Raw genomic sequence first — 67,331 nt, forward strand, 5'->3', positions numbered from 1 at the left:
CTGCGTGGTACCCCAAGACACACAGGTGTGAAATTGCTCTCACTTTTGTGACTTTTTGGACTGTCAAATTGTTGCCACTTCCACTCACGAAACTGCCGCCCCAAGAGGCTCTGCCTGTCTCTGCCAGTCACTCTCACACGGTACGTTCAGCAACAGCATGCAAAACACAATTGCCACATTAGAACCCGATTCTGTGAATCAAATGCAACTGCTTAGCGCAGCACAACACCATTTGGCCATGGCTAATCGTCAGTCATCTTGGCATTGTTGATTTTGAGTAGCGACCGCGCTGTAATTCCGCTTCCAAGGATACCCTACATGTACCCGCACAGCCTAAAGCATCACAGCTCCACACTGTGACGCTGCACATAAAGTAGCAAAAGTCAAAAGCAAAAATAACTCAATGCCAGTCTTCCCAGTTCAAATAAATTTAACGTCTATAGCTACCAATGGCGGTGAGGTACAAGCAACAAAGTAACAAAGGTGTAACGGTCCGATAACAGGCCTTAACACGTCATATATAGAAGATCAGAATTGGGTGAAAAATATCAGGTTTTTAAGATTTAAAAATATATATATTTAAGGCTACAAAAAAAATAATAAAATAAAAATGTACAAGGATATAATCAAAGGAAACAAAAAAATTGTTTTGCACTACGCAACATTTTTAGAAGGACTATTGATGCCATGCTAGCAGACTGCAAAAATTTGCAACTCATTCAGTGGTGGAACAAATGCGAACAGGGCTCGGGTGCGATGAGCATAAACGGGACCCCGCGAGTGCAACGTCCAACGGGGGTGTGTATGCTGTTGGACAATTATTTGTGGGCTCCTCCATGCTTTCGCGTGCCCCTTAGGACAATCGTCCGATGTGTGTGTGTGTGTTAAGTGGAAAATTTGTTGCAGGCCCCTCCAGACAACCGGTTACAGCTCCGAGCATCATCATACCTTTCTGTTTGACCCTCCCCTTGCCCAACCATGCCTACTTTACGCTTGCTTGGAAACCGAGCCCCTTAGAGGGCCGGGCCCGGGTGTGGTCGCAAGCCCTAGAACCCCCCTAAGTTCCGCCCCTGAGCTCATTCTGGTTGGGAGTGGGTGTGGTTAAACTTGTGTTTGAAGATTTTTTTAGTGGGCGGGGCAAAAATTAATTAGGATCTACTTTCATTTATAAGTCTTTCTGTCACTTTTGAATGATTTTTTTTTTTAAATAAAAAATATGGTGCACGATTTTAAACTCACTTTATAAAGATGTCCCGATCGATCCCGATCATTTTCAAAGTATCGGAATCGGCAAAAAAATATCGGACGTGCCTTTTTTTAATATATATATATTTTTTAATTAAATGGTTTTCTAATTGTATTTAATGTTACAGACAAAATGTCTTACACTCATCCAGAGTCTTTAGTTTTGGCTTAAAGTAGGGCTACCAAATTTGTCGCGTTAACGGCGGTAATTAATTTTTAAAAAATTAATCACGTTAAAATATTTAACGCAATTGACGCATGTGCTGCACGACCCACTCACACATTGTTGCTTTCAATCTAAAATGGCGCCGTTTTACCTATATATAGAGCTAAAAGGCAGCGCAAAATGAGTAGAGTGAATTTTGACAGTCTTTGGAGCCTTTTCTAAAATGGCTAAAGCCTTACAATCCCTTTCTCAACAATTAGAAATATCGTGGGAAGCAATGTGGGGAAGAAAGGTAGTAGTTGATCTTTTTCTTAACACCCTATGTTATTTACCAACACAGAGAAGATATATCAATTGGTGCCACTACGCACAGTCATGGTTGCACTTCCCATCATGCATTTGGGCAGGACAGTTAAATGGCTACAGTATCATTTACTGAAAGCTCAACAAATACACTTGATGGCAATATTTAGTCACAATATACAAAGTCACATTTATCCTTTAAGAATTACAAGTCTTTCTATCCGTGGATCCCTCTCACAGAAAGAATGTTAATAATGTAAATGCCATCTTGAGGATTTATTGTCATAATAAACAAATACAGTACTTATGTACTGTATGTTGAATGTATATATTCGTCTGAGTTTTTTTCATTTTTTTCTTAATGCATTGCCAAAATGTATATGATCGGGAAAAATTATCGGGAATGATTGGAATTGAATCGGGAGCAAAAAAAAAAAAAGTAATCGGATCGGGAAATATCGGGATCGGCAGATACTCAAACTAAAACTATCGGGATCGGATCGGGAGCAAAAAAACATGATCGGAACAACCCTATCACTTGATTTTATAGCACCTTTAATTGCGACTGAATACCCGTTCAGGTTTCAGTGTTTGGCTTAACTATGTTGGAAATTTTCATCAAAATCTTTTGCATACTAAAATACAAATGGAAAACCTTACCTTTTGGTGGCTCCATCTTTAAACTCATTGTTTCGGTGTGTCTGTAAAACAAAGCCATATGATAGTACATTAAAAAAGAGCTTTTAATAATTTCATTTACAAAATGCTTGCTGTGAAAACTGAAAATATGTAATATTATCCCAAATACTAGCAACAAGCCACACCAAATTTGTAAATGTGGACATTTCATCATAACAAGAGGTTCTAAAATCGTGTCAAGGTCCAAAAAAGGGTGTAAGGCCTCAGAGGTTATGCCATCTTTGTGGCATGCAGCAAACTTTGCTATCAGCTTGTCAGACTGGGAATGTCTAGACTTGACTGGACACTGTAAACGTGGAATGCGAAACCCCTGCTGACCGGGACCACCAAGATCCCTTGGAGTCAAGTAGCTGCTCCCGGAACATGAACCAAACATAGGCTGGCGGCTGAATGTCTTCATTATAAAGTTATGCCAGTGCACATTTATGTCACAATTTTATATTCATTTCTTTTTGGCCATGCCCAGTAGTTGCGGCAGGAGAATAGAATTATTTTATTAAAAGTCAAATAAATTAGGCCAAACCCTGAAACTAGAAATGACATGGGAAATTCAAAAATCCCCAATATCGTACCATCTGTAGTTAAGTTTTTATGAGCAAAAGAAAATCTGTCAAAAGCAACACGAAATGTGTTCATACCTGTGAAGGTATTAGAATTAAGCCTGTCGCAATATGCAATAATTCCATTTATTCATCCATCCATCCATTATCTTCCGCTTAGAATCGCACAGTACGGTAAATGAAAATGAAGGCGGTAAATTTTATTTATCGCCTCGCCTGCACGAGCGTGCGCGCGTGCGGCAGACGTGCTGTTAACAGTTCGGCTTTCTTGTTACCAACTACGCAAAATGCATTTTCGTTCTTGGTCCGGCAAAAAATAGCGCCGGAGCCAATCCGTTCCCATTATATCCTATTGTTTAACGTATACCGGCCGCGTCAGTGCTCCGGATTGACTGCGGACCATCTACGACATGCTGGAGCCTGCTGGATGGTTTGGGCTATTTTTTATTTTTGCCGGATCCATATCCGTCAAAATGGGTGGAGCCGGGCCTGGAGTCAACAGCCCAGTTGCTTATTCACGGTTTAACCAGCGAACACGGACGAAGAACGCTCCATCATGGAGGTGGAAAGTGACAAATTGATTTATGATGCAGCAGATCGTCATTATAAAGACAACATTAAAAAGGAAGCTGTATGGTGTCCTATTATATGTGTTTTTCTGGCCATGATATCAAACACACGACGTGCTGACAACTTTGTGTTTTTAATCAACACACGGCGCTAACAACACTTCCTCAACCTGTGGCTCTCGGCAGGCTGTGCCGCGTCACAACAAAACAACATCACCGTTGCGTGCGCTTCAGGGTGCCTCGGAAAACATCCAATCAGAATATTACAAATGGAACGCCATAGCAGCTATTTGGGGAAAAGTTTTCATTTGCCTAAATGCTAACCGTATTTTTCGGACTACAAGTCGCACCTGAGTATAAGTCGCACTAGCCATAAAATGCCCAACGAAGAGAAAAAAACTATATACAAGTCGCATCGGAGTATAAGTCGCATTTTTGGGGGAAATTTACTAGATAAAATCCAACACATAGAACAGACATGTCATCTTGAAAGGCAATTTAATATAAAAATACAATAGAGAACAACATGCTGAATAAGTGTGCAGTGCATGAACAACAAAATGCGAATATACTGTCCTCACCAGGATGTTACGGCTCGGTCCTGGCTGTTCAGCGGGCTAAACTCCCAAATGACGATGCTGGACGTCCGTATAATTTGCTGAATCAATTTTGTCCTCGATACCAAACAGGTTCGCATCGACGTAAATAAATGATAATTAGGTGCTTTTACAGTAATGACATGACACAAACGGTTAGCATGCGTTCGCTAGCATTAGCGCATCGTTCAAACAACCACACAACTGTCTCAAAGTGTCCGATCGCGGGTGGAAAACACACAACAACAACAGAAAAGATGATGCACACAGGCGTTGCCTCTGTAGAGATATTTTACAAGCATAAACAATGAACGTAGGTTTGCAGCTGTGTTTCTCTCTTGCTAACTCGCCCACTCAGTCAGAGCTACAGTGGGGAGAACAAGTATTTGATACACTGCCGATTTTGCTGGTTTTCCCACTTGCAAAGCATGTAGAGGTCTGTAATTTGTATCATAAGTTCTCTTCAACTGTGAGGGACGGAATCTAATACAAAAAAACAGAAAATCACGGTGTATGATTTTTAAATAATAAATTTGCATTTAATTGCATAAATCGAACTTAATATTTGGTACAGAAACCTTTTTTTGCTATTACAGATACAAAACGTTTCCTGTAGTCCTTGACAATGTTTGCACACACTGCAGCAGGGATTTTGGCCTACTCCTCCATGCAGATCTTCTCCAGAGCCTTCAGGTTTCGGGGCTGCTGCCGGGCAACACGGACTTTCAGCTCCCTCCATAGATTTCCTATCGGGTTCAGATCTGGTGACTGGCTAGGCCACTCCAGGACCTTAAGATGCTTCTTACAGAGCCACTCTTTAGTTGCCTTGGCTGTGTGCTTTGGGTCATTGTCATGCTGGAAGACCCAGCCACGACCCATCTTCAGGGCTCTCACTGAAGGAATGAGGTTGTCAGCCAAGATCTGGCGATACATAGCCCCATCCATCCTCCCCTCAATACGGTGCAGTCGTCCTGTACCCTTGGCAGAGATGCAGCCCCAAAAAACGATGTTTCCTCGTCCATGTTTCACGGTTGGGATGGTGTTCTTGGGGTTGTACTCATCCTTCTTTTTCCTCCAAACACGACGAGCCGAGTTTAGACCAAAAAGTTCAATTTTGGTCTCATCCAACCACATGACCTTCTCCCATTGCTCCTCTGGATTATCCAGATGGTCAGTGGCAAACTTCAGACGTGTCTGGACATGCACTGATTTCAGCAGCGGGACCTTGCGTGCGCTATAGGATTTTAATCCATGACGGCGTAATGTGTTTCCAATGGTTTTCTTCGAAACTGTGGTTCTAGCTCTCTTCAGGTCATTGACCAGGTCCTGCTGTGTAGTTCTGCGCTGATCCCTCACCTTCCTCATGATCAGTGATGCCCCACGAGGTGAGATCTTGCATGGAGCCCCAGAACGAGGCAGATTGACCGTCAACTTGAACTTCTTCCATTTTCTAATAATCGCTCCAACAGTTGGTACCTTCTCACCAAGCTGCTTGCCTATTTTCCTGTAGCCCATCCCAGCCTTGTGCAGGTCTATTATTTTATCCCTGATGTCCTTACACAGCTCTTTGATCTTGGCCATTGTGGAGAGGTTGGAGTTTGTTTGAGTGTGTGAACAGATGTCTTTTATACAGGTAACAAGTTCAAACAGGTGCAGTTACTTCCGGTAATGAGTGGAGAACAGGAGGGGTTCTTAAAAAAGAACTAAGAGCCGAAATATTTACTAGTTGGTAATGTATCAAATACTTATTTCATGCAGTTAAATACAAATTTATTATTTAAAAATTATACAATGTGATTTTCTGGATTTTTGTATTACATTCCGTCCCTCACAGTTGAAGAGAATTTATGATACAAATTACAGACCTCTACATGGCTTGCAAGTGGTAAAACCAGCAAAATCGGCAGTGTATCAAATACTTGTTCTCCCCACTGTACGTAGCTGTCGGTCTTCTTCTGGCGTGTGAGCGCTCTTTTTCACGTAAACAAGTGCAAGTGCGCCCCCACGCTGGCGTGAAAGCGCCACAAACTAAAAGCATGCATTTCAATATAAAAAGTCAATAATACAATTGAACACACATTGCCAAAGGCAGAACGCGAACATGGCCATATCTTATTAAGTTATTCAGATAACTATAGCATAAAGAACATGCTAACAAGTTTACCAAACCTTCAGTGTCACTCCAAAACACCAAAATAACATGTGAAATGATATCATAAAAGGGTGTAATAATTTCACACATAAGTCGCTCCTGAGTATAAGTCACACCCACAGCCAAACTATGAAAAAAAACTGCAACTTATAGTCCGAAAAATACGGTAAGTCATTAAGTGATTTTTTTTTTTTTTTTTTTCTTGAAAATTTCTTCTGTGTTTCTGTGCGGTATTAATGTTGTTGTCTTTTACTTAAGAGGCACGGTCTATTGTTTTTAGTTGTGATTTCTTTCTATTTTTGAATTTAAGAGTAAACATTTATTGCGTTTAAATGGGTGTACTTGATCTATTAATATACACTGTATTCTCTTTGTGTTATTGTAAATTGGTGTAAAAAAATGGGGGGGGGCGCAATAATATCGCATATTGCAATAATTTATGAGATAAATTATCGCACACTAAAATTTGAAGAAGAAGAATTGAAGAAGATATTTAGATAAACTCATTCACTGCCATGACGATGATAGGCATCCAGTCATATGACTCTTTTCATCATTCTGTTGAGAATTTTATTTTTTCTTGTACCGTCAATAGTAGCCAATGAGTTTAGGTGATTTTTTTTTTTCAAGATACAGGAAGAGTTCGGTTGCCTTGATTCTTTTTACGAATTTGACACTTATTTGGCGTCTGTACCAATGTTGTGCTCACCAAATCTTGCTGTAAAAGACCACTTTTATTTTGTTAGTTGTATTGTCTGTTCTCCGTACTTGTGTGACAAAATCAAAACTACTGTAATCGAATTAAAAATTGCATGTAAAATTAAATGAATGTTGTAATTTCCACTCCACTTTTTTTCATACTCGCGTCAAATGCCAGTAATAGATGCGCTTCATCTTTGACTTACTTGAGGAATTGTTTAACTAACCAAAGCCCAAAGTGTTCTTTTTCCCCGCTTTATCTTTTATAAGAGTGTAATTAGCTCTATGTCATTATTATTGCCGTTGGCATTTTTCATTTTAATTTCGGGGACCATAACCGGGAGTGGTTGATGAAAAATGTATACTGTCGTGAATTAATTTTTGTACAATCTTACTTAATCATCTTTAAGCTTATTTGGGTCTGCTAAATTAAGTCTAGTGATGATTTCATAAAGGGTGCCTTAAATGGATGTCTACAATCCAGCAGAAAATTGAAACGAAGGGTTCAAAAAGTCACACAAGAAGATGATCATCTTCTAATCAGTCACTTGTTAATCGGAGGCATTAACAAGACACCGTGTCTTCATCTCATTTACCAGGTATTTAATGCTCTATGCGGTTTTCATATTTAAATTTATGCACTTTCCTAAGACTTCATTGATGTACCATTCCTTTTTTTTTTTTTTTTTTTTTTTAAATGTCAATCTATTCTTTGAAAGTATTCTGTACTTTCTGTTCTTCATTATAATATTCACTCGTCTTTTTTTGTCCAAGTATAATTGACTCAGAATAAGAATTTTAACATCACTTATAGGGGGGCAAGTAACAGTTATTTTCATAATCGAGTAATTGGACGATCAATTAAATGATTAATCGATTAAACGGATGAATCACTTTTTTCCAGTTACCTTCACAATTTACCTTAAGGTTGTTTGAGGTATGTTGTAAGTAACAATGAATATGAAATGGTTGACTGTTTCCTTCAAAAATAATATTTTATTATAGTTTCCTGACTCAGCTGTAGTCTACAACTGTATCGATTATCAAATTCGTTGGCAATAGGGCTGCAACTAACGATTACCGTAATTTTCGTACTATAAAGCGCACCTGACTTTAAGCCGCCATCCACCAAATTTGGCACAAAAACAGCATTTATTCATAGATAAGCTGCACTGGACTATAAACTGCAGCTGTCCTCACTGTATTATAGGATATTTACACCAAGGAACCACCATGAAGCTTTGACTCAATTCCTGCAAAGCTTCATTGCTTCAAGAAGCTTCATTTGGCCATCACTGTTCCCTTGGGGGAGACAGTCAACCTCCGCTGTCAACACTGTTCTTGTCCAACATGCCTTCTAGCATGCATTGCAACACTACATATGTAAATAACAATCAAAATTCATGTTCTGTGCTAATTATTTCTTCAGTTACTGTTCTATTTGTTTCATTAATTGCTAATCATGGTATTTGGTAACACTTGATTTGACAGTGGCGCCAGAAGACTGTAATTAGACAGTCATAACTATGACATGACACTGTCATGAGCTTTAATGATGGCTTATAACAGATGTCGTTTCGCATTATCTGGCAAATTATCTCACTTTTGAATGAATGTAAAAGATCCAAGCTGGACATAAATGGAGTTAGTGCCATAATTTGCCGGATGACACTTAATGACATCCGTCATAAGCATTCAGAAATGCTCATGATAGCATCATGTCATAATTACGACGGTCTTATGACAGTCTTATGACGCTGCTGTCAAATAAAGTGTCACCTATTAACACAAAAAAATCAACAAATAAGCCACACTGAACTATAAGCTGCGGGATTCAAAATGAAGGATAAAAGTAGGGGCTTATAGTCCGAAAATTACGGTACTTTCATAATTGATTAATCGGACAATAAATTAAACGATTAATCGGATAAATGTCACTTTTTTTTCAATTACCTTCACAATTTACCTTAGAGTTATTTTAAGCATGCTTTAAGTAACAATCAAGATGAAAAGGATGACTGGTTCCTTAAAATAATATTTTATTCCAGTTTCCTGATTTAGCTGTAATCTACAGTTGTGTTAATGATCATATTTGTTGGCAACTAATTTATTAATGAATTTTAATCGATTAGTTGTTGCAGCGTTATTAAGAAACTAGTTTAGACTGTAAGATGTCCAAAAATGTTTTCCAAAGTAAAAGCTGGTTTTTGTTCATGTCCTACTTTGACAAAAATATAATGAAGAAATCTGGTATTTACAACTGAGAAGTTATATGTATGTTATAATTTCATGTACTTAACTGTAGTCTACAAATGTATCACTTATCAAACTTGTTGGCAATAGGGCTGCAGCTAACGATTACTTTCATAATCGATTTATCCAATTATCGAATAAATGTCACTTTTTTCAATTACCTCCCAAATTACCTTGAAGTTGTTTTAGGCGTGTTGTAAGTGGTAATGTAGACAACACGGATGACTATTTCTTTCAAAAATATTTCATTACAGCTTCCTGACTTAACTGTAGTCTACAACTGTATTAATGATCAAATTCGTTGGCAACTAATTTTTTAATTGATTTAATCGTTGCAGCCTTATTAAGAAGCTAGTTTAGACAGTAAGATGTCCGAAAATTGGCAAAAATGAGAATTGTTGTTTTCCAAAGTAAAAGCTCATTTTTGTTCACGCCCTACTTTGACTTAACAATAATATAATGAAGAAATTTGATATTTACAACTTAGTTATATGTATGTTATAATTTCAAGAATTTAGAGAAGTTTAAGATGCAGAAGGTTCTAAACGTTTAATTGGTTATCAAAATTGTTGTGAATTAATTTGCTAATCGATTAGTTCTCGATTAATTGTTGCACCTCTAATCACTTACTTTCAACTCTTGGTATCTTCGTCGAGCCGTCCGTTAGCCAGCGTGTTGTCTTGTCTCTGTCTTACTACAAGGGTGATTGCGCCCCTTTTTGTTGGGCAATAAAAGGCTGAAACCCCTACATGGTTGAAACGTAGTTGGTTAAAAGCCATATTACTGCAGTAGTAAACTGCATGGTTCTTTTTACACATCCTAATGAAAGCGATAGCCTCACAGTTGGACTGGAAACATAATCGTTTCTTAATCTTCCATTGGCCACATTTAATGTACAATATTCACTATTACTGATGACAAAACATCTGATGAGACTGAGTTTAAAAATTTGCGCTCTACTGTATTTTTCCACAAATCGTTGATCCTGAGTGTTCCCGCTGGCAGTGTCCATGTAATGCGATCTTTCTACTTAGGACTTTTAATGGTTGATAAACATCAACATGAGCTGTTTAGTCACACTCCAATGTGTCGATGAAAAATCTCACAGCATCCGCTTTCTGTCCAGAAGGGCACACTGCGTTATAAAAAGATGACGACTCATAAGGTGCGAGTGTGTTGAGCATGACTGAGGGGGTCATTGTCTAAGGTCAAGCTCATCCAAAATGCTTGAATGGTCACCTTGATACAAAAGATAATCGCTGGATACAATAAAAGCCCTAATGTCTGCATAGTCTCTCTATTATCTGTAAAAACAAAACAATGAATTCAGACCGTTAGCTCTCTTTTTAAAGGTTATATGATAAATACTGTAAAATAAAACTCATATCTGTAACCAAAGAGGGTTTGATGGTCATTTTATTGCTGTGATAAATATGGAAAGGCAATGAAAAATGGATGGACAGTTCCTAAGCCTTTGTAATACCCTGTAATCTTCAAGGTGTCAAGTGTGCATACATGTTAGCCACATAAAAATGTTTACAGTATGTTGTAACCGCCTTTTCAGTTTTGTTGAATTTCCCTTTAAACATTATTTCTGGAGGTAAAAAACAATTCTCAAAGAAATTTGAGGAAGTTGATCTAAAATCCTGTGAGCCATTTAGAAGTCAGCATCTCTCGCAAGACTTTTGCATTTCTCAGGAGACTTTAGCATATCTTAGGAGACCTTCACGTTTCCCTGTAGATATGCGCATATATCTACAAAGCTTCACATGCCCGTCTTGAAAGTTGTGGCTCTGTTTTGAGCAATGGGTTGCCTAAGTATGAGCTCTAGAAATCGGCAAAAGTGACCGTTCCAAACTAGAATGGCCTGTTTCCCTTTTCAGCTAGTCCGTTACGATAGATGTGTTTTCTGAAATTCATGTTGTGAAACACATTTTTTTCAAACTGGCCACTGACTGTTTTGGAGGGTTGAGTCCAATGATTAAAATATGGCTCAAATGTGATTTGTCCCTGATCAAATCCCTGTCCAGTTAATGTACTTGTAAGTAAGTTCCTGTTATTACATATACAGTAAGGAAAATAAGTATTTGAACACCCTGCTATTTTGCTATTTTATTAGAAATCTTGGAGGGGTCTGAAATTTTTATCATAGGTGCATGTCCACTGTGAGAGAGATAATCTAAAAAAGAAAAAAAATCCAGAAATCACAATGCATGATTTTTTAACGATTTATTTGTGAGATACAGCTGCAAATAATCCTGAAAATCCTGAATCAGATGCTCCTGTTTGAGGTCTTTAGCACCTGTCCACCCCATACGATCAGTAAGACTCAAACATGTAACATGGCCAAGACCAAAGAGCTGTCCAAAGACACCAGAGACAAAAAGCTTTCCAGCTCCACAAGGCTGGAAAGGGCCACGGAGCAATAGCCAAGCAGCTTGTTGAAGAAAGGTCCAATGTTGGAGCAATCATTATAAAATTGAAAAAGCTAAACATAACGGTTAATCTCAATCGGAGTGGAGCCCCATGTAAGATATCACCTCAATGATCCTAAGAAAGGTCTGGAATAAGCCCAGAACTACACGACAGGAGTTGGTCAATGATCTGAAAAGAGCTGGGACTACCGTTTCCAATGTTACTGTTGGTACTACACTAAGACGTCATGGTTTGAAATCATGCATGGCACGGAAGGTTCCCCTGCTTAAACCAGCACATGTCAAGGCCATCTTAAGTTTTCCTATGACCATTTGGATGACACAGAGGAGTCAGGAGAGCAAAATTTGTTGTCAGATGAGACCAAAAAAGAACTTTTTAGTCATAATTCCACAAACCATGTTTGGAGGAAAAAGAATGATGAGTACTATCCCAAGAACACCATCCCTACTGTGAAGCATGGGGGTGGTAGCTTCATGCTTTGGGGTTGTTTTTCTGCACATGGGACAGGGCGAGTGCACTGTATTAAAGAGAGGATGACTGGAGCCCTGTAATGTGACATTTTGGGGAACAACCTCCTTCCCTCAGTCAGAGCATTAATGATGGGTTGTGGCTGGGTCTTCCAACATGACAATGGCCTGAAGCACACAGCCAGGAAACCAAGGAGTGGCTACCATAGGAAGGTGTTAGCATGGCCTAGCCACTCTCCAGACCTAAACCCAATAAAAAACCTTTGGAGACTGATCTAGAGAAGATCTGTGTGGAGGTGTGAGTCTGCAGTGTGTGCAAACCTCGTGAAAAACTACAGGAAACGTAGAAACGCCTCTGTAATGCAAACAAAGGCTACCAAATATTAATGCTTGTTTTCTCAGGTGTTCAAATACTTATTTGCACTTGTATCACACAAATAAATCCTTAGAAAATATTAAATTGTGGATTTTTCTTTATAGATTATCTCTCTCACAGTGGACATGCACCTATCATGACAATTTCAAACCCCTCCATGATATCTACGTGGGAAAACTAGCAAAATAGCAGAGTGTTCAAAAAGTTATTTTCTTCACTATGTATATATCTGTACCATAGAACAAAAGACACAATGGAATTTGATAATTTATTGCAGTCCTTATTCCTGACACATTTCTCGCAATTTGTAATATTTTAAAATAAATAAGATAACAATTGAATTATTTCAGATTCCTTCTTACGATTTTCCTCAACATCCCAGATCCTGTTTTCGGTTTCGATTATTCTGTGAAGAGCAAAAAGAAAAAACCCTTCAAAATCATAAACTTTATCATCAGTCATCATTAATTCTCCAGATTCAACAAACCTCGAACAATGAGTTTTGTTGAACATTCAGCTTGGCCAAATGAGTTGACCGCAACAACTTTGTATTCACCGCTGTCCTTTGGTCGCACTCTGAGGATGTACAGGCAGCATACACCGAAGGAGTTGGTAATATAGTAGTTGCTGTTTGAGCTGATACATTGGTCGTTGAGGAACCAGGACACTGTGGGCGTTGGGAAGCCTCGAACGGCGCACGTCATGTAGACCTGGTAACCTTTAGGTGGTGCATGGACCTTCAAAGGAACCAAGATGGATGGAGGCCTCTCAAAGCTGATAAGTGTTGAATTGCTTCCTTTGTGTGTGATTGGAACTTGAAGGAGAGTAAAATGGGTACGAATTAATATCAAGGAAAATGGACATTTGACAAGTACTAATCTTGGTGTGATTACTGACTCAGACTTGAACTTCGACAGCTATCTAAAGTTTGTCACTAAATCTGGACCATATTAGGCCGGCTATGAACTCATTACACTGACTACCTCTGAGACAAAGGATAGACTATACAATGTATTCAACACAGTGTTGTATTCATCAATGATGACTATAACGAAAATTATTTCTTCAACGAACATTTTTTTCATGACGATGACGAGACAATAACGAGCTAAAAACATGTCTTGGGACACTAAAACATAACACGAATGCCAGTTTTCATCTGACGAGACGAGAACGAGAGGAAAAAGCGACATAGTTTCCGTGATATTTATGTGTAGTTAACTTGCATTGTAGCAGTGTCTGGTTGTGTCAGTCTTGTGACGTGCTGTACCCCCCCCCACCCCCCAACTCACCCACAAGTGTCTTATCTTGTCAAGATAGAATATGCAGTGTTGCTTTAGCCTTTAAAGGTCTGTCCTGAGTGATTATCACACACGCAATGTAACTCGTAGCGTTAGCATAGCATTCACGTTAGAATTAGGCTATTGCTAACGGCCAGCGTCCTCTTAAACTCTCGGACAACTTTTTTTTTTTACATACAGTTCGTGGCATCTAGTTAGGTATAACCGAATATAATTTACTGTTTTCCTGCTGAGTGTTTGTTTTTACGTGATAGATATGTAGATGCTTGTAGATGCTACAATATGTGTTCGTCTGCCAATGTTCATTCTAAATAGTTGGAAACCTTTTTTTATTCATTTGTTTTTGGAGGGAAACTTTCCAATTTTACAGACAGAAATATTGCGTAAACGTGGTCTAAAACTAGACGAAATTAATCTTGAGTTTTCATCAACCAAAACTGAACGAAGACAAACACATTTTGAAATGACGAAAAAAGGGCTAAGACTAAGAAGTATTATCGTCCAAAAGACTAGGACACAAATTAAAAGGGCTGCCAAAAACAATACGACCGTATTGGCCCGAATATAAGACGGCCCTGATTATAAGACGACCCTTTTTCAAGACTCAAGTTTGAAAAAAGACTTTATGAACACCGAATTAATTTTTATACAGAAAATAATTACAGTACATCCGAAACAAATGATTATAACAATATATTTGAGAGAAAAAGCATGTTATTTTGCCTCATTCAAATCTTAATATCTGAACGTTTAAATATGTAAACTAAAGTGCAATCACATTCATAAATGAATGGCTTCTGGTTTTTGAAATGTAAATAAACTAGTGGTGTCAAACAATTAACATTTTTAATCGAGTTGATTACAGCTGGAAAATTAATTAATTGTAATTAATCGCAATTAATCGCAATTCAAACCATCTATAAAATATGCCATATTTTTCTGTAAATTATTGTTGAAATGGAAAGATAAGACACAAGATGGATATATACATTCAACATACGTTACATAAGTACTGTATTTGTTTATTATAACAATAAATCAACAAGATGGCATTAACATTATTAACATTCTGTTAAAGCGATCCATGGATAGAAAGAAGTAGTAGTTCTTAAAAGATAAATGTTCGTACAAGTGATAGAAATTTTGTATTAAAACCCCTCTTAATGTTTTCGTTTTAATAAAATTTGTAAAATTTTCAATCAAAAAATAAACTAGTAGCCTGCCATTGTTGATGTCAATAATTACTTACACAATGCTCATGGGTGCTGAAGCCTATAAAATCAGTCGCACCAAGCGCCAGCAGAGGGCGACAAAACTCCGAAAAACACAATTAACAAGATGACATTTCACTGTGTTGTCATGTGCGTTAATTGCGTCAAATATTTTATCGTGATTAATTAAAAAAATTAATTACCGCCCGTTAACGTGATAATTTTGACAGCCCTAAAATAAACCAATCTATTGTGATAAAACAACAAAATTGCAATATCTGCATTAACCATCAAAGTGAAGTCTAACTGTCACTGTAGTCTTGAAACAAATCTGAATAAGGAAAAACAGTGCAATAAAAAATGCAAACTGGTTAAACTTGAGAGTAGCTGAGATCTATCGTGACAGAACATCGCTTCAATGATATCTGGCGCCATCTAGCGTCGTGAATGGGGAGAGTAGCTGAGATCTGTCATGACAGAACATCGCTTTAATGATATCTGGCGCCATCTAGCGTCGTGAATGGGTATAATGTCTAGACTGCGAATATAAGACGACCCCTTCCTTTTCAGTCTTATTTCAATGCAAAAAACAGTCTTATATTTGGGCCAATACGGTAATTAAACACTTAAAAGTGAAAATCTGGGCTAAAAACGCTTTTGTATAAAGCAGCATTATCACACCTGGCCCGATTGTTCAAATACCCAATTATATGATTTGCTTTTCATCCATTTATTGGTTTTTACTTTTGTTTTGTTTTTAACTGTCTTACTGATTCAACATAATTTATGTATCCGTTTAGTTGTGTTTTCTAAATTGTCTCGCTGATTTTCATGTGATGAAAACACTTTGAATTACCTTGTGCTGATTGTGCTATAAAAATATATTTGCCTTGCCTTGCCAAGTACTTTGCTTTCAGTATGGATTGTAATAATTGCTGGATTTCAAGAGTTGCAATGTTAACAAATTTTGTTGTAAGCAATTAATAACACACCTCTGTTTCTATTGACTCCCCACGTTGGAGACTGTGACGGGTCAGAGAGTCCCATGTCATTCTTGGCAAAGATCCGGAAATGGTATTCCAGCCCGGGAAGGATGTTGCTAACTGTGTAGGTGTTTGTGAAGAGGCGGTCCGCTATGGTTTTCCACACTCTGGTGTTGGAGTCCCGTTGAGCCACTGCATAATAAAGTCTGTCGTCCAGTTCCTGGTCTGGTGACGGAGCCCATGTTATCAGCACTCTTCCATGGACAGTTTGCTCAAGTTCCACTGGCCCTGGGCTCTTGGGTTCATCTGTGTGCACAGAAACAAAATATCAACATCTTTCTTAGACTATTTCCTTGAATGTAGCTTGGGGCAAATTTGTAGTAGTCTTGCTTGTTCACTTTGTTCATTTTGTGTGGTTAACAAAAACTTAAGTGTCCTGGAGCCAAATCCATATTTCGATCTGTAATCGGACGTGAAGGCCAAGTTGGAAATTGAACTTCGGACCTTCTTACTTTGAGGCAGCAATGCTAGCCATTCTAAATTGCCAATTTATATTGTTGAAATTTTAGTTCCGGCTCTAGAAAAGTATTGGATTTCAGCTTAAGACTCCAACTGGCCTGCCAGTGACAACAATGGACATCCACTTTGTTTAAACAGGAAGGACTGACTAAGAATGCTCATGTTTCAGTTCCATTGACATCCCGCGCCGTCAATCGTGGCCATTGAGGTAAATTTCATAATTATTCATTATTTTTACCTGTAACTCTAACTTCAACGTCAAAGGAAGCCTGCCCGACTGAGTTTTTTGCTATGATCGTGTAGATGGCGGAGTCTGAGCGCTTAGATGAAGGAATAACAAGCTGGGACATTCCTTCCGAATTGACAACTTTTATCCAATCGGGTAGCTGTTCATCGTCTTTTAGCCATGTGATCTCCGGTGGGGGTTCAGCCTGGATTCATTAGATATCACTGTCAGTCAACTGTCGCACTGTAATAAATTACAAAGTATCTTTAAAGAAGCAAATACAGACAGTGTGTAGGTTGATACCTCATAGAGAATTTTTACACGTGCTGAATTTCCTGCTCTGACAACAATGAAGTCCTCTGGGTCTTTGAAGTAAGGCCTCACTGGAAGGGAAGACAAAATCATCATCACTGCCCAAGGTAAATCCTATTATATTTACAGCAGGAGGGATAAACAACTTACTGTTGGGATTCTTTGCACACACCATTGCAGACGGAGGACTCGGATCCCCGGCTCCAGACTCATTAATTGCGAGAACCCTGAACTCGTACTCTGCTCCCTCAGTGATGTCTTTAACTGCATAGTTCACATCTGCAGCATAGATGAAAACAATGCCACTATCAAGACTGTAATTAAACTAGGGCTGCAGCTATCGAATATTTTAATAATCGAGTAATCGACTGAAAATTCTATCGATTAATCAAGTAATCGGATAAAATATATTTTTGGTGAAGAGCAATTATAAATATACATGAGAAATCAGGACATTTCATCTAATATTGACCCATTTTCAGTCATTCAATGTCTTTATTTTCAATGTACATTGTTTAAAAACAGCCAAAAATTGCATCTCAGATGTAACTAGAGTTAAAAAAAAAAAGACTAATTCACTGCTTTCACTCAAAAAACTTTTAGATCTTTAAAAAAAAAAAAAAAAAACATTATAAATATATATATGGCGAAAAATACTCAGGTGACTTGACGTTCCGGTCTGAGACCCCCCAATTTAGCCAACTTTCAAAATTGTCCGATATGCATGTGTGATACATCATTGGAAAGCTTAAAATCTCACTTTTCTTGGGGAAGAAAAATTTTGAGCAGGAGGGCATTTAAAAAAAAAAAAAAAAAAAAAAAAATTAAACAGCAAAACCCTATCTGGAGGTGAGAGCACGCGAGAACAGAATTACAGACGCCATGACTTTAACGAGATATTATCGCGTACCTACTTTGTTTCGATCCAAAAACTCCTTGTAGTATGTATCACTGAGTGTCAAGACACAGCTGTGAATGGCCACTAGAGGTGTGCATCGGCACTGCCCTCACGATTCGATTCGATTACGATTCGGAGGGCCACGATTCGATTCGATTTGATTCGATTCGATTCAGAGGGCCACGATTCGATTCGGCAATGCATCACGATGCATTAAAGCCTGGGATGCATTAAAATGCTAAAGCAAAGCATATATTTCGTGAATCATGAGGAAACACAACCGGTCAGACATTAAACAACTTTTTGTTGGCTCTTGTGTCATTCTTGGTTGTAGTCAAATGAAAATAGTAATATATATATAAATTTTAAAAAAAAAACCATCACAGCATTTAATTAGTGCTTTGAATGAGACCAGGGCTTTTTTTTTTTTTTTTTTTTACACACAGTAGCAGCCTTTCATTTTTTACACACCGCATAAGTTTGGTCAAGTTTCCCACCAACCTCATAGAAGCCAAAATGTCTCCATATGCCTGCTTTCAATGTCTTTGGTGCGTCAATAAACTTTCGCGCTCCCTCTTTCTCCGCTTCAGCCATTGTTGTTATGTCTATGTATGTCTATGTATCTCTCTGCTTTCTCGATTGCCACTGCGCAATTGCGCATGTCTGTGACGTTACTCCCGTGAGGAAGCAGATTTGGGTTCCTCGTCCCCCCTGCATTGCTTGTACAGTAGCTCCCTCTACAGGTAAACATGAGAATAATAATACAAATGGGGAAACCAAATCCATTGCATCACCAGAAGATTTTTGAATGGACTTATATATTTTAATATGTGCTGAATCGATTCGGCTTGTTGCCCGCATCGAATCGCATCGTCCATGGCCCGCATCGGGATGCATCGCCGCATCGATTATTGTTGACACCAGTAACGGCCACAGCTGGATTTTTTGTGGATTTTATGGGTGAAACATGGTCATATAACAAGGGTCGCGATGCAGACATCAAGGAGTGGTCGAGATTTTCTTTTTATATATTTACCCTTTTAAACGTTTGTTTTTTCAACTTTTTTTGTTTGGATCAATTATTTATCATCAAACATATCGGAGAAAACGGGCAGTAACAAAAAAAAAATACAATTAAGCGCTAGTTATGAGGTCGATATCCGTGACTTTTTTACAGACGCCATTTTTTTCATTGCGACATAATTTGTTTAAAACTTTAAAATATGTGAGTGAATAATTTTTTAAAGTTGTTTTTTCTTTTTTTTTTTAAAACGAAATATGGGACATCAACTAATGATTCTAAGCTAAAAACGACAGACATTTTGAATAATAAATATGATTAATTACCTTTGTTTTATGGCTGGGTTGAAACAAAAGCGGTTGCGCGACGTCTGTAAACGGGGGTATTCAGGGTAAAACGGACAAATTAAAAGTAGTTCGGGGGCTTAATGTGCCATGAATCTGCTATGGCAGCATATAGAGGTATTGTTCTATCAAACACAACAGTTGTTTTAGCTTAAAATACAGCAATTTCTTTTAAAGAGGAGTGCAAGAGCAGAAACTGCTTTTTCAGGCTTGTCTGTGCTTTCCGCCAATATATATATAATTTCTTACCTAAAAATGCTTGATAACACACATCACTTCAAAGTTAGGTGTTTTCCCCAAGTGTTTCAATTGAATTTCTACTTGTGTCAAGCTATTTTTAAGTTCTAGTTAAGTTTTAAGTTTGTCTAAACTGTAAGTCCGGATAGGATTTTGAGTTTTTGCAGTGTTCAAAATAAATATCTGCTGTATTCGAGCACATTAAGGACCAGTGCTACTTGGTGTTTTATCCAGCAATGACTACTGAGCTAAAATTGACAGTTAGCATTATTAAGTTTTTATTTTACACCCTCATTACTCTACAGCGCTATGTTTTCACAGATTAAATAAAGTCTGTATGTAAGACACGTTAGCCACGCATCGACAGTGGTTATAATTAATAGAAACCTAGCCCTCCGCAGGGCTAACGTTACGTGGGCGAGTGACAGTAACGTTAAACTTATTTATTAGCGATTAGATGTCTACTGCTTGTCTACAGATAGCGGCTGTTTACTAATGCCGTTGACTCTGTCATTTCGCATCTAGTTCAACATACACGTGATCTCTATGAAACTCATCAGACGCTATCTGCTACCACCGTAGCATAATGCGGGCTAGTTTTTAGCAATGTCGGCGTCGTTTGTAGCGGCTGTCAGCTGCAGTAAGTTGTTTTTTAAAATGTATTTATTGCTTCTTTCTCTACGCACGTGACATCAACGCGTTAAAAGTAGTCCGGGCAAAACGTGATGCTTAGAGCTGTCAAAATTAAACGATTTCTCAAGGTGAATAAAATTACTCATATCAGTTTTTAAACTCGAGTTACTCAAGTTGTTCCAGTTTCGTTTCAGCTCTAAATTAAACGCACCACAAAGTTGCATGTCTTTGACAAACCTTCAATCGGTTCATTCACTGCATTCAAGGAAATCCACTGGTTTGTGTCCTTTTTCCGTTTCTCCAGTTGGTAACCGATGACGGGCACTCCCCTATCGTCCTCGGGCGGGCTCCACATCAGCGTGATACAGGTCTTTGAAGCGCAGACCACTTTGGGGGCACCCGGTGGCCCAGAAAGTACTGAAGTAAGAGGCAAGTTAACGTTATTATCACAATTTGAGGGAATAATTGGATGGCATCTACAGAGTGACTGCAGGATATTTCCCAAAATATTCAGCGAGCCTAAGGGAAGTGCTTAATGAGACTTATTTCACGGGTGCTCACTCATGATGCCAGCCATAATGCTATCAGCCGTCTCCAGGGAGTCGCCGAGGCCTTCTGAGTTCTCTGCGTAGATGCGGTAGCTGTACTTCTTCCCGTGGGTCACATTTCTGTCCCTGAAGGAGGTCTTGTCACCAGACACGCGCCCGAGTTGAGTCCACAAACTTTGGCCTGTTTGCTGGCGTTCGAGGACGTAGTTAGTAACGGGGGAACCACCGTCATCTTTGGGAGGTTTCCATTCGATCGCAATGACAGATGAAGTGGTCTCGACTGTTTCCACCGGGCCCTCTGGGGGACCCGGTCGATCTGTGCAGAAAAAGTTTACATTTGAACAAATGCTCTTTCTTGTTTCTTCATCCAACATTCGGTGCCAGTCATCATTTGGGCACATATTTAATCAGCTTTAAAAGTTTTTGTTTTATATTCCAACTTTTACACTCTAAATTGATCGCCTCGTGACAGGAAGCCGAACTTGAACTATAGAAACACACTTCTTGAATGCTAAGACCACATTTAAGTCTCTGCTGTTCCACCCTTAAATATTATTTAGCACACTGTTGCACACTCAAAATAGAGCAAAAAAAAAATAAGACGCTACATTTAACTAGACCAAATGTGAAGTAATTTCATAACATGCCAAATAGGGTCACAATTAAAGTAATTAAACATTGTCCAACAAATAAAGCATGAAGAAATAATTTATATATTGTATATTTGACAAAATAATCGCGTTTCCGAAGTTCGAGCCTGGGGACGAACCCGGAAGTGATACGTCACACCGAGAACAGCAATGGCAGCACTCCATATGGCCGCCATCCAAAGCCCTTCAAACAATGATTCAAACAGCGATATAAGCGATAGATCGAGCGCAAAGGAGGAGATCCAAGTTTATGAAGAGTTGGAGGAAGAAGAGGAGGTTGGAATTTTATGTTGAACCTAACATGTATTAGCCAGACCCTAATCAGGATGCAAACAATGTGCCTGAACTACCTGACATGGAATGGAGACAAGACCCATCGAGATTACAAGATTGGTAAGGTATAGGCTGTTATTATTTTCATGATTTGAAGATGCAGGCATTTGCACATAATTTTATGTTTGTGTCTATCTGATGACATTGTTTTAAAAAAAAAAAAAATCATACTTCATGTTCATTTTGGCAGATCCGGCAGCTCTCGTGCATATAAAATAATAACATAAAAACGTTGGGGGGAAAAAAGGAGATGAGTCGTTGATGGCTTTCTCCACTTTATTGTGGCAACAATAAGAAAACAAAATATTAACGGACTGCCGCCACATTCGACCGCAAAGTTTTGCTTCTCGCTCATCTCCCCCTCGCCTCCTACTACTCACAGCTCTCCAGTGCCAGCGTCTCTTCAACGGATCGTGCAAAGTGTCTTGTTATGAGCATTTTGTTTTCAGCACCATTTTCTGCATAATGTAATGTCCGTATCTGTGTGCGGGCCCGTGAAGGGACCATCAGACAGCAGAGTGGTGACGTAGCGGGAAGTGAGGAGAAGAGTGCGGCGTGACAGCGAAGTTGGCGATCGCATGTTGCAGTAGTCCGTTGTTATTTTTGTTATTTGTTATTTAACTGTTGCCACAATAAAGTGAAGGAAGCCATTATTCACTCCTCTCCTTTCTATTTCCCTATTCGGGCTCTTACAATATGTTCCGGGACCTGTCCCTGCGCTGTCATACGTACTTTGCGTTCCGGCACCTTATGATTTACAAATTAAGCACTGTTCCACAACAGTTGGCAGCTCTGCTTTGACAAAGTCATCAGTCATCTATCCAAAAATCACACTTACTCTTTTGCAAATCCTTGATCATAAACAGACCGGTTGAGGAAGCAGGCATCTTCGAAGTCTTTGTAGCAGAGAACACGACTCGATGATGGCATGAAATTCATTCGCTTAGTGCGAACAAAAGATGTCCATTTACGTGCCCTGCTATCCTTCAGCCACTCATACAACTTTTCTTTAGATTGAGAATACATCGCCACAAACCGCCGTGGCATCTTACCGAGAAGCAATGCAACAATACTGTGTATATGGCGGACTTCCCTCACAGTTCTCGGTGTGACGTAATTTCTGAAGATTTCCGAAGATTGTCGATGAAAAACATTTTCATTGTCAAAGGCGTTGCTATGGGTTAGACAAAGAATCTGGAAGGGTTGCTTTAAAAAAAAAAAAAAAAAAAACGAAAATATGCTTATAATTGTTTAACCATTGATATTATTCAAAAACATGGTTGGCCAACCTTACTTCACATTTGGTCTTTAACTGTGTGTCCCTTTGTAAGTACCGTAGCAAAAACTCCAAAGAAATGGCTGCACAGTAAACTCTAATTAAACTCAGGATGATTTTAGTCAGCTATTCATCAGCTCGGATGCAGTGACCGGAAAAGGATTCGGAGATTCTCTGATCCTTAACATCACTGGCTGGACTTAATATCTGACAAACCAGAAAATTCTCAATCAATTGCCCTGTTCTCTTAAAAATAAGTAGACTAGCTCAGAATGAGTTATGAAAGGGCCTTAATTCACAGACTGTTTGCCCAGCTTTAGTCTGATTGATGACTTGTCTTACCGAGCACAAAAAGCTGTGAGGTGGCCTCCGCGGTCCCGAATGGGGTTTTAAGTTGGATTTTAATTTCCCCTGCATCTGCCCGTAAGCAGTCTTTGAATAGCAGCCGACTGTGATTGGGCTCCTTCACAATTTTCACTCCTCCTCCATCTTTGACCTCTGTGCCGTTCTTAGACCAGTTAACTATCAAGGCCTCCTGAGGTGCAAAGGGCATCTTGAACGTGGCATTCTGGCCCACTCTCACTGTCAAAGGCTTAGAGAACTTCTGAAGGTCATCTGGGTCAAATTCCGGTACATCTACAATTCACAATTTAATTAGTGATCATGAACGTGAATGAGCACGCTTAAGGTTTGAAGTTATTTATACTCTACCTCCAATGATGACCTTTCCTTGCGTACTCTGATCTCCTGACACAAAGCGGTAGACGCCAGAGTCCTCATTTTGACAGTTTTGAAAAGTCAGCGTTTGATAGGTGGAATCTTTGCTTATGCTGATCACGGGACTGGAGTTTAGCTTGGGAAATCATACACGGAAGGAAACGCAATTTGAGCTAATTTGCTATCCAAAATAGTCATTCGGTTGCTCAGTGCATCTCGATCCTTACTGGCTCTCCGTCTTTAAACCAGGTGCCGTCGCAGTCCATGTTCATGATGACTTTTAGTTCAGCAGACTTTCCACGAAGACAGTACATGTCAGAGAGTCCACAGGTGATCACAGGCTCTGAAAACAACAAAATTCAGAAGTTTTTATATTTAGAGTCAAAGAGTTGACTAAACTCAAAGGAATAATACGTAATACCATGAGTCATGATAAAACAAATTTATGCTTACCATTTGCAACTGCTGGTGCCAGTTCACTCATTTCTTTAACAGACAGGACAAAGAAAAACAACAACAAAACTGTCATTCATTGAGTACTTTATTAATCATAATCTTTTTGTGGTACATTTTGTTGGAAATGTCTTACCTAAAAAAAAAATAAAACTGCTATTGGTTACGCGAGTTTTGCCAAATGCTAGTGATAACCCAATTTGTAGTCATTTTTTAAAACCCTTTTAAGAAATCCTTTAATAATCTTTCTTTTTTAATATACTGTATCAATTTCTTACCACTGCCTCCTGCCTCCACAACTGCTTTATGAGAGGGCGCATCTGCTGGTTTCTCATTTCCTGTTAAACATTCATGTTAGTTGTTGCTGTGTCAACAATTTATCAATGTGAGCATACTGAAAATTGATGAACAGCACAAAAAATGCAACTCTAGCACAACCTAAGTACTTCTATCAATTGCTCAAAAGCCTTCAGATAAAACCACATGTAGATGCTGGTGCATCTATTAGTGTTTCTTACCGCTTCTTCTCACCGCCTTCACAGCTGGTCTAGCAGGGGTCACAACTGCCGGATTACCGATTCCTGTTTAAAATTGTTGTTAGTAGACGCTGTTTCAACAATTTATCAATGCAGGCATACTGAAAATTGATGAACAGCTTTAGTCAATGTAATCAAAAAAAGACAAAACCATCTGTAGACTTCGCTACAGAATTTGTTTCGTTACCGCAACTGATCACCTGCTGGCGGGTCAGTTTTTGCTCTCACAACCCCGATTCTTTACATTACCGGTTTTAAACTTAAAGCTCAGAGGCTAGAACCATTTTGTGGCCTGCGACTTTGCGTTACTTGCAAAAATAGCAACATTTGAGATTGGTGTCACTTTTAAAAATGTTAACATGTCACAAACTGACAGGCAGATCGGTGCAATGTCTGCATTAAGAGTGTGACAATATCTCGATACAGCGATATATCGCGATATTTTGCAACCCGATCGGTTATCGATATGCTCCCGCCAAGTACCGATACTTTTATTTGACATATTGGCCATTGGATGCTGTAAACTGCTCAATGTTTGTTGAGCAATTCTTTGGCGGTCCACTAGGGGCGCTCAATAGTGGCGGTGAAGGTAAAGTGCGCACAAGTTGTCTAGAGAAGAAGAGGAAGCTCCAAGTGGGTTGAAAAAAGTAAAAAAGCTTCATAGGATCGGTGGAGGAAAAAGTGACAAAAATATTGCTACAAATCACACATGTGGACACGCTTTAGATTTTACACCAACAAGAAAGAAAGGAAGTAAGGTGAACAAGGACTTTGCTGTATGCAAGACTTGTCTAACAAAAATAAGGTTCCCTGGCAGCTGGTGACAAAGTGGACACAGATTTCTTCACTGCTTTCATCACTTGAGGTAAAGTTTTGCAATGTAATTGATTTTTTAATTTACATGTATTATTTTGATGACATTTGGTGTTGAGTGATATAAAATAAACCAGGACCCTAAACTGGATGAAAATTAATATCGAACAAGCCTACATGAATTTACTGATTTATTTGATATTATTTGAGAACCACTTTCCATCTAGTTTACTACACAAACTGTTATTACCACCATTTTGATGCAATAAGCTATAAAAATGGTTTGAATAGCATCCAAGATATATAAGGTGATATGCATGATAATTAATGTAGCCTACATATTAAAAATAGGTAATTATTGCATTTTTAATTTCTAAACATTCAATTCATATTTTTTTAATTCACTCAATACTTCTAACACAAAAAAAATCAGGATTTCAAAAGCTATTAAGTAACTAATATTTTTTGTTTTATTTTGTTGTTTTTAAGGTTGGGAAAATTGTGACTGATTTGACACATTGTGAGTCATTTTTTCATCTACACATGCCTGTGCGACTCGTAATTTTGGTGATGAAAAGATTTTTGTGGTATCTACGAAATTTAATATTGTCTATTAACTACTAATAAATTGTTGAAAATTGTTTACATTTGGAAACACTTTTGATGTGTGGAGCATTGTGTTCTGCATGCTGTCCCTATACAAGCCGAATGACTCACTGGAGAGAGAGTGGGAGGGGTAGACGAGTTTCAGGGTGCGCGAAGGTTCCGTGTACTTTTATTTTGTTGGCATCGGCTATGGCTCACAGTTGTCGTGTTTGTGCTCTTAGTTGTAAAAAAGCTATAGAAAACCCTCATGAAGTTAGCTTTGTACTTGTCGACGCTACAGAATTTTTAAATATTATTATTTAACTTTTGTGCTTTGCCGTATTATTTTTTTTACTGTATGCCATATCTGTTAAAAAGATTGAGAATCCCGTGAAAAATGCTAGCAAACCGTATGAGTTGATATTAGGGCTGCAGCTATCGATTATTTTAGTAGTTGTTTAATCAATGAACTAGTTAGTTTGAACAATCGAGTAATCGGATAAGGAAAATGAAACATTTAAATACCTGAGCTGAGCCTCAAACGGTATTAAAAAAAAATGTACAACAAAAGAACAATTGGCTAACTTACATAGCAAAAGTCCGCCAGCTTAAAGGGTATGAAAACGCAAAGGGGGTGTGAGACATCAATAGAAGCGTTATGTGCCAAGATAACAAATATTGATAAAGTTAATAAAAAATCAATCACATTCATGAGCAATTATCGAAAATAGATCGAAAATGACGAACATTTCCGAAAGTGTTCCAGAAACAGCCGAATGGGGCGGAGACGTCATAACAAGGAAACAAAAGGTCGAGGCAGGTGCCATCGTTGTTTATCGACGAGAGAGTTGCGTTCGTGTTATATCAAAAAAATCGCTAAAATGGTTCAAACCTGTCATGCTATGTGGTTTACAAATAGCCATTTGTCGCAATGTAGTACCCATGAGTTCCCGAACGCGAGAAAAAGAGCTGGACTACGCAGACAATGAGTAAAGTTAGTCAGTGCTAAGAGGGCTAATTTTGCAGACCCAGCCTCCGGCACGGTTTTGTGTGGTGCGCATTTTACACCTGAAAGCTATACGAACTATGGGCAAATGAAATCGGGTTTTGCTAAGAAATTGCTGCTGAAAGCAGATGCGGTGCCCGGTGAAAGAGGACGATGACTGGCTCTGATGAGACCACCTCACCACCCCAGGCAAAGCAAAGGAGGGAAATGGCCAGAGTGAGTACTCTTTTATAATAAAAAACATATCACACATTGGATATAGGACTGGACACACGTATAAATTATCGCTCATAATATATATAGAAGAAATCCTCTAATCCCATTCATATTTGTGTCGGATGGCATAGCGAAACCGATGATAGCATATTAAATGATAATTATTCTATACATTACTTTAATTTTGCGGTCACGGTGTATCAGCTTCACAAAAAGAAATGCAAAACAAACCATTCGGTGATTCTGTTGCAGCCGGTGTTTCATCAGTGTGATTGCTCCCCTAAATGATCCTTTCATTAGGCTGCATTGGCTTTCGTTTGGGCTCAAATTGATAACCCAAAACACCAAAGAAAGGTTCATAATGTTACGTCGGATTCGTCGCTGCAAATAGAAACAAAATTGTCCGACATCATCGCCGCCATTCAGTACTAAGCACTGAGCCGGTTGTTTCCCTATAGTGACGTCACGCACACAATATGCTAGATTTCCGGCATCTCGGGGGCGGGTACTTTTAGCTTGACAAACGACCTCATTTCTATCATTTTCTTGGTGTTGCGATGTGTGTAATTACACGAAGTGGCATGATATGAATTCAAAAGGCATGCGTTGATGGATAAATGATCGAATATTAGCATTCCCCCAGGTGTTGTCATACCCTTTAAATGCTATAAAACACTAATGTTTTTTCTTTTTATACAATGCTCTTCACAAATGGTTCAGACACATATTTTCACAAAAAAAAGGCTAAACATACTTGTAAAGTAAATCATGAATGCATTAAAACAATTTTTAGCTCAAACAAAAACTTATGTTGGTCTTAACAAGGAGCAGCTGGATTCAGCCATGTAAAATTAGGCAGTCTAGATGGCAGTGTAGCCACCCAAATCAATAAAACTAAATGCAAACACTTTCAAAATAAACCATTACGACACAACTTTAATTGAACGGATAATTGAGGCAGTAAAATTTAATTCTAATAAATTTTTCTAATCGAATACTCGAGTTAATCGATTATTCGTTACAGCACTAGTTGACATATATGCCTTGTATTTAACACCAACATTAGTAGATGCTGTGTCAATAACTTATCATTATAGGCATAATGTAAATTGATGAACAGCAGAAGAAACGAAGCAAACAGCAACAAGCAAAACAATGCAGCAAATGTGCATTGCAAGTAAACCAAGTTAAGTGACAGATTGTCGTATGAAGTATATAGTTTTCCAACTGTGGATTGTAATTAAGAAACCTGGTTCTGGTGTGGGTTTTCTGTTGAAATCTACTGATATTCTAGTAACCTGGCAATTTGGTTATACAAATGCATTTTTAAGATTTGTTGCTTTAAAAGTAGATTTAAAGGGTTTTATCGGGTGAATGTAAGGGCGAACACATCGAAAAGTTTCTCACTTTAAACTTTTTAGATATTGATTTTTGCTGCCTCCAATTTTAAGAATTCATAAATTCCATATCGTAGGCCCTACAAAGTTTTGCAGAAGCGCTGCATTGAGCAAACTCACTTGGTTTGGGGGGTTCGGGTGGGGGTTCAGTTTCTTTTGCAGCTTTGATTTGTTCTTGCAGTTCCTCTTTCTTTTTCTCTAGCTTTTCGTGTTGCTCCTGAGCCACCTTCTGCAGGTCGATACCGGAGCCCCCCGCCTTTGTTGTCTTCCTCACCGACTTCTTGCCCTGATCTGCATCTTTATCAGCTAGAGAGAAAAGGGAGTGCTGAAGTGTGTGCTACGGTGGATTCATTAATAATCTGTGCAGCGTAGAGTCGCTAACATACCTTCAACTACGAGCCAGGCATTACATGATTTTATTCCCGCACAGGCAGAATAAATGCCTTTGTCTACAACCATGCAGTCTTTGACCACCAGTCTGTGAATAAGCTTATCCTCAGAAACCTCAATGTCGTATTTATCTCCTTGTTCCAAGGGCAGATTCTTGCCAAACCACGAAATCTTGGCCAGGGGAACGGAAAGGACACACTCGAATACGGCATCTTCTCTCTCCATCGCCTTAACTTCCTGAATTTTCACCAAGAAATCAACCATGGGAACTGAAATACATGGCGTGAAAAAGCAAATGTCATGAAATCCATCTGCCCAAACAATAATATTCATTGGCCGGTGAATATTTTGAATCAAGTTTGAGTCTGAATCAAATGATTTTTAATAGGGTTGTTCCGATCATGTTTTTTTGCTCCCGATCCGATCCCGATCGTTTTAGTTTGAGTATCTGCCGATCCCGATATTTCCCGATCCGATTGCTTTTTTTTTGCTCCCGATTCAATTCCAATCATTCCCGATAATTTTTCCCGATCATATACATTTTGGCAATGCATTTGTTTATTATGACAATAAATCCTCAAGATGGCATTTACATTATTAACATTCTTTCTGTGAGAGGGATCCATGGATAGAAAGACTTGTGACTTTGTTTATTGTGACTAAATATTGCCATCTAGTGTATTTGTTGAGCTTTCAGTAAATGAAGGCCATGCCCAATGCATGATGGGAAGTGGAACCATGACAAGCGAAACCACGACTGTGCGTAGTGCTACCAATTCATTCTGTATATTTTCTCTGCGATGGGATACAATTCAAGGTGATAAGAAAAAGATCAATTGCTGCCTTGCTTCCCCACATTGCTTCCCATGATATTTCCAATAGTAGGGAGTGGGATTGTAAGGTTTTAGCCAATTAAAATAAGCCTCCTAAGGCTGCCAAAATTCACTCTACTCATTGTCTCTCTGTATTGGCAAAACGGCGCCATAACAGATGAAGTGATTCAATGTGTGAGTGGGTCGTGCAGCACATGCATTAATTGCATTAACTATTTTAACGTGATAATTAAAAAAAAAAATACCGCCGTTATTGGGATAAATTTGACAACCCTACCTTAAGCCTAAACTAAAGGCTCTGGATAAGTGTAACATATTACGTCTGTAACGTTAAATACAATTAGAAAACGATTTAATTAAAAAATATATGGTAAAAAAAGGCATGGCTGATATTTTTTTGCCGATTCCGATACTTTGAAAATGACGTGACCGGACCCGATCGATCGGCATCTCAAATTTTAAAGATACCGAGTGCTGATATGACACCTTGGCAATGCATTAACCAATTGACTACCAATGAACGCAATTGATATCCAATCGATTTGAAGTAGAAGGGTTGGCAGCGAATGAATTAAAGTTCATTCGCTGCCACCCCCTACTTCACATGGATTCATTGGACGTCAACTAGTGATCAACACATTTAAAATCAGGATGAAGAAGGATGAAAAGAGCCACATGATTGGACATCTGTCAATGGCAGCCAATGAGTTAACAAGAAAAAAAGCACTGCCAAAAAGTAAAAAAAATATTTCCATACTCCAGATATCATGGTTGCATGATGTTATCTTATGTTAGCTTACCTCTATACCTAGTATAATATTTTCCTACCGGCCATGTTTACTTTGTAATGTTATTTTTGTTTCAATTGACAATACCTTGTACATCTTGATTGTTTTATTGCTTTGTAGCGCCTTAAAAAAATTCAAAACCCGATCTTTTTTTACCTGGTTACAATCTTCTGGAAAATACGTGATCGGATTGCGGACGTCCAAAATAGAGGTCGACCGATATGGGATTTTCAAAGGCCGATAATAATGTTTAGATAATGAATTCAGCCGGTATTTTATTTAAAGCAGGTTGATTATGAAGATTATGAAACACCCATTATATAAATGTTAATTTTTCTTCTGCTAATTCCTTTTTAACACTGATCACTAGGTGGTGCAAAATCACAATTAACAAAGATCATCACCCAAACAGTGAACGTAATCGTTATTGTATGGGGGATATATCAGCCGATCTTGAACAAAGTCCATCTATCGGCCCTATGTATCGGCCGGCCAACATATTGGTCGACCATTAAAAGAAAGATAAGCACCCAAACAGCTGTCATAAGTTAGATTCTAATACTGTATATCAACTATTAGGCAAGCTTTAAAAAAAAAAAAAAAAAGTCCATATACAGGTAGTCCCCGGGTTACGAACGAGTTCCGTTCCTATGCTGGCGACGTAACCCGAATTTGAAAGTCGGAATTAACCCTTTTAAGTACCCCTAAATACCCACCAAATCTCAAAATAACTATCCAAAAACATGTATTATTCGTCAGTGATCCTCAAACACCGGGCCAGGGACTGGGAGCGGTCCGTGGCGCGTTTGCTACTGGGCTGCAAAGAAATAATGAATATTTTGTTAACGACTGCATTCTTCTTCTCCTCTATTGACTAATCTGAGTACAAATTTTTGTAGTTGTCCTCTAGTGGTTGGCCGCCATTACTGGGGTGTTTGCACACCTATAGCATCCCAGCGTCAGTCAATGTAAACACTAATGTTAGCTGCTGTTGGCTGTGTGCTGCGGGTGGCAACGTCTTTGGACAGCTTTTTTTTTTTACAGGGAAAAGGCCACTGGAGAGGAGCCTACAACCAATTCCATTCCACAATTTATGTGGCTAAAAGCTAGCAAATGAGGCAACAAAAGTGCACTGAGAGCATCACACCTTGTGGCGAACTGTATTGGTAAATCCAAGAAACCTTTCACAATTGGAGAAGAACTCATTATGCCTGCAATCAGGGGATATTTGCCGTCAAGTTTTAGGAAACGGCTCGGTTAAAAAATGTTCAAATTCAGCGTATGGGGAGTTAAATTTTCCCTCCACTAAATCTTCGCTATGTCGTGTTTTATATTTAAACTGTAATTTTCTGCCACACATTGCCCGTGGGAACAAAAAGCCTATATCACACCGGTCCTTGGTGCAAAAAAGGTTGTGGACCACTGTTATATGTCAAGATGTTGGAACTAAGTCCTAGATAGACAGCAAGCCAAGCTCCGAAATGACGATGTCAGACATCCCTGTGGTTCTCTTACTTTTTTCAGCTGCTCATGACATCAACACTTGCAGAATGAAACTAAAATGAAGATGAAATTAAATCAGTTTAATCTTCAATAACAGCAATTCAAATTTGCATTCAACTAACTAGCTGCTGATACAGCAATAACAATCCACACAAACGTTTAGCATGAATCAGTTAGCGTCCACACATCATCAAAAACAATCACATAAACTCGCCCTAAGTATTCGACCATAATTGAAGACGCACACTAAACAGTACAAAAGGTGTTGCCTCTATGGATGCTTCACAAGCAACAAATGTCCGCGCAGGCTTGCTGCTAAAGGTGGGAGTCTTGGGGCACCTAAAGATTCAATTACGATTACAATTCAGGGGCTACGATTTAATTATAAAAATTGATTATTGATGCACCCCCCCCCACCCCCCCAAGCTATTAGCTCCTTTTCATGTTTCCTACGTTAAATACAAAAAATTATACAAAAATCCTCACAGGCTAAAATAAACTACTATTTCAGTATCAAGTTAACAGTTCAAAACAGTAAATAAAATACTCAAGTCCCCATTCTGTATCAGCAGCTTCAAACTACATTCAATTTTATGTTGTGAATCAACTGTTAAAGTTGTTAGAATTGCTCCTGTTATTCCATAATTTCGCTTCTGTCTACTTTCGACATGTGAACGTTTTAAAACTGTATCATCATTTAAAGATAGATTCAAGCCAAGATTTTGCCGATTCAGGAGTATTTTAGATAAAAAGTTAATTAGGTTCTCTCGGAAGGTTCGCTACAACATCTTTCCAGAGAAGTCTACTGCTTTAAGATGGCGGCTGTATACTCACGCCAGCGAGTCTGTCATTTCGCATCTAGTTTTCTATACATGTGCTGCATACACCACCGAGTCTGTCATTTCGCATCTAGTTCTATATACATGTGATATCTACTGTAGCATTATGTGGGCGTAGTTTGTCGCGGCTGTCGGCTGCAGTGAGGTACAGTATTATTTTATGTTTTTTTTTATCTTGCGGCATGAGTTGAGCATGATGTTTACTCTCTGTCCGTTCTTCATTGCATCCCGAAGACCGCGCTGACTGTGTTTTAGATCCGCTTTACTTGGGCATTTTTCAATAATTTGGATTTTTGTGAATCATTTTTTAATCTTCCACGGCCGAATCGCGAATAATCTAATAATCTTTGAAATTTTGCACACATCTAGGGACTACCTGTATTGGCCCACCATATATTAGCTGGCCAGCATATTGGTCAACCTTTATAAGAAAGATGAGCGCCCAAACAGCTAATATTAGTTCTTCTATTATATTAACTATACAGTATAACGGCCTTTAACCCCTAATCTTGACTAAATGCTAGGGTTGGGAATGTCTTGCATGAAGCCGATTTGATATGTATCTAGATACACAGGTTACGATTCGATTAAAAATTGATACATTTTTAAGGCCGAGCGATTCGATACGATTCGATATAATTTAAGAACGATACGGTTCGATACAGAGTGAAAAACGATACGAAAGTAAACATTTGTTGTGTGTGTTTGTACAGTATTTTAAACATATAAAAAAGATTAAAGATTAAATTAACAAAATTTCATACCAATGTTATGTTTTATTTTTTTATGGGGAAAAAAAAAGATGATATATGACCGTCATTTTGTTGGATGGGATTGATAATAAAATAAAACTCCAGTGACAGACAACAATAAAGTGCAGTAATTCAATTACTGTATATCCTGGTGTTTCGAACACAAGAGGTAAGTAATTTAAGTGCAAACTTTCAACGTAAACATCGTACAAACAAAAAATAGTAATTATATGCAGCAGCTCTAGAAAAAAAGAATTAAACCTGCAATGTTATCATAAATAAATAATAAATTATGCTTTACCACTGGTATAATTGGGGGAATAAAAACCATGGCATTTTAGACAGGTTAATAACCTTATACACAGCAGAGTCTTTCACTTATGCCTGTGCTTCCACATTTTTTTATTCCTCATCACTGTCCATATCTTTTTTGAAGGGCAGATTTTTTCTTGAGGAAGATCAACTAATCCACATGTTAATGGTTAAGTAGACTGCGTTTCAAGGAAAAAAAAATCTCCAGAGGGTCGTGCTGCCCTTTCCACCATTGTAGTGGGTTATTTTTCAGGGTTAAAAACTCACGATCTCTGTACCGCTCTGTCCCATGCGAACAGATCTGGCTGCCTTCCTCACTTCAAAGTCCGACTTTTGTTTTTCCTGGGTGCGTTGAAAATCAATCGCTGCACGTCGCTGGCGTCGGTGCTCAAACTGTCCATTGTTTTAGCATGTTGCTTCGTTGCCACTACTAGTTTCGTTTTTGTTTTGGGCTGTGAAGAAAACGCTACGGAGCGTGCGTTACAGTGGTTTTGTTAGATTTCGCGTTGTGACACGCCCGTGACGATCGGGTAATGACGGCGACTAGTAGCGGTTCTGCCGAAATGCATGGGAAGTAGAGGCAACCACGACCGTGAGTTGTGCTTGTCCATATTATATCATGCGTGTGGGCTCAATCTAAGTGTGCTGTGTGGTGAATGACACAAGCGCAACAAGTGAAGTAAAAGCTAAATTATCATCCCATTAAGCAATGCATTGAACTTGGCATTAGAAGCCGATTCTTGTGCTCGCGATAGCTGAATTCTATCTCTACTATCGGTTCGTTGAATATTTAATGGCTAATTACTGTCGAATGGTAACTTTACTATCGATACAGCTGTATCTCTCACCTGTAACACCGGATATTCGGTCGTATCTGTTTATCGTTCTCAGGCTTACTAAATGCCATGTTCACTTACTTTTGAAATCCGTGGAAAATATGTTCACATTTTCTACGTCCAACTGGTAGAATCCACCGTCTTCTGGCATCAGATCCCTCATACTGAAAATATACTTTCTCCCTACTCTCCTCAGGCTGTGCTTCATTGTGTCTCCCAACTCTTTCGTGTATGGTATCATTTCACCATCCTGTAAAAGAGAGTCACAATTCACTGCCAGAAGCATTAAATATTTGAATTAGAGTGCAAAAAATTGACTTAAACAAGGTCTGAAATATGGTCTACCGTCCAGAAAATATTATATATGTGAAAAAAATAATCAGGTTGAACTTTGAGCAAGCAGTTGCAATTATTCTAGTTACTCCATGACCTTTTAGTGTGATTGTAAATAATGCTCTAGCCTTATTTTCACCTGACCTTATACAGGTATATTGAGCTGCTCTGTTCAATAAGGTCCATGTCAATCTCAAAGGATGCGCTACCGTCTGCATTCACCCGGATATGCCTCAGGTTGGATATGTTCTTGACAAACTGCGAATATACGAGAGTAGAAATGATGACATTAAAAACAAAAAAATTGGAGAGACTAAAATGTGTTCAAAATCAATGTAACCTCTGCTTGTTCTTCTTCTCGTTCCTTCTTCATTTCATTGAGTTTCTTCAGCATCCAGCGGAAATCGGTCACTCCGTACTCAGCGCAGATTTTCTCGTAGTCTTTCTTGTCGGCGCTAAGTAGCATCTCCCAAAATTTCGGATCCAACTCGCCCTCCTTTTTCTCCGTTTGCTCTGATTTTGGACGTACTTTACTAAAGAGGTGAACCACAATTAGTTTGCTGTGTTGACGTTTTCAAAGAAACACCAAGACGGCTAACCTTTTTCTTAGGACATTCTTAAAACCACCGTTGACGGGTTCTGTTGCATTTTGCTGGGGTTTGTTTTTCTTGTAGCCAACTAGAAAACAGTAAGGTGCTATTGTTTGTGTGTGTGGTGTGTGCAGGCGTGTGTGTGTGTGTTTTAGGACGGTCTTACCTTCAATAACATTCAGAACAACTGTGACCATGGCCTGTCCGAATTCGTTGGTAGCAAAACATTTGTATGTGTCTGCTTGAGCTGGTGTGACATTTGGCATCTGGAAGAATCACAACATTTTAAGTGGTGAGCGACCGGGCATATTTTCCGGTAACACAATAGTCCAAACTGATTTGTCATAGTCTTTTACTCTGACTTGCAATGGTATGGCATCCTTCATGACTTTTGTTTTATTTGGTCTACCGCAGTGAGTTTCTGAAGGTTTTGGGGGTTAGTGTGAACCATCTTAAAACGGGATAATGACTGTGACCTCTCTGTGTTCATACCAAGGTTACTGTCGTGAACGATTTATGAAAACAAGAGTTGAAAAAACAATTTTAAGTAAATACTAGGGGTGTAACGGTACACACAAATCTCGGTTCAGTACGTACCTCGGTTTTGAGGTCACGGTTCGGTTCATTTTTGGCACAGTAAGAAAACAAAATGCGAAATATAAATGTGCTAGTTGTTTATTACACATCTTTGTGCTTTCAACAATAGGAACATTAGCCTATGCAAAGCTAGAATTCTGCTCAAAAAGTAGCGGGTATTTAAAGATAATCCAACAACAATTTGCCTTTCAGACCCCGCATATTGGTAAGCTTTCTTTCTGAAAGAAAGAAGAAAAAAGAAGTCCTGTGCTAAAGAGAAAAGCAATCCCAATGACAAAGATTTTAACATGTATTTTACAAATGAAATGCCTCAATGAATCATTTTTTTTCTTATGAACGGTTTTCAAAAGCTTTATTGGTGGATTTTCTCAAGTTAAAGCGCCACACAGAAATTAATAAATTTAATTGTCTAAGCAAGATCTGTGTATTATTCTTATTATTTAATTACAGGTGTTTTAGCTCATTTCAATTTATTTTATTTAAATGGGCTATTATTTATTTTATTATGTGTTTATATTTTACAGATGTGACGTAGTATTCATTTATATTATGTTGTATAACTTTAGTTCCTATGTGAATATTAGTTCCTACTTTTTTTGTTGTGCTCGGAGGGTTTTGTATTGAACACGGGGCCGTGTTAGTTAATATTATAGCAGAGAAGACAGCAGTAAATCAACAAAGACAAGTCAACTGTGCCCCGATCTACTACTCAAGAGATCTGATGGACTCAAAAAGTGGGTTACGATTGCATATAAGTTTGAAAATCGACCGGATCCACCGTATTTTTACACGAGTGACTTCCGGTCTGCCCGATCCTAGCTACCGGTAGTAGTATTGACGCAGGAGGGTCGCGTCTCGCGTCAAATAATAAACTCTGCCGTTCTTTTCGCATGCGTCGTGTTGAGCCGCTTCTGGGACGCGACTGCGACTGGTGTGCATTGGCTGATTGACTTTAACGCCCGCGTTTCACTGCGTTCTCGGGGCGGCCACGTTGTCGTGCCGTTGACGTTTCTGGGTTATACTGTCCTACCGTGTTGGTCCTCAATATAGTAGAGAAGACGGAGTAAATACAATCTATACAATGAAACTGTAACTAGATCGACTCACAGCCTTGAAAAGTAAGGGTTACATTACGTCAGAAACTCGTTCGGTACGCCACCGTTCCGAACCGAGCACCATGTACCGAAACGGTTCAATACAAATACATGTACCGTTACACCCTTAGTAAATAGTATATTTAAAAGGAAAAAACGAGCTGGAGCTGCGGTAGGAGGGACTGGCTGATTGGCTGGGGAGGGGCCGTGGCCCTGGGGCGGCACCCACACAGCAGTTTTACTTATTTGCTGGATTATCACACGTCTGATGGGATTCACGCATGACTGGGTGCAATTAGATACACTCGAGTACAGAATCTCTATGTCCCACGATTAGCGATCAGGCAGCATAGAATAGGATGTCAACGTATCCATACTTACAAGGTATTCACACAATACAGCTGGGCTGAGAACGAAAGTGGTTTTGTGTCATGTGGCAAAATGGATTTTGGCATGTGTTATTTATTTATTTTTATTTTTTTGCATGTGGCATTTTTTTTCAGGATGTGGCAAAATGGAGTTTGGCATGTGGCATTTTTCGGGCATGTGGCATTTTTTTGAGGTACATGGCAAAATGGATTTTGGCATGTAGGATTTTTTTGGTATGTGGCAAAATGGATTTTGGCATGTGGTATTTATTTTGGTATTGTGCCATTTTTTGGGGAGTGTATGTGGCAAAATGGGTTTTGGTATGTCGCATTTTTTTTTTTATATGTGGCAATTTTTTGGGGTATTCGGTTAGGTAGGTAGGTAATGTTAAGTGTATGGTCAAAAATCACAGCCACACATGTTTTTCTGCCATTTAAAATAAATGGAAAATTGGGACATGCATAGCCAACAATGGCATAGCCTGACTTGGGTGCCAGTTGAATGTCAACTCGCTGTAAAGGTAAGTGTATGGTCAAAAATCTCAGCCACACATTTTTCTGCCAATCAAAATGAATAGAAAATTTGGACATGCATAGCTGTCAATGGCATAGCCTGATTTGGGTGCCGGTTGAATGTCAATGCGCTGTAATGGTAAGTGCATTTTTAAAAATTCACAGCCACATGTGTTTCTGTCATTTAGAATGAATGGAAAATTTGGACGTGCATAGCTTGTGCATGGCCTCCAAAAATGCCATATATCAAAAAAATGCCACATGCCAAAATCCATTTTGCCACATGCCAAAAAAATGTCACATGCCAAAATCCATTTTGCTACCATACCGTTCTCGCTGTCTCTCCAATACTGCGTTCTACACCTCACATTGCCGATTTGTGTACGCTCCACCCCACCTAATCACATCTCTTTCTGACTCCCACCTACCCTCCTTTTTCTCTTAGGTCATCAGGCCCCCCAATTTGTCAACCGGAAATAAAATTAGCTAATGATAACGCTACTATATTAATAGTTAGTGTAGGTGTTAAATGTATTTGTTGTTGTTGTTTGTTCTTCTCTTCTGTCCCTCTCTCCTATTTCTGTCTTTCTTTCTGTCCCCCCAAAACTCTTTTCTGCTCGCTGCTTTCTCCTAAAAGAGGGAAAAATACAAATAAAAAGATAAAAACGAGAACTGAAACTATTGTGTGTTCGCAAAACTACCTTACTCATATTTCACTTTCGTGTTTTATCCCCAGTAGCAAAATGTACATATCAATGTGACAAAATTAATAAAGAACTGAATACATTTAAACAAAGAACGTTATTCATGTTATTATTTTTTAGTATTGCACCTAAATACTAAAACTAATAGAAACTAAAAACTAACAATGTCAAGAAAAAAAGAAAACTACTAGTACACTAGCAAATCTGCTCTAAATACCTAAAATGAACTGAATTAGAGGGGTGGTAAAAAATTCTAAATTACATTCCCAAAATATTATAACCTTGGTTTATATATTCAACGTTCAAGTATTAATTGTTACTAGTAAGTCATTTTAATTCACTTGCCTCAAACGTATGCTCATTGGAGTTGGCATCATATTTGCTCTGATATTTGGAAGTGTCAGATACATCTCCGTTGTTTCTGCTCCAAGCTACCGTGGGTTTAGGATCTCCAGTCACTATAGCTTTAAAGAACGCAAATTTCCCTGCAAAATACAGCACAGATACATCGTATTTAATACTATTTTTGCTCTGTGAATTTGTCAAATAGTGTCTACCTTCTTGAATCGTCAAAGCGATTGGCTTGCGGGTGAAGTCCGGGTGGCTTTTTCCCTCCGGCAGTGTCTCTATGAACTGCGTAATCATCACTCCAGGAACACGGGATTTTTTTCGGATACCCACTGAGAAACCATTGGAGAGAGATTATATCCTTGTCCATAGAAATAGTAACAGAGGAAAAGCTGTCATAGCCAACAAAAAAGGTCATTATCACTTTTAATCACATCACCAACCTTTTTAAAGTATTCAGTGACCCGTTCTAATGCATGAATATTAGAAAGTCCAATTAAATTCAACCTATTATGTACATTTTGTGGGATAGGGCCTTTTTAAAAACACTTTTCAGATGGTTTTTATTAGCCATATACCTGAGAACCATCACATCTGCAAATATGTAACTCTGAAATTTAAATTGATCCAGTCAAAAAATGCTGGCAAAAAACATCAACAATTAGGTCATACCGGACTATAAGTCGAGTTTTTTGGGGAAAATGTATGCCGTCAAGTAGCTATACACAGTCACTAGTATTACTTCCAAATAATCAAATAGTTATTTTACTTGCCATAGAAGCACCTTCACGGATAGCAGCACTGCACTGTCCCGCTAATGCTAACGTGAGATTCCTTTGAATTAGCAACCGACAATATTACAGCTCAAAAACGGCCACTGCAGTCAGCATTATTCCCCCCACTTTCCTAGCATGTACACGTGTGGCAATTGCTCTAAGACTGCAAGGAAAATGTCCAAAAATAAGTGATCAAATATATACTGTTGTGTGTACATGTCATTGACTAAATATGCGCTTCAACGAGCTCAACTTTTGTTCTGGATTAGCTTCCTTTCACTGGTTATGAACCTACGATGCTGCTTGCTTTACATTCATTCGGGCAGCTTCACAGTCCTTTAAACAGTGTGGACCCTGAATCGTCTCCAGAGTTGAGAGTGTATTGTTCCACTACAGTGAAATGAGAAGAGTCCTTGGCTAAAGGCTGGGTTTATCCTGCCCATTGGAAGCTGTGCGTCTTTGGGTAGTGGGCAGGGCTTGGCTGGTCCGGACGCTTGCATGCATGATTAGAAGATCTGAATGAAGCTGAATCCATTTTTGATAGCGAAATGAGAGAATGAGTGATCTTGTATAAAAATTACACGGGTGGCATTTTTGTTTTCATTCCATTTTTCTGAATGGAAACGGAGACTTTCATAATCATCCTAGTGGCAGGTTTTTGTTAAAAAAAAAACTTGCGAAAAATTGAGCTTCTATTTCTGGTGTGTTTTTTTTCTTTTGTAGCTGCTTGTGTTTGGAGACTTGACTTCTGGCATTCTTGTTTCCTTCCCTATTGAGCAGCGGGTGCCGCTGAGCCCTCTACATCACAAAGCACTCCCCTGCGGACACACTTTGAGCTTCCCCTCATTGATAGACCAGCATCCACCACCTAGCTTAACGGTGTAGTAGCTTTGCATTCCCCACATTAGCTTTCGCTGTTAGTTTCCAGTGATCAAGTTAAATTATTTTCCTCCATAGCGATGGGTGTCGTCATTTCTCCACTCAGGTCTCATATCTACCTCCAAGGGCAGTTTAAGACTGTCCAGATCATTTTGAATCCTGCGGCTTATGGTCCAGTGCGGCTTATTTGTTGATTTATTTGGGTTAATAGGCAACACATCCCTCCTCGCATGTATTGCAGCGCTACAGATATAAATAACAATTCAAAATTCAGTTCCATGCTTAATTATTTATTCTGTTACTGTTCCAGTTTCATTAATTGCTTGTTATGGTATTTGGTACCACTTTATTTGACAGCGGCGTCATAAGACTGTCATAAGACCGTCATAATTATGACATGACACTATCATGGGCATTACTGAATGCTTACGACAGATGTCATAAAGTGTCATTCGGCAAATTAAGTTACTAAGTCCATTTATGTTTAGCTCGGATCTTTTACATCCATTCAAAAGTGAGATAATTTAGTGGATGACACTAAATGACATCTGTTATAAGCTTTCATTAATGCTCATGACAGTGTCATGTCATAATTATGATTGCCTAATGACAGTCTTAAGGTTTCACTGTCAAATAAATTGTTAACTGAATAAATAATTTGCACAGAACCTGAATTTTGATTTGTTATTTACATCTGTAGCACTGCAATGCATGCTAGGAGGCATGTTGGACAGCAACAGTGTTGACAGCAGGTGGCAGCAGAGGTTGACTGTCTCGCCCAAGGGAGCAGTGATGGCCAAATGAAGCTTCTTGAAGCAATGAAGCTTTGAAGTCATTTGGTTCAAAGCTTCATGGTGGTTCATTTGGTCTTGTGACAGTCGTATGATGCCACTGTCAAATGAAGTGTTACCGGTTAATATGTTTTGGTGTAAACATCCCATAATACAGTGAGGGCAATACAGCTTATAGTCCAGTGTGGCTTATCAATGACCAAATGACGTTTTCGTGTCGTGGGTGGCGGCTTATAGACAGGTGCGCCTTATAGTGCGAAAATTACGGTATTTATGCATCTTAACTCATTGGCTGCCATTGAAGGTGCTAGATGTCCAATCCAATTTGACTAGGAGGGATGGCAATCACTGCGAGCTCCTGAGTCGAATTGGACTGACGTCTAGCGCCGTCAATGGCAGTGAAACAATATCACTCAATGCCAGCCATCCCTGTTTGAATGAGTTTGATTTTTATCACTGTGATTGGCAGTGAATGGGTTAAAGAAAAAAAAACTACCTCTCAAGGTTGAAAATCGATAATCCTTTGTAATCATTATTATAATGGTTTGATTAATATCGGCTGGTCGTGGGAAATATTAACTCCATGGCCGGCTAGTGTTAAATAACATTTAAGTTGATGTAAAGTTCTATATTTAATTTATTCATTCATTCATTCATTTTCCGAGCCGCCTATCCTCACAACGGTTGTGGGGGTGCTGGAGCCTATCCCAGCTAACAATGGGCAGTAGGCGGGATACATCTTCAATCTGTTGCCAGCCAATCACAGGACACATGGAGACAAACAACCATTTAGAGTGTTCAAGCAACCTACTTTAACAGTTTATAAATTTCTCTTGTTCATAAGCCAAACTATGGAAAAAAACTGCGACTTATAGTCCGGAAAATACAGTACGTAGTGTATAATAGGTGTTATTTGTCTATTGCGTAGCAGTATGTCATGCCTCTGTGAACACAAGTGATGAAAAAAAAAAAAAAAATGGACGATGGATTACAAGCTTCACTGCGGGTACCTTCATTTTCTGCAGCAGGTCCTGATAAAATAAAAGAGCATACACAGCACATCAGGGTGGTCGCATTGGATTAACTCATTCATCTAAGATATGGCTATCAAAACAACTTGACAGATAACCAGTACACCAACACGGGATTTAACTGAATCTTTAGTTTAGGTCATGGTTTCATTTTTTTCTTATCATCTTGAAATATTACATTGTGTTTTGCTCGAGGGTACAAAAATTCAATATGTCTGCCTGCTTCACCATCTCTGGTTGTCCTGTAATTGTGTAACCAAGAGTTTTTCTGTATCAAGTTGCCCAGTTTCATTAAAGCTCCCACAGTGTTGCTAATGCAATATTTTGATAAATTTATTTGTTAAAGTTAAGAATATGTACTTAGGTGTTGAGAAGAGAACGTTATGGTTTTCTGCACTTACCTTGGCCAGTGCCCGTCCCCTCTGTGACTTTCGATCTTCTGAACATCTCGCACCTTGTACGATTCTTGGGTTAAAAAAACACAAAATAAAACATTAAAGCAGTGTTTTTCAACCGGTGCCGCGAGAGGTCGTCAGGTGTGTCTGGAGAAATTGTCCAATATCGCTTGTAACTGCCACATTGTGACCGTGTTCATTGTTCATTTGTTGTTTTGTGCAATTTAAATTTGTGTCAATAGGGGGCACATTAGCACTTGTGTATACATAGAGCATCATTAGGAGAGAAGAAGCAATCTCAGCAGAGAAGGAAAAGGGGCTCAAGCTGTTAGCACAAGCAAAGAAGGCTAACAATGGGAAGTAAAGGAAGAAAACCTTAGCAAATGTCCTCAAACGGTACTTAGCCAACGAGGTTAGTTTATTTTTGTATGTTTATGTGATTGCCAATTGTATTTACAGTATACAGTGGGGCAAATAAGTATTTAGTCAACCACTAATTATGCAATTTCTCCCACTTGAAAATATTAGAGAGGCCTGTAATTGTCAACATGGGTAAACCTCAACCATGAGAAACAGAATGTGGAAAAAAAACAAAAAAACAGAAAATCACATTGTTTGATTTAAAAATATATATATATTTGCAAATCATGGTGGAAATAAGTATTTAGTCAATATCAAAAGTTCATCTCAATACTTTGTTATGTACCCTTTGTTGGCAATAACGGAGGCCAAACGTTTTCTGTAACTCTTTACAAGCTTTTCACACGCTGTTGCTCGTATTTTGGCCCATTCCTCCATGCAGATCTCCTCTAGAGCAGTGATGTTTTGGGCCTGTTGTTGGGCAATACGGACTTTCAACTCCCTCCACAGATTTTCTATGGGGTTGAGATCTGGAGACTGGCTAGGCCACTCCAGGGCCTTGAAATTCTTCTTACAAAGCCACTCCTTTGTTGCCCTGGCTGTGTGTTTGGGATCATTGTCATGCTGAAAGACCCAACCACGTCTCATCTTCAATGCCTGAAGGAGATTTTCACTCAAAATCTCTCGATCGATGGCCCCATTCATTCTTTCCTTTACACAGATAAGTCATCCTGGTCCCTTTGCAGAAAAACAGCCCCAAAGTATGATGTTTCTACCCCCATGCTTCACAGTGGGTATGGTGTTCTTCGGATGCAATTCAGTATTCTTTCTCCTCCAAACACGAGAACCTGTAGTACTACCAAAATGTTTTATTTTGGATTCATCTGACCATAACACATTCTCCCAGTCGTCTTCTGGATCATCCAAATGCTCTGTAGTGAACCGCAGACGGGCCTGGACATCTACTTTCTTCAGCAGGGGGACACGTCTGGTACTGCAGGATTTGAGTCCCTGGCAGCGCATTGTGTTACTGATAGTACCCTTCTTAGTGTGGTCCCAGCCCACAGGTCATTCACTAGGTCCCCCCGTGGGGTTGTGGGATTTTTGCTCACCGTTCTTGTTATCATTTTGACGCCACGGGGTGAGATCTTGCATGGAGCCCCAGATCGAGAGAGATTATCAGTGGTCTTGTATGTCTTCCATTTTCTAATAATTGCTCCCACTGTTGATTTCTTTACACCAAGCGTTTTACTTATTGCAGATTCAGTCTTCCCAGCCTGTTGCAGGTCTACAATTTTGTCTCTGGTGTCCTTCGACAGCTCTTTGGTCTTGGCCTTAGTGGAGTTTGGAGTGTGACTGACTGAGATTGTGGACAGGTGTCATTTATACCGATAATGAGTTCAAACAGGTGCCATTAACACAGGTAACGAGTGGAGCCTCGTTAGACCTCGTTAGAAGAAGTTAGACCTCTTTGACAGCCAGAAATCTTGCTTGTTTGTAGGTGACCAAATACTTATTTTCCACTGTAATTTGGAAATAAATTCCTTGAAACTCAAACTGTTTTTTTTTTTTTTTTTTCTGTTTTTTTCCCCACATTCTGTCTCTCATGATTGAGGTTTACCCATGTTGACAATTACAGGTCTCTCTAATCTTTTCAAGTAGGAGAACTTGCACAATTGGTGGTTGACTAAATACTTTGCACCACTGTATTTCATTTACTTTAATTTTAATTCTGTCGATGTGTTTCTTTAGTTTTCACAGTGGGGGATCTTTAACAAGTGAGATTCAAATAATTCATCAGTTGAGAAAACCACTTGTGCCTGAAGTACTTGAGGGAGTTACATTGCGTTCTTATTTATTTATTTATTATTCTTATTTATAAAATTAATAACATTTTTCGGGTGTTGAAGGACACTCAGCCTTGTTAACAGCACGCGGACATTATCGGGCGAGATTTAGTTGGAAGGAAGGAGTAGGTTGGAACGTTCAAGAACTGCTCGGTTTTGAGACGAAACCTACTACATTATGTTTCACTTTCCATCAAATATCACACTAAGTATGTGTTAATATTTAAAAATTATAATTAAATATACTGTACAGAAAGTAATTTTGGAACAACGTGATTAGAAGTGCAGTATAATGCTAAACATTGGAGGACCAAAGCTGCAAAATTTCCAAAATAAATAAATGGCTGATTAAAAGTAAAATATAAATGACTATAATACGCAACATAAGAAAGTCAAAGATTAAAAATGAATATGGAAATATATACATGAATAAATCTGTCGTGTGTGTTCTCAGTTCCTTTTTTTTCCATTCAGCACCTGATTGAGCCGGGTGGGTGGGGCCATGCGCCATACTTGTGGCGCATTAGGAATGCTTAATATTTAAGGACTCCTATCACCATCTGCAAGTGTCAGACTGTTGCTTGCTACTTGCCTTGCTTACCACTGTGTGTACCTCATCTTACTTCGTACCTTCCGACGTTTCTACCGTCGTGTCCTGGTTTGATCATTTTTACTTTTGTGCTCTTTTGGACTTTGTAGTTAGGATTTTTGTACTCTGTTATATTCGCATCTTTTAGCATGCTCTCTTAGCTGTACTTTGTCATACTCACGTTTGTTGGCGTGCTCCCTTAGTTGTACTTTGTTATACTCGCATTTTTGGCGTGCTCATTTTGTTGCACTTACGGTATTGGCCTGAATATAAGACGGTGTTTTTTGCATTGAAATAAGATTGAAAAAGAGAGGGTCGTCTTATATTCGCGGTCTAGACATTATACCCATTCATGACGCTAGATGACGCCAGATATCATTAGCCACGTTTACATGCTGACTTTTATTCATACCGATTCAAATCATTCCGAATGGAAATTTCACATCAGCTGTTTACATTTACATGTGTCTGCCTTTATTCCGAAAGGACGTTTGACAACTGCCGTCTGACATGCGCAGATTAATCAAAACAAAGCGTCACGTTGCAAAACATGGAGATCGATCGTCAGATCAGCTGCTGTTTTAACATTTCGAGTGGAAACAAAACTTCAGAATGATACGCCGTTCATTTAAAAAGTTGTGTGGGTGCGCTGTGCGTGTGCTTGGAAGCCATGTTGCAAGTGACGTTACTTACGTCACCAAGTGACATCACCACGTCAGTACGGAGCATGTGCAGAAAGAACGCAACCAGACACCATTCCGCTTCCCTGTTTACATGATATAATTTTACTTCTAATCGGTTTGGGAAAAGGAATATTCCACCCCTGTGAATCGGAATGAAATTCCATTCGGTTTGGGCCTGTTCATTCCGAATGAGGTGTTTATATGGAACACATTTATTCGGTTTGAACAAATATTCCGATCGTAATTGGAATATTTGGCTCCATGTGAACGTGGCAACTGAAGCGATGTTCTGGTATGACAGATCTCAGCTACTCTCCCCATTCACGACGCCAGATGGCGCCAGATATAATTGAAGTGATGTTCTGTCATGGCAGATCTCAGCTACTAGTTTTACCAGTTTGCATTATTTTATTGCAATGTTTTTCCTTATTCAGATTTGTTTCAAGACTACAGTTACAGTTAGACTTCACTTTGATGGTTATTGCAGTTATTGCAATTTTGTTGTTTTATCACAATAGATTGGTTTATTTACAATTGATTCAATTTTTCGTCTAAATTTTGACAGCTTTGGTCCGACATACTAAACAGCGTATATGTAGATTTACACCAAAATGGAATGTTTCCTACAAAAGTTAACCTTTTGTGAACTTTAGGTTAATAGCTATCGGTAATAAAAACATTGCCACGTTGGTTCGTTTATGGATGTAATGGTGTCTTCTGTTGAGGAATCTGCTTTAGTTGAGAAAATATTCATAAAAAACATTAGTCATGAATGATCACTACCAGAACTTGCAGTTCAAATGAATTGGATGTCTATTGCCGTCAATGGCAGCCTCTGAGTTTAATAACTTCCCCTACAGCGTTTAAACTAACCATCACACTCACATGGCTTTGTTCCATGCAGCTGCTTCCTGGATGCTTAGGTTTATGACACTCCCCCCAAAATAAATTCATCATCAAAATAAAACTTTTATGTCTTCATCATACAATATGATTTATACAGTCGCGTATTGATTTCAAACTGATTAAAATATCACGACACAGCTTTCTGTTTTGTTTTCATTGCTTTGATACTCAAGTGAACTTGGCCACGCACCTATTTTTTTTTTTTAATCATCTGTCAGCTCCATTGGCAGTTCTATATTATAATATTTAATTACCCCAGTGGTCGCTTGATTTAGAAGGACTAATGTCAGCTATTGAAAATAAACTAGGACTGTCAAAATTATCACGTTAACGGGCGGTAATTTTTTTTTTTTAAATTAATCACGCTAAAATATTTGACACAATTAATGCACATGCCCCGCTCAAACAGATTAAAATGATAGTACCGAGTCATGTGCAATTGTTACTTGTGTTTTTGGAGTTTTGTCGCTCTCTGCTGGCGCTTGGGTGCGACTGATTTTATGGTTTTCAGCACCATTAGAATTGGTGGTGCTGAACAATGGCGAGCTACTAGTTTATCTTTTGTTTGAAAATTTTACAAATTTTATTAAAACGAAAACATTGAGGGGTTTTAATATAAAATTTCTATAACTTGTACTAACATTTATCTTTTAAGAACTACAAGTCTTTCTGTCCATGGATCGCCTTAACAGAATGTTAATAATCTTAATGCCATCTTGTTGATTTATTGTTATAATAAACAAATGCAGTTCTTTTGTACAGTATGTTGAATGTATATATCCGTCTTGTGTCTTATCTTTCCATTCCAACAATAATTTACAGAAAAAAATGGCATATTTTATAGATGGTCTGAATTGCGATTAATTGCAATTAATTACGATTAATTAATTTTTAAGCCTTGATTAACTCGATTAAAATTTTTAATTGTTTGACAGCCCTAAAATAAACTGATGGGACATATAACTTTGTCATGGATTCACAATTCTTGTCGGGCCGCAAGTTTATTTGCTGAAATGTCATTTGAATGAAAATATCTGGAAAAACAACTGCTATTTTTGTTGGCATAAATACATTCCCATCCCTATATAGTACTCATAAACCGGTCTCTTGTTACATGTATTTTCAAGTGACCTATATATCCCACTTTGTTTACATGAACCTTACACTCTGTTCATAAAGTTGAGCTCCGAAATACCAGTCACCTTGAAAGCACCGAAAGTTCGAGTGGCAGGGTCGAATGCCGAATTCAGTAAGATTATTATCAAAGTCAAGAATTTCAGTGCTATATATTCAAAATGTTTAGCATTAGCATTGATTTACATGATAAAAAAAAAACAACAAATCATTGTTATGGACTTTTCTCATACATTTTTGTCATTTTATGTTATATATTTTTTTATTTTTATTTTATATCACATTCTACGTTCTTATACAGTAGTTCAAGGTTAATGGGCACACTGACGCGCTGACTCACAGCTTGAACTATCTTTAAACTCCACGCTACTCCACGCTAGCACCCTTTTGGAGTTCTATTTTTAGCCTAATGGCATATGTCGTTCCATCATTGCAAAATATCTATCTGACATAATTTCCTTGGCACGCTTGTAAATATCACTACAGTTCTCCCAAAGATACTGTTGCAGGTAAAATCTTTTCATATGACCTACTATAACTGTCCCACAGACTCACCACATGGACTACGTGATAGTCATGAGGGACTGCAGTCTGTCGCCGGGCGAGAAAACCGATAGTCACATGCCCAGTAAAAGGGAGTGCTTTTCACTGCGGCACCTTCCTACTGGCCTTGTAAATAACTGTCGACATGACCAGACACTTGGAGAACAGCACCGTTTTTGCAAGTTAATTCACCTGGGAGAAATATGCCGTATTTCACTGTAACTTATTTTTTACAGCATAGAATTGGCTACATTTTTATGTGTAAGGTGCGTTATAGACACAGCGTAACTAGTGACTACAGTCAATAGCACTGTTTATCCCATGTGATTTACTAAGTACACCTTCCTTTTTTAGCCTCAAAGCAGCGTCAGGACCTGGTATTTAAAGATGCACTCCGCAGATTCATCTATAACATTTTTCCGTGTACTCAGCTTGACACATCACAAAACAAAGTGCCTTCATGCTTGTATGACTTTTATGTGACCCAGAGATGCATGTTGCCGTTAACGCCCCCAAAGCGTAGACACTGAAAGAGTGTCGTAAAATGGCTAAACGAAGACGCGGCTAAGGTCAAGTTCAAAAACATGTCGTAATCTAGGGAATCGCTGTGCAACAGCTGGGAGAGGCCATTTTACTAATTTGGTTTGCTACTGAAAAATGTTTTCGCCATTTTGCGTGTAATATGCATGTTTGATACAGCTAGCCAAATCAGAAATACTCTGATAGTGTTGTATTGTACTCTTAACTCATTTGCTCTCAAAAATGTATGAATACGTTCTATTTTTAATTGTTTCAGTGTCCCAAAGATGTATTCATACGTCTTTTACGTATTTTTATTCATAAGAGACATCTCTGGGTTCTGATTCAACTGAGCTCCAAAGCACAAAGCTTAAAATCCATTTTAAAGCAATAAAACTGGCTACTGGAGGGCAGTAGCGCATTTGGTAAGACCCGCTACCCGATTCAACAGCAACGAACGGCCGGGCCATACGGCTGGGCGCTGGCGGAAGGATGCCAGGCGGCGGACGACTGAGCAGAACAACCGAGAGGACGCCCGGGATGCCAGGCGCTGGATGACCAAGCAGAACGACCGGGACCACCAGTGCAGCGGCCAATGTCGTTGAGTCCGTGCTGCTCACCGAGCAGACCCCGCAGAGACTAAAATTAAAATCCATCTTTATGAGACAAGCGGCGATGAGGGAAAAGTTAACCCGGCGTCATCTCAGTTAGTTATTTGTAAATAAATTGGTACTTTGCTATTTGAAAATTGCTCAGACTAAGCTATTTTCTAATGCTGATTTCTAAAGAATGGAAAAAGATATGAACTTAATTTTTTCCTGCAAAAAGAAAAGAGTCTAATCTTTCTTTTGGTGGGTTCCATGTTCATATGGCAATAGAACATAAATTTCTGTGGGCCTTGCAAAATCAGTCAAAATCCAGTAAAACAGCCGGGAGCGAAGGGCCTTGCTCCGGTGAAAATGGCTGGGAGTGAATGAGTTAAGTCGGAGATTTGTGTAGCAGCCATTTGTTTCAGGTCACTGTATGGAATCCAGCCTAATCTAATTCGGACAGAAATTTCAGACTAATTCAGTTTTACTCGATTGTTCGCAATTCAAATGGCTAACTCAGCCACAAAAATTTGCTCAGGTGGTCTCAAACTTTAACAAGTTGTGGAAAACCAAGTATGCTATCAGCGATGACCATTTGAATATACTGTTAGATATTAATTAAAGATTAATTTTTTTATTTATCATTCGTAGTACTTACGCAGGTACTGGCATTACAAAGGAATGACCATTTTGGGACATCCTATATGGTATTGCCTTTTGGGTGCACTAGAAATCAGGGATGTGCGCGACTAGTCGTTTACCTATTTGTATACTAGTTGATTAAACGCAGCATCAGGCATCTTGGTTAAAAATGTTAAAAATGCAGGTTGTTTGCATGTTGTGTGGTTTTAGATCCCCCTGGTGGCGAGTTACCTTTCGTTATTTGTTCTGATTAGGCATATTTTTGGCCACCAAAAGCTAAGACCTACGTTTACTGATACAGAATGTTCAAGCTTATCATCTAAATGTCTGTGCGTGCATTTGCAAGTAAGTACAATAATATGTGGATTGATTAAAACATTTAAGTTGTTCATATGTACACATACGAGTGCCTGCAGTTATATTTTTAACTTTCTGTATCTGCGTAATTAGCCTGATTAGCTTAGCACAGATGAAATAAGTAGGCTACAGTGCGACTTCTTGTTTTTCTGTTTATTTGTATTTGTATAAACCACATAAACACATATGTAGGCGTGTTGCGATAACAAATTTTAGTAGACGATATATTTTCTCATAAATTATTGCCATTATGCGATATTATTGTCAATTTTTTAACCAATTCAACCACTAATATTGTGACAATACACCCTAATAAATCACCCATTGAAATGCAATAAATTATTCATAAAGCAACACTAGATAACTTTTCTACCTTTATAAAATATTTTCATAACATTTGTAATGATATGTCGACTGACAAGTAGTTATATCTTGAGAAGGTCCGTATCGCTTTCACTGAGAGTAATGAACTTTCAGGAGGGTGGCACGAACCCTGCCACACAAAAAAAAGAAAAAAATACATATGTGCTGACTGCTTGACGGCATACATCACCTCCCCCTTTACCCATTCATTATAAAGACTGAAGTCGATGTGAACGCTTTCGCGCGAATTCTGCAAAAATGGCACAGCAACAAAAGAAACAAAATGTTTTGTGGAGTAGAAAAAAAAAGGGAGGCTACCAGGGTATACAGAATAAACATTGACCGGCTTTCACTCACTGGCGTGACACCCCACCCAACCAAACTTGTCAGCGCTGACGAGTTCAGGTGGGGTGGGGGCGTTAGCCACACTAAGCCACACGTTTGCTAACCGTCAAATGCTATTGTTTAGCCAAAACTGGATTCATTACCTTCTTACTATTCATCTCCTTCACACAGATGCTAGAAACAGAAATGTTGTTTAATCCATCTCTAGGCAACTGAGAGATTGATTTTTGATTGATTCATGATTTTACGACACTGTGCAGGTGTGCGCTGGTTTTTATGGGAAATGCAGTCTTCCTTAAGGAAAAACACTAACGCTTTTGTCCACCGGCGTCGCTAAAATCAACCAAAACTGAAAAGTTACAGAGTGTTCCTATAAATTAAACACAAAGTATAATAATAATAATAATAATAATAATATATATAAAAAAAAACAATGCATAACGAGTCTTTTGAAAGCTAGCTAAGCTAACCACTCAAATTGTTCATAATGGGAGTCATTTTAAAGCTATTCTTAGTGTAGAATCTGAAGTATGTGATTAACTCCATAAATCTTTATTTACATGTTGAACATGACGTGCTTTTATTTTGAAATGTTTACCGGAAGTGTGTTGATGGCCAACAAACATCTGTGAAAGGAACTGGAGTCTCATATGCAATCAACAAGCATGCGTGCCTAGACATGTGCCGGTTACCGGTTTTACGGTTTACCGTGGTGTGAAAACGTCGCGGTTTCAAAACCACTAAAATTTTCCGTTATACCTTAGTACGGTATTCGCTATTTTTCATGTGCCAAAATGCAGCCGAAGTGGCTTGGTGCAGCACCGCTCACCCCTTCCCGTTTGTTGCCGTGAGTGTCACTAAACAGCCAGCAAACCCAAAAACAAATCCTCCAAATACAAGGCGTACTTTTCTTCAATTTATTGAGCTCTCAAATCGTGGTGAAATATACAAATGAATACATTTAAAACGCTGTACAATTGTATTTTTCCACGTGTGATTAGGTTCAACAGGATAGCAGTAGCTCCATTAAAAAGTTCGCCAAAAACAAAACACACATTTTCCTTTCAAATTCAATATACAAACTAACTAAAACTTACAAAGACGAATGTTAGCATAGGCTAAACTGGGAAAGCAGCTTCTTTCATGTCTCACAGCCGCTGAGTGAGAGAAAAGCTTGAATGCATCAGAGATCGCTAATTGAGAGAGGAGGTCTCACTCCTCACTGTTTTTTTTTTTTTTTTTAGATGAAACCTTTCCTCAACAATATTTACATTTTAACAAATTTATAAAACTAACTTATACATTTTTAACTAACTTATTAACTTATGATTTTTTTTTTTTTTTTTTTTTTTTTTTTTTTTTTTTAACACAAAGGCATGGCATCATGTAGACTAGAGTTGACAGAGTGGCTGAAAATGGTGAAACTTCACTTGAGCTTCCCCCCTCAAAAAAAAGTCATACAGTATATATTTTTAATTTTATTTAGAAGTGTTTTTACTTTTTATAGCAATTATTTTGTTCTTACTCTAAAATTGAGCAACTTGAGCTGTGGCTGTGGGTATAGTCTAGGTTCTATTTATTTTAATTTTATATAATATTTGTTATTTTTTGTTAATTTATTTATTTTCACATTATATTCATGTTCCAATTTGCAAATATGTTTTGAAAAAAATCCTGTTCAATGGATTTTCTTTTTTTTTTTTTTTTTTAAACCCATACATCTCAAAATTTTGGAGCTATAATTGCAATACCGTGATACCGTGAAACCGCGGTATTTTTGCTCACGGTTATCGTACCGTGAAAATCTCATACCGGCACATGCCTATGCGTGCCGAGTGCAAGCATCACACACACGCACAAATATATGCACGCACGCACGTCGCGATAAATCACAGCCCGCAAAATTAGCGCCCTCATTTTTATTTACTGTGCGATAATTGAATTTATTGCATATTGTGACAGGCTTACACATATATACTGTAGAGCAGGGGTGCCCATTCCCGGTCCTCGAGAGCCCCTATCCAGCTTGTTTTCCATGTCCCCTCCTCTAACACACCTGAATCTACTAATCAGGATCGTTATCAGGCTGCTGCAGAGCTTGCTGATGAGCTGATCATTTGATTCAGATGTGTTGAAGGAGGGAGACACGGAAAACAAGCTGGATAGGGGCTTTCAAGGACAGGGATTGGGCACCCCTGCTGTAGAGCAATTGTTGTGAAGAGCAAGTATTGTGTGGTTATCAATGTTGTCAGTAACGCGTTACTGTAATCTGATTACTTTCAGTAACGAGCAATCTAACGCGTTAGTTTTTCCAAGCCAGTAATCTGATTAAAGTTAGTTTCCTCAGTAACTGTGCGTTACTATTTTGTTTTTGCCTCATACTCTATGTAGAATGAAGAATACTGTAGTCATGTACGAAGAGCATTTGAATAGAAAATACCGCATTTGAGTTTGGGAGTGACATCACATCTCACGTTTTCTCATCGGAAAAAAACTGGTCACATGCAGTACCATGCTGTATGCGCGCCGTCTGCCACATAGCCTGGCTACCTATCAGGATGCTAACAGTAAAGGAGCCGGAGAGATACAACAAACGGCTGCATTTGCTCACTGGAGATACAGCCATTACTTCACATATCCGTCCAGTAAAGATGACAAAAATATCTCCGTGCATTGCAAACTCTGCGCTGGCTCAGATGGACTGTCGACCGCTATATACTCGACATCCAATTCAACAAGGAAGCACTTGGAATTACAGCACAACGCGTCGCGAAAAAAACTCAAAACAAGACGACAGGTGACGAGACAGCCAGCAACTAGCCTTTATAATATATGTAATTATGTACATTTTATAGTTAGAGTTTGTAATCGTAGGCGGAGTTTTACATTTGTGGGACTGGGGGAGAAGCATGTTGAAGACTGAAACGAAAGTCAAAAGTTTAGACACACTTCATATTTTTTGCGGTTTATATATTTTCACTGCTGTTGTAAATTCTCACTGAAGACATCAAAACTATGAATGAACATGTGGAATGGCAAAAAAAGTGAAATAACTGAAAACAGGTTTTGTTTTCTACATTCTTCAAAGTATCCACCTTTGAGGTGTCTCCACACTTTTGGCCAATACTGTACAGTATATATATACTGTATGTATATATGTATATATATATATATATAATATATATATATATATTTATATATATGTATACACACACACACACACACACACACACACACACACGTCTTGATACTGTTCGAGTTCAATCAGCTCTTCAAGTTGTTGTTGGTAGCGTTTGAAAGCTTAGGTTTAAAGAAATTCTAAATATCCATCTTGCCTCCTCTGGTATAGTTTTGGCTAAGCAAAGCAAAGGATAGTCTCAAGGTGCTAGTCACATGATCTGTTCGAAAATTTATTTTAACCCATTGTGAAAACTACGTTGTAGGATTTTTTTTCATTTCATAAATTTTTGTTGTTTTATTGCTTTACAACTTTTATAGACACCATTTTAATGGCTAGGTCTTTATTTCAAAGGGGAAGTTCAGAATTTTTTACATTGGGCTTCATCTTGGAGTTAGCGGGGATTTAATTAGTCGTTGGACTTTATTTAAACAAATTTGGTGCAGTTTGTCAGTTATTTGTTAGTTTTAAGGCTCCAGGATGACTAAGCTAGGGCGAGTCAATGGTGGTTGAAATCAACTCCATCGACTATTTAAACCCCCGCTAACTCAAAGATTAAGCCTTATGTGAAAAACTCAATTACACGTGATGAAATGTTTCTATTTTTATGTTGAGGCAGCAAAAGGAGAAAAATTGGTAAAAAGTAACTGATAAGTTACTTTTAAAGTAACTTAGTTACTTTGATAATAAAGTAATCAGTGAAGTAACTAGATTACTTTTTTGAAGTGTAATCAGTAATCTGTAATTAAATTACTTTTTTAAGTAATCCGTGACAACACTGGTGGTTATTTCGGAACTGGCATCACAAATTCTAGCTGGACTATCTGCAGTTGTTATCATTATCCAGGTCACACCAGCCTAGCTCTGTTTTACACAGGCTTAGCAGCCAGGGAGAGAAATGCTCCTCCGACCCACACACAGACACACACACATAGGAGGGGGCAGGGATATAAAATTTTGGGAAGTTTTGGCGAAAGTATCAGGAATGTATTTTTATTTAAATTGTTTACCTTTATTTGCTCAGTTTTTATACATCAATAGAATTTAAACAAAGAACTTGTCCTGAATGTTTATGCTAAAACAGCTCGTAAATACACAAAACCTTTGCATTTTAAACTTTTCAATTAAATTGCGAGTTTTCTTGCTTAGTCTAGTCGACTAGTCGCAAATAAAATCTAAGACTATTCGGCAGGGATATTAGTCGAAATTCTCATCCCTATTAAAAAAATGATAAGCCTTATGTACTGTATGTAATTTGATACTACTAACATAGTATTAGCACAGAATAGGGATTAGCCAAACATCAGAACTAAAACAATTAAAAAAGAAAAACTTTCGTCCATTGAGGAAATCAGCCAAATGATTAGTTGTGTTGTTAAAAACCTCCGGGTGACTAATTTTGATCTTACCTCCAACCTGCTGTGGCCTTCCTTATTCCTTCCTAAGTCTGAGTCTTGCCTCCTTCTTCCACTAGCTATTAAGTCCTTTGGAGGAATGCCCTGCAAGTGACTCCGCACTTAAGTGCCCACCTTGTCTCATGCGGTCATTGCCAAGAAAGGCGATCGCTTTTTTGTTTTTGACCTAAATCGCCACCTCTGGCATAAGCGGGAGGTAGGGAAGGCCTCACAGCGGGTGTTGATGACTGCACTCTGCTCCCGCCCAGAAGTGTGAACTTCTTAAGGAGATGCAGTTGAACTTGGTTGCTTTTGTCACCCACAGAATCAGTGTCATATAAAATCGACGTACATTACCGGCAACGTTTGACTTGATTTTAAGTTAGGGTTTAGATACCACCCAATGAATAGCGAATGAATTGAAATTGAAGTTTGCTGTTGTTCGGAGGTGATCTTTACATACCATCTTCTGAATACTAATTATTGAGACTTTTTAAAAAGTAATTCACCCAACAAATTCAACATTTCGCTTGATTTTTACTGGAGTGAAGAAGTAATCCTCAAGGTTTCACCACAAAGAATTTGAAAATTTACCTGGTTTGATGAGATTTTTACATGGCACTTTGTATGAATACGTCGTTTAAGTCTCAGATTTTTAGGGATGTAACAATATATCAATCTGGATTTGGGCTGCAGCTAGCTATTGATTATTTTAGTAGTTGATTAATCTATCAACTAGTTAGTCCAAATAATTGAGTAATCGGATTAGGAACATGTAATGGGTTGCAGAATAAATTTTAGGAGCTGTAAAACAAAGGCTTGCACTTTCAAAAGAGCATTAAATGTTAATACAAAATCAAATTTCCGCTTCTTCAAACTATGCAAATTGCACTTTCATTTAAAAATAAATTAAAATACCTGAGCTTAGCCTGAAAATATATGATGAATAAATATATAATACATAAATAAATAAATGAGGATCTAAGTACAAGAAGAGAACAATTGGCTAACTTGCATAGCAAAAGTCCGCTAGCTTAAATGCTATGAAATATTTAAAAAAAACATTTTTTAATGCTCTAAACAAATCTTTCAAACACATATTCCAGCAAACAAAGCCTAAATATACCTATAAACTAAATTACGAGTGCATTAAAAAAAAAAAAAAAATTATCTCAAACAAAAACGTATCTAATGTTGGTCTTAAAAGGGAGCAAAAATCCGCTAGCTTAAATGCTATAATATATATATATATATATATATATATATATATATATATATATATTTTTTTTTACAATGCTCTAAACAAATAGTTCGAACACATATTACCACAAAAAATGGCTAAATATACCTATAAACTGAAATAAGAATGCATAAAAAAACATAAGCTCAAACAAAAACATATCTTAGTCTTAACAGGGAGCAACTGGATTTTCATGTTAAATGAGTTATGTCATATTCACTGTTGCCACAAGAGGGCAGTGTATCCACTAGGGGTATAACGGTACACAAAAATCTCGGTTCGGTACGTACCTCGGTTTTGAGGTCACGGTTCGGTTCATTTTCGGTACTGTAAGAAAACAAAATGCAGAAAATAAATTTGCTAGTTGTTTATTACACACCTTTGTGCTTTCAACAATAGGAACATGAGCCTTTACAAAGCTTGAATTCTGCTCAGAAAGTAGCGGGTAATTAAAGATTATCCAACAGCAATTTGCCTTTCAGACCCCGCGTATTGGTCAGCTTTCTTCCTGAAAGAAAAGAAAAAAAAGAAGTCCTGTGCTAAAGAGAAAAGCAATCCCAATGAAAGACTTTAACGTGTTTTACAAATGAAATGCCTCAATGAATCACTTTTTTTCTCATGAACCATTTTCAAAAGCTTTATTGGTGGATTTTCTCAGGATAAAGCGCCACACAGAAATGAATAAATTTAATTGTGTAAGCAGGATCTGTGTATTATTCTTATTATTTAATTACTGGTGTTATAGCTAATTTCAATTTACTTTATTTAAATGGGCTATTATTTCTTTTATTATGTGTTTATAGTTTACAAAAGTGACATAGTATTCATTTATATTGTATATTTTATGTTGTGTTACTTTAGTTCCTATGTGAATATTAGTTCCTGCTTTTTTTGTTGTGCTAGGAGGGTTTTGTATTGAACACGGGTCGGTGTTGGTTATTATTATAGCAGAGAAGACAGCAGTAAATCAACAAAGACAAGTCAACTGTGCCCCGATCTACCACTCAAGAGATCTGATGGACTCAAAAAGTGGGTTACGATTGCATATTAGTTTGAAAATCGACCGGATCCACCGTATTTTTACACGAGTGACATCTGGTTTGCCCGATCCTAGCTACTGGTAGTAGTATTGACGCAGGAGGGTCGCGTCTCGCGTCAAATAATAAACTCTGCCGTTCTATTTGCGTGCGTTGTGTTGAGCTGCTTCTGGGACGCGTCTAACACGCGGCCGCACTGCGACTGGTTGGCTGATTGACTTTAACGCCCGCGTTTCACTGCATTCTCGCGGCGGCCACGTTGTCGCGCCGTTGACGTTTCTGGGTTATTCTGTCGTACCGTGTTGGTCCTCATTATAGTAGAGAAGACGGAGTAAATAATAATCTACACAAAGAAACTGTAACCCGATCGACTCACAGCCTCGAAAAGTAAGGGTTACATTACGTCAGAAACTCGTTCGGTACGCCTCCGTTCCGAACTGAGCACCACGTACCGAAACGGTTCAATACAAATACATGTACCGTTACACCCTTAATATCCACCCAAGTCAACTAAATGCATACTTTCAGAGCAAACCATTAAAACGCCACTCTAAATAAACGAATACTCGAAGCAGCAAAACTGGATTCCAATCCTTTTTTTATTCAAATTACTCGAGTTAATCGAATCGTTGCAGCACTAATCTGGATCAATACATTGATCGGTTAAGCACTGTCAAATCGATCAGAACGCAGTAAACAAACGATCTTTGTTATAAGAAATGGTTTCATTTAAATATCTGAAATGTTCAAGCAACAAAATAGTCAAAATTGCTTTTTATTTTTATTGCATCAGGTAAAATGTAACTGTGTTGACTGTGTACATAAAACTATTAAAAAGATCAAAGACCCTTGAATCATGGCAGACTGTTTAACATCAGCAAAAACTACCCACTTATCGAAAGAATCGATAATGTTTCAACATTAAATTGATTTACTCCGTTACAGAATATACTCTGTCATGGTTTTTCATTTGTTAAATCTGATAATGTATTTAGGTAATGAGATTGTCAACAAAGTAGTTCCTTGATGAGTTCTGATTTTGTGAAAACATTTCGTTTTTCAAATATAAAAAAAGAAAAAACCTTGTTAATACTGTAAACTGTAAACATATATTCGTATTCCCTACACACTGTATAGTACGTGTATATTCCATGTTCTTTGTCTGCTCTACCTAATAATTTCTTCATCCAAGCGTCAACATCTGTAACACTGCCACTTATCTTCAAATGGATGTCATATCCATAGCAACAAGAAAATGATTCAATGAGATATATCTAGTGATTCAATTGGCTATTTCTAGCGGACTATTGCGAGAGCACATGACAGCTATGTTGGTAAGAGTGTGACTGCTCTGTATCTACCCTCTCACTGCCTCGTAAATATCCCTTGACAATGGCACGTCCCGCGAGTGACATACTCTAAGAGCGCCCAATCGCGTAACAGGTGTTTAGTTGGTTCGTGATGGCAGCGTGACACAACATTGCAGTTTTGGCGCCACGACTTGAACGTAAACACCTGAAATTGTCAGGTCAGAGTGACGCCAATTTCAGGCCAGAATTTAAATTGTTAATTGTTTTTTTTTTTGGAAAGGATAGGGTAATCGAGATCAATAAAAAAGTAGTTTCAGTTACTCTTGACCTTTGTCATTTCAACATGTTCATCTGTCTGTTTTCAGATTGTTTATTGATTTACAATTGCAGCATTGTGCAATGTCATATCCGTATTATTTTGCGAACTCTATCTGTAGTTGCGTACCTGCTAATGGCAAATATCAATTGTGAATTTCCATTCTCATTCCAGAATAGAGTTGACCATAGTTTTCTAGTTCCCTCAAATATTTACAGTTTGTTATTCACGAATTAACTTGCTTATCTACAGTGGGGCAAATAAGAATTTAGTCAACCACCGTTTATCCAAGTTCTCCTACTTGAAAAGATTAGAGAGGCCTGTAATTGTCAACATGGGTAAACCTCAGCCATGAGTGACAGAATGTGGGGAAAAAAAACAGAAAATCACGTTGTTTGATTTTTAAAGAATTTATTTGCAAATCATGGTGGAAAATAAGTATTTGGTCAATACCAAAAGTTCATCTCAATACTCTGTTATGTATCCTTTGTTGGAAATAACGGAGGCCAACCGTTTTCTGTAACTCTTCACTCTTCGCTTGGTGTAAAGAAATCAACTGTGGGAGCAATTATTAGAAAATGGAAGACATACAAGACCTCGATCTGGGGCTCCATGCAAGATCTCACCCTGTGGCGTCAAAATGATAACAAGAACGGTGAGCAAAAATCCCAGAACCACACGGGGGTGCCTAGTGAATGACCTACAGAGAGCTGGGACCACGGTAACAAAGGCTACTATCAGTAACACACTGCGCCGCCAGGGACTCAAATCCTGCACTGCCAGACGTGTCCCCCTGCTGAAGCCAGTACACGTCCAGGCCCGTCTGTGGTTCGCTAGAGAGCATTTGGATGATCCAGAAGAGGACTGGTAGAATGTGTTATGGTCTGATGAAACCAAAATATAACTTTTTGGTAGAAACACAGGTTCTTGTGTTTGGAGGAAAAAGAATACTGAATAGCATCCGAAGAACATCATAACCACTGTGAAGCATGGGGGTGGAAACATCATGCTTTTGTTGCCTCGTTTTCTAGCTTTTAGCCACATACTATGCAGAATGGACTTGGTTGTAGGCTCCTCTTCTGGCTCTCCAAGTGGCCTTTTCCATATAAAAAGCTGTCCAGAGACGTCGCCGCCCGCAGCACACAACCAACAGCAGCTAAAGTTACTGTTTACATTAACAGGCTCTGGGCTGCTATGTCTTTTTTTTTTTTTTTTTTTTTTAATAATTCTATTCGTGATTAAATGCGATTTTTATGTATAATTTTATTTCCTGTTTCGATTGTCATTGTTTTTATGTTCTATTGATTTAATGTGATTTTTATGATCTTCATGTGATGTAAAGCAATTTGAATTGCCTTGTGTTGAATTGTGCTATATAAATAAATTTGCCTTGCCTTGCCTATAGGTGTGCAAGCACAACAGTAATTGCGACCAACCACAAGATGGCGACCTACAGAAAGCTTTACTCGGATTAGTCTATTGCGTAGACAGGGATATTGATGCGTCAAGGCCACAGTCACAGGCCAGAAATTCGGTCGTTAACAAATGATTTATTATTTCTCTGCGGCCCGGTAGCAAATGCGCCACGGACTGGTGTTTGGGGATTACTGGTTTAGCTTGTTAAACATTAGCGGTAGTGTGCTGTGGCAACTCATTGTGTGTGTGTGTAAGTGCTTTCAGCAGCGTGAGATGATTTGAGTGGACTCACTCAATGAAGCATTTATTGAAAATAATTCGGTGGGACAGTAACATGCTTTAAACTTCAAATTATTATATTTGAAGTGCTTAAAAACCATTTATCAAGATAAAAAGTTTTTTTTTTTTTTCATTATACTTGGGGGGGGGGGGGGTGTCTTGTATGTATCTCTTTCCAATGCTAAATCTGAATAACTACATCGAACACACCCAAAAGAAAATAAATATTTTATAATGTAAATAAGATCTGCCGCTACTTTGCGGATTTTCGTGAGGTGGGGGCGGTCCCCATTAACCGCGAAAAACAAGGGATCACTGTAATTTGGGCACCCCTGCCTTAGCTCTTTCTGTTCATTCTTCACCGAATGACGGAAAGTAGTAACTTAAAACAGGAAACTATGTTTGAAATAATGTATTTGGACTTGGAAATATATTGAATATTCAAGGAAGTTATGGAGAGTTGCTGTATGTGAATGTTTATACCTTACTGAAAAGTTAACAGGTGAAGGATGTCATATCGCTCAAGTTCAAGTTAGCTTTAATGTCAAATATGCTATACGTACATGACATAAAGCATGAATGAAATATCGGTGCTTTCAGACCAAGACCAAAGTGCAAAACAGAAGAATATATTTCCAATTGTGCAAGTAAATTAGAATAATCTTGTTAGACACTGATTTTGAATGGCCATGCCAGCTGAATTTGAGATGACACATTGATTTGCGATCGCGGTTTGTTTTATATTTGCGGTTTACATGATGAATGCCTTGGAAGCTGGACAACTTCCCGAATTATCATGCAGTACCGTCTTGCAATGCTCGACAGTCCAACTACTTCCTTTGTCATCGGATGTTCGAGCCAATCAGGAGAAAATAGTGGGAGCCGCAAATGCGACGAGAAAGTAACCATCTGGTTGAATACAATGTCTGAGTGTGAAGTGCCATAGCAAAAATTTGCTACCCATCTGTTGCTTAATCTCGTCTCGGGAGACGAATTTGATCATCTCAAAATTATCTCATTCTTTTCTTATTTTGTGCTCCTAATTGAACTCTCTAATGCAGTACTTCTCAAATAGTGGGGCGCGCCCCCCTGGGGGGGCGCAGAGCGATGCCAGGGGTGGCGCATGTGACCTCGGGGAACATGCTTTTTTTCCTTTTTTTTGGCCATACTAGAATAAAGTGTACTTGCGCATCCACTCAGTGGGTGGCAGTGGCGCTCTCATTTTCAAAGTGCGCGCAGTATTTTTGAAGTAAGCAAGAGCACACAGACGAGAGAAATGAAGAGCTGTGCGCCGTTTTCGAAAGCCGTTTTCCGGCCGGACTCACGCAGCGACCCACTGTCTTCTCCAGTTCTCACGTGTCCGCCCGGGACGTGCCATTTTTGGCTTGGGATCGTCACGACGACCGCCGTCACCTATGGTTCTCCATCGGCCGCCGAGAATGCGCTTTTTTCGGGCCGTTTGCCTTTTGGCTTTGACATTTAATACAGTGGTAGGTGAGGAAAGACCACTGTTTACTGTGTCTAAAAATTATTATAGCGCACAGCCGGAAGCCAAATCAATTAAGACGCCACTTTAAGACATTAGACCCCAATCTCATTGATAAGCCGCTTGGTTGTTTTTCAGCGAAAACGTGCCGAATATTGCCAATAATCGTCCCGCTTTGTCAGTGTTATATAAGTAAACCAGTGAGCACTGTTAACATGCTAAGTGGAAAATACTATTGCAAACTGGAGGTGATACTGTGAGCAGCGAGCAGCAAAAATAAAAACTGTCCTTTTGTCCAAAGACCCCCCTCCCTTCTATTCAGTTTTGTTTTTTCGGTCAAATTTTTTGGCATATTGTCCTCATGAGTTAATGTTTCTAATCAATTTGAATTTGTTTTTATTTACTGATTTTATTTTTCAGTATCAAATGTCAAAAATGTACCTTGAGTGTATTTTTACAGTTTGGATGTGACTTTTTTTTTTTTTTTTAATTCAGGCAAATTGATGCGCGTTAAGTCTTTCTGTTACAAACAAAACAATGTTGATAAAGTTATACTTTATAAGTTGATCTCTGTTATTTTCTGTAATAGAAAATAATGACAATGTGAGGCAGAGGCGTACTTATAATAGTAATATTATAGACAAATGATACTATTTACAGTGGCGGCAGAGTTTGGGGGGGCGCGAAACATTTACGTCTTCCTTGGGGGGGGCGTAACAGAAAATAATTGAGAAGCACTGCTCTAATGGAACAACTTCTCTACCACCGAGCCACGCTCAGATGCACTGTGCTTGATGTGTCGTGGCACATCCATGGAAAGCAACTTCAGAAAGAGCGTTTAGCAGCGATGAAGAAAATTTATTATATTTTAGTTCATTTCATAAATTATATATTTCTTTGATATTAAAAAAAAAAAAAAACTTCCAAATGGCAGACATGTTTCCTGTGAGCCAGTAGTTTTAGCGAGACATCGTCAGCCAGCGTATTGCCTGTTTTGACTACGTCATTAAACAAGAAGACTAAGGTTCTTCACACTATTTTGTGGTATTTTTCGGTCTTCGAAACCAAAAACCGATAATGCATTTGTAGCGACCGATAGTTTTCTCTAATTTTTACATTGAACAAGATGAACCAAATAATTCACGTTATTTAATTATTTGACACATTATAATATTTTTGGGGATTTCGGCATGATATGAATTAAGATGTGATTGGACATGTCAGAGCAGACACTACTCTTTGTTACGATGAAAGAATCTTGAAATCCCAAAATGAGCAATTGCAGACTGGAAATATTATTATAATATCAAATTGAGAGACATTTGTGACTGGCAGAATATAGGGTTGCTTGGCAAGATCAGTAAAAGAGGCAGCTTTGAGACAAGTTTAAGAAATAAAATACTTTGCTCATCCATGTCTTTTACTGAGACATTACTGAGATTGTGACTCCAAGTAAGGAGACAAAATTGAGCATATTTGAGATTGAAGTACTCAATAGTTGTCTCTTGGTGAGATCTTGAAAGGAGACGACTGTGAGACTTTAGTGAAAAATCGTGTCAGTAGAACTATTCTCAAGACCTTCTCAGGTAATGCTCACTAAGAGACTTATTTCTCGTGAGACAAATTTGAGAAAACTGAGAAAACCACCCTGGTCTCGATTATTGCTGATTCACTTCTCAGAGATGTAAATGAGACATTAACAAGACCTCATCTTCAATTTTGCTTTGGTATGGGGTGGTTCTTATAGATAGGTCAATTTCCCAAGTTTTGGCTAAAATACACTATATGTCCTCATTAAAAGAAGAGCAAAGAATGTCAGGAAAGGCTTTTTTTTTGGATGAAAAATAATGTTTTTGCTCATACTGTGGCTTAAAGTGCCTGTGACACGAAAAAGCATTGAGGAGGAGGGCGCTGTGACGTGTACGGTAGAAGACGTCCTCTTCACGCTACAGTGTACTGTTGTGTATGAGGACGAAGGATTCAGCTGATTTTGCGGATTAATACGTTTATTTTTCGCATCACGCCAGCCAAACGGCTGCAGAAAAATCATTCTGTATGAGGGAGAGGCGTATGCGCCTTTTTTGGAGTTTCAAAAGGTTCCCATTCACCGTGGATATTTACTGTGGGACCATTGGACTTACGAGGAAGTGAGTAAACATCTTGTTTTGTATTATGTCAAATACGAATACAGCGATTACAAAGTAAACACTACAAACTTCTTTAAATGAAGGACTACTTACGTTTGATCATTGATAGGCATGTAAAAAGCTCTCCTAATGCATTAGCAGCAGCACTGTTAGCTGCACAACAACTCCAGCCACCCTCCTCCGGGGAACGAACTGTAAATTGCTCTCTGCCGGGCGGTTTGCCTATCTGCTAAGACATTCGACAACCGGGTCGTCATGTCAAATAATCCAGGATAGCTATGTGTGATTTTCCGCTTTGAAGACTTTGAAACATCACTCGGTTCGGGTTAGCATGTCGGCTAGCTGTCACGCCTTCTGGTTTGTTTACATTCTCCGAAGCCGGGGAAGGGAAATGACATATGTCCGATTTAGGTGTCATAAAATATCGTTCGGGAAGTGCGACAGTAAAGGTGAAGTCGACAGTTTTGACCATTATGGAGTAATTTTGCCATGTCGTCCTGAATAAATGCATTTTTATTATTTCATATTCCATTCAGCACAAGACTGTTATTTGTCATGACCATGCCATTTATTTAGCAATTGGGAAAAATACTTGGATAAAAAGAGTATCCTGTAAAAATATTGAAGTAAAGAGACAGAAACAATGACATTTTGCCGCTCTCTTCGCCTCGTTTTCCTCGTTGTGAATAGTTCCCCCTCAACGGGCTGACTGGTCCTTCTCAAGCCATTTATATAGCTATTGGGGAAAAATACTTGGGTAAAAAGAATATCCTGTAAAAATATTGGAGTAGAGAGACTGAAACAATGACATTTTGCGGCTTTCTTCGTCGCGTTTTCCTCGTTCTGATTAATTTCCCCTCAATGGGCTGAATAGTAAAATCGATGAGCCAAGTCTTCCGCTGACGTCATCCACCTGTTGGGGACGCTAAAGCCCTATAATGGTAGGCGTGGCTAACCGGCAGATTAAAAGACTAATTTCTCGTCATCTGTGCTTTGCTAAATTGTTGTATATAGTCGAATCGTCTCAAAATATGATTCTAATTCACATAATAATGCCATTTAAGACTTTTTTTCTCGTGTCATATGCTCTTTAATGTGGATTGCTCGTATTCTGATGGCGAGCCAATCAGGGGGAAGGAGCTGGAGCTTCAGACGTGACCAGGAAGCGATTAACGGAATCAAAGTTGGTCTTATAGATAGGTCAATTACCCAAGTCTTTTCTGAAGTACACTAAATTTCCTC

The 67,331-nt window shown here is 38.5% G+C and overlaps 1 protein-coding gene across 1 annotated transcript; it reads right to left on the reverse strand.

The window, feature by feature from the left end:
• Window positions 1–12,800: 12,800 nt before the first annotated feature.
• LOC130922073 (immunoglobulin-like and fibronectin type III domain-containing protein 1) lies at window positions 12,801–43,597 on the reverse strand. The gene is made up of 25 exons (XM_057846584.1): window positions 43,415–43,597; window positions 42,993–43,013; window positions 39,746–39,868; window positions 39,534–39,673; window positions 36,079–36,178; window positions 35,922–36,000; window positions 35,663–35,855; window positions 35,467–35,580; window positions 35,071–35,239; window positions 29,123–29,395; window positions 28,857–29,042; window positions 24,702–24,764; window positions 24,462–24,521; window positions 24,184–24,216; window positions 23,958–24,073; window positions 23,725–23,866; window positions 23,356–23,649; window positions 20,768–21,070; window positions 20,444–20,623; window positions 17,224–17,352; window positions 17,065–17,144; window positions 16,774–16,966; window positions 16,026–16,322; window positions 13,009–13,335; window positions 12,801–12,927 (listed from the first exon to the last, which is right to left on the reverse strand). Exons 1-25 carry the CDS (start codon window positions 43,458–43,460, stop codon window positions 12,923–12,925), a joined length of 3,666 nt encoding a protein of 1,221 aa, XP_057702567.1. The 5' UTR covers window positions 43,461–43,597; the 3' UTR covers window positions 12,801–12,922.
• Window positions 43,598–67,331: the final 23,734 nt, after the last annotated feature.

The sequence above is a fragment of the Corythoichthys intestinalis genome, chromosome 9 (assembly GCF_030265065.1).
Source record: "Corythoichthys intestinalis isolate RoL2023-P3 chromosome 9, ASM3026506v1, whole genome shotgun sequence".
Taxonomy (NCBI): domain Eukaryota; kingdom Metazoa; phylum Chordata; class Actinopteri; order Syngnathiformes; family Syngnathidae; genus Corythoichthys; species Corythoichthys intestinalis.

Excerpts from the sequence above, each read along its gene's own strand:
- LOC130922073 (XM_057846584.1), bottom strand. The coding sequence starts at position 43,460 with ATGTTCAGAAGATCGAAAGTCACAGAGGGGACGGGCACTGGCCAAG. Across the intron at positions 29,396-35,070 it reads ATTTTCCACGGATTTCAAAA|TTCCCATGGTTGATTTCTTG; the intron begins GTAAGTGAACAT and ends CATGTATTTCAG. Across the intron at positions 23,867-23,957 it reads GGTTTAAAGACGGAGAGCCA|CTAAACTCCAGTCCCGTGAT; the intron begins GTAAGGATCGAG and ends TGATTTCCCAAG.